Source organism: Galendromus occidentalis, unplaced genomic scaffold (assembly GCF_000255335.2).
Source record: "Galendromus occidentalis unplaced genomic scaffold, Mocc_1.1 scf7180000077443, whole genome shotgun sequence".
NCBI classification, from domain to species: Eukaryota; Metazoa; Arthropoda; class Arachnida; order Mesostigmata; family Phytoseiidae; genus Galendromus; species Galendromus occidentalis.
In genome coordinates, this window is record NW_003805431.1 from 32,340 (window position 1) to 102,123 (window position 69,784).

Here is a 69,784-nt window from a genome sequence, read left to right on the forward strand (position 1 = left end):
CAGGTCGGGAGCATGGACATCCAGATGTAGCGTTTGTGGGACAGAGAGATTTGTATCACAGTGATCAACAGCCGACGATGACATCAGAGAAGAGCAGTAGTGGTAGTAGGGAGAACCATCATCCGAGGGGCACTGCTCAGGGTTGGAGCCTCGTGTGAACGTACAAATGGCAACAAGCAAACGAGGTTTCGGGCGGCAAGCGAGTACGTAGAGATGGCTTAAGAGGGTCTTGAAAACCGGGTCGAGAATAAGAGCAAGGAGAGGGGTTCGAGTTGATAGGGGATGGGACGGGGGGGGGCAGAGGGTGCGCAATAAGGGAGAGGTAAAAAAGCCGAGAAGACAACGTTGAAAGAGAGAGCGACGGCGCGCCGTCGCCAAGGGATTCGACGAAGTCAAACAACACGGATCTCAAAGAGGGCTCGGCTCTGCACACGAGACGAGATGACGGTCGGAGACCTGGAGCATTGAACCGTTGGAGAAGAGGGAAAAACCTTGTTTGAACATGCAAACTACATGTTTGGGTTAGTACCCAGAAGGAAAAACAAAGGAAGAGCCTCATTGACGACTCCATGAAACATCAGAGTCGTCATCGGGAGCTCCGCGAGCAACCCCGCTGGATTCTCCGGCTTTTCCCTCTCCGACAATCACATCGGGGTTCGGGGTATGAAACCTCTTCGTTAGACCCTGGATGAGCCAGCAGCTGATCGTAAGCTCCATGATTGCGAATTCGCTTTGAGAAGAGATCGTGGTATCGATTCCGACGACCTTCGCAGCGGCCGCGGCCTCGTTTGATGAGGAGTTACTCGATCACGGGATCGATCTCAGATGCCATGACCGTATCTCCATTCTCGAGCTCCGAATAGCCGTAGAAAAGTGAGTTATCGGACACAATCATGGATCGGCTGTCTTCTGTCACGAGTCACCAATAGAGGTTCATTAAAGTGTCCGTTGGTGCGGCCGATTCCGAACGGGATAATCCAGTGCCTAAAGTATAATCAATGATCGACAAGCATTCCACACACCACAGTTCTGATCAGCCTGATCTACTCGTGGGAAGGTACGGACGTCTGATCGAGTCGTGAGACTCTCCGAATCTATGATATGCGAATGTTCAGCGGATTCGCATTTTCCTGATGATGGACCATTGCGATGCGGAAAATGGAGTACTCTGCTGCAATAGAGTCGCCGATTTACGAGAATGCCTCGGAATTCGCAGGCACCCCTCCCAAATCCCACCAAACAGGCAAGTCGCGACCGGGGAAGCGCTGAGCCGATTGAGGGCTCTAGCTCCGGCTTAAGGGGAGCCCTCACTAAGTTCCCGATTGCGAGATCGAATTTGGCGACTTCTGATTCCCGAAATCATGAGAGCGACCGTAATCGGAAATATCAAAATGAATCATCAATTCGATCAAATCGCAGAACCCCCGCGAAGTATCAATGGAGTTATCGGGTCTCTCGGGGCTTCAGTTCAGCAACGTGTGCTTGTTCCAGAGCTGTGGCCACTTATCCATAATGAATGCTCCGGGCGCTAGCGCCCAGAGCGGCCCGGCTCTCGAGCCGCGGTTGGAGGAAGAGGAAGTAAAGAACCAAACGTAACGCGTGATCTGCGGCTCAATTCAGAGTTGCTGTGTATTCACGGTCGGGAGCGTTCCCCCCGCATCGTCGAGCCAGCCAGCTTACGTCGGCGTCGAGGAAAGCAGCCCACTGAAGCACACATTCAACGGGCGTCAGGCAGCGGTCAACGTGACGTGATAGTACAAGAAGTCCCTGGAATTCCCTGTCGGAGCTCCCGCGGTGCTCACTCGACCCAAACAATCGATTCCAGCTCCTTGATTCGAGTTTACGTACACCGAGAAAAACGTACAAAGCGGTGCTGTCCCCCTGCACGAAGCGCGGGAGTCCCGTCTCGTTTCCTGCTTTTTCCCGCAGGCTCACTCTCTCTTTTTCCGCAAGTTTTCCTCTTCTTTTCCACGCTCCCTATTCCTCTTCCTGTTTGCCGCGCACCATCTCCTCTTTTTTCCGCGCCTTCTCCTCGGTCTTCTCCTTCCGCTCCGGGAAAGCACTCACTCCTAATGAGATCCCTCAGGAGATGATTAAGTTCGTAAAGCGAGCCATGAACGTCGATGCTATTGCTGACTGACTGACTCAGCTCTCTCTTCGGATCTGAGTTCATCGCTCTGTCTCGACCGACGTTGGCACGTCACTGAGGATGTCTGCGATTCGTCCGTATGCGCAACTGGACGAGTCCTCAGGCGGCGCAACTGGCGTCACATTATGATCGTTCGCCCGTCGTCTCCCGCCAGTGGGCCCAGTCGGGAGCGTTCGACAAGCGTATCTTCTCGCTGGAAGAGAGGTAACCGAAATCCCGCGGAGACTTCGGCTTGAGTACCGACGAAATCCTGAATTCCCTGAAACACGTAGGAACAACGAAATAGGCTCGCTATAATAAGACCTCAATGAAGTTCTCCGGGGACTCCCGTATTCAATGCGCCGTATCTGAAGATGAGTCACCGTTCTCGGTCTCCCCTCGGTCTCAAGTTCGACGGAAGGGGATTCCTCAGGCGTCGTCATTACTCAGAAGAGCCGCCCGTACACAGAGAGTTCGATCATCGATTTCGAAACGCAGCTCTGTCTCGGTCTGATTCCTCGCGGTTCCCAATGCGCTCCTGGTCTTCTGCTTCTTGGGAAAAGCTTGCTCTCCCGATAGGAGATACCCGTCTGAGTGCCATAGATGGGAACGTCAACAGGCAGAGAGAACAGGCACAACATCAACCTCGTTCATGTTTCCCTGATTCAGCTATCATCTTATTCGTGGGACGTTCTGCTCGAAGAGATGTCGGGCGATCATTGTCTCAGACCCCGCATTGTTCGCAACGCAACGTTCGTTCCATCGAGTCACCGATGGATTCTGCATCCCGAATTGCTCATTGAATACCACGCGCGTCAACAAGAATTCGCCACAGCTGCGCGTGGAATTCCGTGCATAAGTAGAAAAGAATGAGCGGCGAACGAGCCGGCGCGGCTTCACGCATACGTGGTTCATTTGCGCCCCGCAGAGAAAAAATAACACATTCCGCAACTCAAACGCAATGTTATGACATATGACCATTTGTGTGATCAATCCTGCTGAGCAAAAACTTGCAACAGCTGCCTTGCATCCGCTGAAACTGGCAACTCGCTCTCTGACGGATACCAGACGTTCACCGACGAATTAAGACAGACGGACGATGCTCCGAAGTAAGACAGCAGACAACGAAACAGGAGCATCCCAAGCAAAAAGATGAACCGCCGGCCGCAAGAACTACACGGAGATGAACACATCATCCGGCGGAACATCATTCGACGCATCACGCCGCACTTTACCGCCCGACGCCGCCGTGGGGAACGGATCCGACCAAATAATGCGAGCCGGAGTACTTACGTTCATCTCGGAGCCTGCTGGAAGATCGAGGATATTCCGGCCGATTTTTCTCCTGCGAACCCATCACACACTCGCCATCGAACACCTAGATTCCGGCAGCCTTCATACGAGACCACACGCGCGTTGGGTCGGCCGTCGGAACAGGTTTTCTGGAGAAATCGGAACAGTCCCGCCTCGTGTGCCATTACCGCGAATCGAGCTTATCGTTCTTTCTCTTCTTTTTTCCCCGCTGGCGCGCGAATGAATTCACGGAACGAGCCAGATGATTTCTTATCGTGAGTCTCAATGCACGGCCGCTGATTAGGTAGATATTGGGTCGAACCTGGTCTGGTGAGCAAGCGAGCGAGCGCTCCTAACTCAATCTAAATCTCGAAGCATTGTATTCCCAGCGCGATACGATCAAGGGTATCCGTACGATTCTCAAGCCCAGTCCGTTCCATGGGCGAACGAACAAGGGCTCGATTATGGATTGGAATAAATATCAGAGCTCGCTCGTGTCCATACATATGCATAATATTGTGATGGTGGTTTGCTTGATGAAGCGCTGAACAGATTCGCCCCAACTACCTACATCATTGACTGATACAGCGGTCTACGGCGGGATCTGCCGTTTCGAGAATTCAGCGCAGGCTCTCGCCGCAGCCTCTTTTCGTCCTCGGATCGCAGTCCCAAGCCTCCGAAAATAAGTCTAGACGGAAATCCGACCGAGCGGATAGTCTGAGATTTATTCAGATCAAGCACGGATTTTGGGAGGGAGCGATTCCAGGTATGTTCGAGCTCTTAAAAAAACGGCCAATGGAAATGTTCTCTGCTCGAGTCCTTTCGCAATCTTCAATGCGAGAAGCGTTCGTGTTCAGTCGTCGCGAGATCCGAAATCTGCCTGGTCGGGCTCTTTCACCGGCACCAATCCAACAACGCCTATGCGGAAGAGGAGAAAAAAGCATCCGTACCGTGCACGGATTCTGCCGAGGCAAATTGCCAAGTTTGACAAACTTGCGAATTCGTGCACGGGCCGAAGGGAAAACGACATTGATTTTGAGTACTATTGGACTCCGCTGTCTGTGCGATGCAAGGGAAATCTCGACACTGCGGACGGGGAGCAGTGGCACAACGGAGCGGCTCCGGGCAATCGAGGACTGCCGAAGCCTGCGGGAAACTAGGCGGGGCACGGGCTGCGCCGGCGACTATCGAGCCAAAATCGATGATGGAAAAGAAGGAAGGCTGGAGCGCGAGCTCGAGTCGGGGATCGCGAAGTTAACACGAACGAAATCGCGTATCGTATAGTTTGCTAATCACTTGGCGAATCCCCTCTCCTCATTGGAATGCGCCTTTCTCGTCTCATCGCGATTCTGATTCTGGCAACGAGATCAGTTTTTCGAATTCCTTCCCCGCGAAAGAGAACGCCGATTTCATGTGGGAGGGAAAAGCAATTCCGAGAATTCCCCTAGCCAACAATCGATACGAAACTCAGCCAAGCCCAACCCAATCGTGGAATTCCCCACGAGAGATAATGGCTCGAATCGGCAGCGTCCGATCCCGTCTGAGATGCGACCCAATACAACAGAAATCTCCGCGAGATCTCTGATCGTGAATCGAAATCTCCGAATATTCCGTTCCGCTGCCGGGGAGCTCATTTTATCCAACTCGAGACGAACCCCCCCGGCTTGGTAAAACTCGTTCACGTTTCGTCGGCGTCGCCTACGTTCGAATCCAGATCCTGGAACTGATATATGTATGTACGTAGAAGGCGAGAATCTCCATGCAATTAGGAGGAATTCCTCTTCGCGCAAGTGTCCGAACTCGGCTCGCCACGAGCCCCGTCGCGGAATTTCGCTCGTACGCAGCGAGGATTTGTTTCTCATGCGACCGATGTGATGCGCAGAAGCTCCTACTCGATGGTGACGTCGGATAGAATTAGGGGACCGTGGAGCCTGATTACTCGGTCGGACAGGAGGAGCGGAGGAGGGCCGGACGATAGAGCTGAGAAAGGCCGGACAAGGCTGCACTGTAATTCGGGCTCGCTCCTCCAATAAGGCTGACTGGTAGACTGATGGGCGACCTGAAAAGGCTAACCGCGGGGGAGGGTCTAAACGGCCGTATTCAGATCTTTTGGCGGCTTCTGCAACATATGGCCGTCCCATGCAGTTTGTTGAGGGAGTTCGGCAGAATATTCCTCGCGCATACATAGATCGAGGGAAAATTAGTGTAATATATGGCATTACCATAATCGAATCGAGCCGAGAGATATATATTAGGATAATTCGTAGCGGCCCGGAGCAGCAGCAGCCGGAGCTGCGCCTGGTCTGGACCACGGTCCGCATCTCCGTCAGCCAACAAGCCAGCCCGTCTGCGAGCCATTAATATGATGTTTATAGCCGCTGTCATCAATTGTCAGAGTTCTTCTCCTGCGTCGATCGGCATCGCCGCCGTCAGTGTCGTTTACGCACGTGCATGCGACGCACGTTTTGTACGCGGCGTGCTGCGAAGACGGTCGCAAGCAAGTGTTTATTTTGGCAATATCTTCCCGTCGCTATCAGAGGCGCTCGGCGTCTCTCTGCCAGCTCCTCGTTCCCACGACTCACATGCCTGTCCGTGGTTTTATTGCAAGAAAACTTTTCGCATTGTCAGTGGTTCTGCTTATCCGCGCCCTCTCATTTCTGGAATATTCGCGGGAGCTCCCCGTCTCGTTTCTTCTGCTCAGCCGCGTGCCCCGCTTCCGCGTGCCTGTTTGTGCGCAAGGGCGAAGATAGACGCAGAAATTTTCCGACGTGTTCATCGCGACTGCTCGTGGGGACATTCTGGATGCAAGTCAGGAACTCCCATCGAGTCGTGGTGCATTGAAGGAAGGCGGCGGCGAGGGCAACGAAGTCAGGGAATCCGGGGTCACGAGGGTACGCAGTAGTGACTCTTGAATGACTTTCTGCGGAGAGCTGCGTCCGCGACGACCGCATTTCCGAGAGGCTCCCGGAGACAGCACGAGGACAATTCGGTGATTCGATAATTCTATTATTTATTGTCGTTCTTGTGAGGAGTATCGGTTTTCCGGCATTGGGACACCGATACGGAGTGGTAAGCTTTCGGTGAGTTCTCGAGCCGATCGAGGAGAGCGCCCCTCTGCTTTTCCCCACCTCGGGGCTCCAGCTCTCCACCGCAGGGGGAGGAATGAAAAGCCTCCGTGTGAAGAACAAGAAAGCAGCGAGCTACCTAACAGGCTTCTCGGGAGACTTTTAGCAGGAAACTGAGTATGGGGCAGGATATCAAAAAATCAATTTTGGTTTGCGGCGTGGCCCTAATGGAGCAGTTTTGACAGCTTCTCGGTCTACTACACGTTGTGAGAGAGAAAATGTGGTCTATGGCCGTGTTTCTTAATCATGTTCCCAGCCCCTTTTGGAATGCTTGTCAAAATCACAATCGACGAATCGGATGTGGTACGACGATTTCGACCAGATCACAAGCCCCGACTAGAAGTCTCGGGATCGTGTTCTACAGCTCAGCAACTTGAACGAAACTCGAGCTCCTTTCGCTGATTTCGTTCCGTTGGGGAGGAAGGGCTGAATTGAACTCTCACTCGACCGAGACTCTCGAGCCGAGTCTCGAACAGGAGTTCCGGGATCGGGGTACAGTTGACCGAACTCTCGAACTCGACCCTTGAAATGATGTTCCGGAGCCACTCCACGTGGGACGCTTCCAAAGTTGCGTTAGTCAAGCACCTCAAGTTCGAGGATTCCGACTCCAGGGTCGAGACTCTCGTTCGCTCTGCGATCTTTGATAAACTATCGCTCTTCGTAGTCGGATGTCCACCTGCGCGACAGATATATGGGAGCTCACGTGATTCGATCTCTCCCGGAAACTTCATAATCCCGTAGCGAATCGGGCTCGAGGCGCTCCGCGACGTATTTCTGTCGGAGTGCCGAGCTCCAGAAATGTTTGCTATCGCGATGAATCGAACTCCGACAAGACCGTACGGAGCTGATTCGATAGATTTCGTGTCTCTCTGAGATCTTAGATATAGTTCCAAGTGAATCGTTTCCCCAGTCCTCGATATTGCGTACGAGGAGACGCCGGTATATCGCTGCGATGGCCTCCACCCAGTCCGCATACTTACCTGCATGAAACCTGCATGCTCGTTGGATGGATGGGAAAGCAGAGGGTTGGATTATTGGCCCAATGAAAAACACCGTAGGTCGAATGCACGCGAAGGCTCGTTATCCTCCGCCCTGAGCTCCTCTTCGAGCGCGGGTCGGCGTCCCCCTCACCTTCTCCACCCCCGCAGGTTGAGAGGGGCCGTTGTTCAGGATAGACCACCGGAAAGGCAAGTGGGAGATAGACTCTGAGAGAGCGATCCTTGGCCAGGCAAGCAAACGTTTGGCCGAACTGGATGGGTTTGTTCGAAGCGGCCGTGAAAAATGATCGTTGCTCGTCATTTATCAAAATGTGCACCACTGGAAACCGTGGCTGCTTGCTCGGATGGGAGTGGGGTCGGTCATGACCATAGACGCGGCGGCTCGTAATGTTGTGCGAGTGTGTCGGTGATGATGATGAAACTAGCGCGTTCTAAATGAACAGAATGTTTCCAGCAAACGCTGCTGCTCCTTTCCCTCGATGAGCGTCTGCTTAAAAGCCACTCTGTCTTCGGTGGCGAAGGATGCTTTAATTGACAAATACACGCAAACACTCAACTCGGCTTCCGAACCCTCACGCAGCTGGCGAGTCTTTGTCGGGAGGCTGCAGTCGCATCAACATTTTCTCTATCATCATTATCATCGTAGTCGTCGCCGTCGTTGTCTTCCACTTTTCGCCTCGCCGTTCGCCGCAGAGAGAAAACACTCCATTATGGACGAAGAGCTCGCTCTGAAGTCGTCTTGTGCGCAGGACAGTCGAACGCGGAGCGAAATTACGCCACGCGATTTCCCGCAGCAAGATTCTCCGGAGGTTCACCGTTGATAGTAGCGACAAATCCTACGGAAGGAAGAAGAAGAAGATGAAAACCCACAAGATCGGATTGTTTCTCGAGGGCTGGACAGGGAGAGACGAACCGAGAGAAAGCGAGGGAAAGAGAGATCGAGAGAGGGAGCCGGAGAGAGAGAGCTGGATCGAGTGGGGCGGAGAAAGGAGGCTCACTGGATTTTTTGTTTCTCCCCCAGCGGCGTAACAGGTCGGATCCAATATGCGAGGTGATTGACTGAATAACAGCGGATCTATATCTTGTTTGCATATAAGCCTGATAATATTAGCTGTTGGAACGATTAACCTTGTCAAGTATCTTGTCTATCTCTCCCACAACCAGCTCCTTAACTCGCTCTTTGCAGCTACCGTCGACGTCGCCACTGCTTGAGCTGCCATCGCATGCTGCCCTGTCTTCGTCATATCATGCGCCGGAGACCGGTGCGAGTGAGGGGATCGAGAGGAAAATGAACGAAGATAAGGACGACAACGCGCGAGGAGAAGGCAAGCAGATCTTCCTGATATTGACAGCACCGACAGACGGTCGCTCGGTCGGTCGACCGAACGGACGGACGGGCACGAGCGCCGGTACACGCAAGGAGGCATACCACCCGCCACCGCCGCCGACGCAGACGGCGGCAGCAAGAGCGGGTTCCTCCTCGTTTCTCTCATACCCTTGCGTATGCACCTGCTGATGAAGCCTTCAGCGATGCAGTTCGGCTGACAACAAAGTCAATATGTCCGGTCTCCCAACCGCCAGCCATCGTTGCTGCTGCCGACGCACAAGCTCGAGCGTATCTTCTGCTTATTGGACCTTTGACATGAGCCAGTTGTGTGTCAGCCATGCGGCAACCTCCACTCTTCTGCAGCAGTGTCTACGCGATGCGCACAGACATTCAATATGAGCAAAATCTAGGTAGGTACCTTTATATCAGTCCAATGCGCGGCCTGGATTCCCATGCATATATTAAAAATGGCCCTGCAGCGAACCCCAGACACCTTCCGAGCTCGAGGACTTTGAGGAACTTCCAGCTCGATCTGCTGTCCCGCTCGACTTCGGTCGACTTCGGAACAGCGGGAGTCGAACTCACCTTGTTCCAAATTCAATCGAGAATTGTCTGGGCTCGGAAAGAATCCGGAGTTCCCCGGGTTACCTGAGGCGGGGAACAAATGTATGACTGATCGCGTGTAGTTTCTTTCGTGCGAGTTCCACCGCTTCCATCGAGCTGGTCGTAAAATCCACACTGGCAATCCCTCCAGCGCATCGGCTGAAGGACGATGTCTACCGAGACGGTCATTGTACATGAGCCCTTCCAGAAGCGACGCCATGTGAACAAGGTATTGGCATTACGCGATTACCGACCTATGCTGCATCGGACTCAGATCGGGAAATATTTCCGACATCTGTATGACGGAATGATGTCGAAGTCTCCATCTGGATGTGAAAGTCAGCTGGACGGAACAATTGGGTCGCAAGTCCCGCGGTGGACTCCTCTGAACAATGAAGCGGTGGTCGTACCGCTATATTCCTTCGTCTCGATCACTCGCTGCCCCAATAAGTCCGATATGAGATGCTTACGGAAGCTCTGAATACATCCTCACAAAAGGGAGCTATATTACTCAAAGAGGACCCAACAGACCCAATTTGGTGCGATATAGCGGTAAAACTGAATGCGAGGAACGGGATCATTCAAACATTCCATTCTCCGCACGGCGTGAATCGGATATGATGGATATCTGATCTCTGGTGATCCCGACGCTTCCATCAGGGTCGTTGATTCCACCTGGGTTATACTATTTCTGACTGAGTGAGGAGAACTCCACTGACAATTTACTCCGCCCCTCGGCCATCATCGCGTCGCGAGATGAAATCGACCCAGAACTGAATCGGCCCGCATGCCAGAAGCTCCTGTCACACGCGAGAGCCGCGGTGCCCGGGCCGCGAGCGGTGGGCTACATTCTGCCGCAGACCTTCTTCCTCGCAAGCCGCCGTCGCGATCGAGCCTTGGCTCAGACGAAGTAGCTGCTCGCGAACCCTCCATGGGGGCCCAACAAGAGGCATGAAATGGTGGTGTTGTCCTCGAGACAACAACAGTGGTAGAAGCTCCAATTTCATTCACCCGATAAAGAGATCCGGGAACGACACCGCGATTCTCCGGCAGTGACGAGTGCCATGCAACAACAGCACGATGGTCCGAGTGAATTCTTCGAGGCCCGACTCGCCTCCAGCGTGCTTCAATGTTCGAATATCCCATCGGCTCTCAGGTTCAAGATATTCTGGCTCCCTCGTGATTGCGAGAGAAATGAGGAATACGAGAAGGAAGAAGGAATGAGAACAATTATTCGGAGAAACACATAGAGATCTCTCAATGCTCGTGATTAAGAGCAGCGAAGGATATTGGTGATCCTTCTCTGATTTCCCGCATTCCCGTATGACGTCGCTACGATCGACTGCATACAAGGAAATGATAAACTGCCAGGGGAACCGAGCGTTCGCAACGACATCGACAAAGCTGGAAAACTTCACTTGGAGGGAGGCAGGAAGGAAAAGACTTTCCGGCGAAACGGTTCCTCCGAACCTCACCTCCACTGAAAACGCCGAGCGTGTTGACAACAACGAGGCCCGCCTGCTTCGCGTGTCCGCCTGCGTGCCCGCGTGCTCGACTATCCGGCTGTCTCCGGGCTCGCCTGCTTGCCTGCCGTCTAGTTCCTTGCACTTCTATTTGCACTGAATTCGAAATGAAGCCAAAAGCCGGGCTTGAAACATGCTGTTGGCATGAGTGCGACGAGCAGTGTGCTACTTCGCCGAATGGGATTTTCGCCGGCAATACCCGGATTTGCCAGCCAGCATCGACCGACCGCTTCTACCCGCTTGATCGAATCGACCAGGGCGAGGTCGACCGCGTTCTCCTGGCGCCTCCATGAATCAATTCGTGGCGAGGTGCTATTTGTTCTCTTTTTTTTCACTCCTACTCGATGTGTGTCTGTTTATCGGAAATGAAGCCACTTGTACCCACGTGGAGACGACAATCAGCGTCAGATTGAAAAGCGACCTCTGGACGTTCAACGACCTCACGTACAACGTTAGGCGAAAGAAGCACCGGCGTGCCGTTCTTGGAGAATATGTGAATGTGTGGTCGTGTTTCGTCTTCAGTGGATAATTGAGTTCTCCATGAGTTCTCCCGCAACCAGAGATAACTCGGCGGAGGACGGAAACTCTCACCGACAGAGCATGTTTTCCGCGAGATAGGTGTTCTCCGACTTTGAACATACGTTGGAAAAGTTTCAATTTGTTCAGACGGGCGGCCGGAGAGATAAGCGACTATTTCGAGTTGATCGCACCGCGTCAGCGAACGAGGGATTAGATAAAGATTACCCACCCGGGATGGACACTCCAAACGCGTGCCCGTCAGTCCGCCCGCCCACCGGTCCGCCCGTACGTACAGTACGTTTGTTCTGTGCAGATCACAGTGAGCATACATTTGAGAACGCTCACCAGACCCCGAAACCTTAGAACGAGGTCAGGACCGGAATCAGGAACTCGAGCTCGAATCCGCTAGGACAAAACCTCGCTGCTGATTCGCTCGTCGTTCTCCGAGGGAACTTCCTTGGGATCTGCTCTCGAGCGACTGGGCGAACAAGATGGCGAATCCCCCGGTTGCCTGGTCGGTCGCTCGGTCGGTAGGTTGCTTGACTGGCTGCTAACAAGAGTTTCACCAAACGTTTTTAGGTGTGCAAAGCAAGCCCGGAGCCGCACAACGTGATTGGGGCCGGTTTCCACTCGAAGCCGGGCTTCCGTCTCCCCACAGGGTCGTTAGTCCGTAGACTTCACTCCATATTTGCGAAATACCATCAAGAATATGTGAGTGTGAGCGACTGGGTGAATGCGTGTCAATTTTTTTGCGAGGGCTCGTTTGTTCGCTCGCACGCTGATTCGTTCCCGTTCCACCGTCCTTCTCCCAGATGTTTTTTTTTCGCCTTCTCCACCGAGAGCAGCGAGCGATTGTTTGCGGCTTCGGCAGTCTGTCCCTCTTCCACACGCGATTCCGCGCGCGAAAGTCGCGCCAGCAATAGGGAGACATACGGAAAACATAAAACGTCGAAAACGGTTCCAGGGGTTATTTCGATTCGGAAAATGACGAAGAGTGTGTCGAAGCTGCTCGTTCAATGTTTTCTGCCCACTAGCGAATGACGAATGAACGGGTGCTACGCGCCGCGGATTCAGTAGACGATATTACGTTTGGATACATACAACAAGAGCACCCTCATGAACCGAACGAGGTTGTCGGTCGAAACGACCGAGCGCTTGCGTGATAGATAGTCAGCCTAGCGAATGCACATGATCTAGGTGGATCCAATTTTTTATTTAGCGGCTGGCAAGTACGATCAGATCGATTTCGGTAGGACGTGTTCCGTCGTCCGACTGGTGCGAGAAGCCGATATTGAAACGAGGTGATCGAAAGGGCTAATCTGTTGTGCGAATTTCCAAACATCTACCACGAAATTGGTACTTTCGCTCCCTGATGGCGAGAACGTTTTTGCGGCGCTCTACTGTCTCTGTATGAATTTCCGATATGGATGGAGTGCTTCTGCATTCGACAATGAGAGATCGGTGGAGTCTTGCGAGAGGTATCTAGACCCCTCGGCATCGGGAAGACGAGTTCCGTGTCAGTGGGTTTTCAATTTGGGACGATATACCGACTTCGGAGGACAAGAACGATTAGCCAACAGGACCGCCAACGGCTTGGGAACTCTCGCAGAGAAAAACCACAAGAACGCATCGAACCTTGAAGCCCGACGGTTATTGACTAGTTTTTATGTGCACGGTGACATGACCGCAGGGATATTCTCCGTTTGAGGCCTCCGCGGAGAACGATCTCTCCAAGAAGGAATAGTATATGATACCGAGTTCGGGGAAAGATAAAAACTTCCAGGAAATGCAAAGGATCCGGAATGTGTAGCTCCAGAGGTCGGAGAGATGGTTTTCGATTTGGAGGCCAATAAACTGCGTTTCTAGCTCCCCGGCCATTCCCTGAAAACTGTGCGTCCTCTAGACGCGATCGTCGCGAACATTGCCGGACATTTTCTATGGGTGTGGTCGCTCGAGCAGGCGGACAGGCGCCCATCTGCCCGGCCGCCTGGGCATCCGCCAGCCGGCAGCGCGGCAAACGGCCCCACCACCTGCCCGAGTCATTTGTCATTCGGCTTTACGCTGCCCAACCCCTTAGTCGAGCACGACAGCTCGAATTGTTGCAACTGTCCTATGAATGTTTCGCGAGCATCGGCCCCTCGTATCGTTTTCTGAACAAGGGGCTTCTCGGTCGCAAGCCGCTCTCGGAACCGGAATCGATCGCTGTGTGTTGCATTCGTCTCCCACGGACCTCCCGGAAAGAATTCAAAGGTCGGGCACGGAGTGAAAGCTCGCGGGAAAATCTCTGGTCAATTATATCCAATCTCGATCTCGATGATTCGAGCTGATTATTCTCCTCAAAGTCCACAGAAGAGGATGGTCGAAACGTATTTTGAAACTGAAACGACGAGGGGAGTTCTTCTTCATCTTTTTCTTGAGGAGGAGATCCGGTGAAGGCGAGCTCAGGGTTATCGGGCCAGCTCAATTCAGCGAGAGTTTTCTCCGGGAGAGGCATAATGACAGGCCCGAGTTGACGTCCGGCTGTTCAATCCGTCTTCATTCATAGTTATGGAACGGGCAGGACGATGGTTTTTTTTTCTCGGACAAGGAGAAGGGAAGGAATTAATAACGGTTCTCCCTACCGACAGTCGAGCGCTCGGAATATTGATTAAAACCGAACTGCTTCGTCAACTAGCTCGGCCCCACCGTCCGATGAGTGGGCGAAAGTAACGGGGCATTCGTCTAACTCCGCCAATTTATCAATCATGCCGATGCACTCGAGACGTTTTCGAATGGATGTCACACAGAGAATCCAGATCAATCAGACCAGCAACTTCCAAATCGGACGGTATCGGTAATAAAAAATCCGTTTGCGCAATTGCAAGTTCCTGAATTTGAACGTTCGAAGAGTCTCCGGCAGACGAGGAGCATTGCCTTCGAGGAGCATTGTCGCGATCGAGATGCAGAGGGGAGAGATTCTCAGAATCACCTACATCCTAGAATAGGAAGCTCAGACGTTCTCAGAGATATTTGTAGACGATCGGTGTGAGGCGCTGTGTCTAGCCCTCTTCTCGACAATGTGGTAGGGAGAATCATTCTGGCTTTCCAAAAGGTCTCTATGGCTCACAACTAGATTTTTGCTTTAGGTACGAGAACAACAGGTCGCAACGGTCGATCCGAACCTCGCATAGTGTCTCCATGCCCGAGAGCTGCTCTTTTTAATTCAGTCCCAAATCATGTCCGAAGGCTACTCTGTGTACCTACGTACGTATACCATAGACATCGCCAGGAGCCGCTCCTCGACCGGTCCTCGTACCGCGAAGGGAATCAACGCCCCGGGATAAGCTACTACTATCACCTCTCGTGTTCTGCCTGAATCAGGGCCCATATCTGCGGACGTCAGTCAGGGCTGGTCATCACCTCGCATCGAAAATCGAAGCTGAACCCTCACCCATGTCTTCACCGTCCCCACCGGTTCCCTAATACATTTCTCACGGGCTCTCGTTGCTCGCCGGTGGGTCACTCCGTATTCCTCTGCGGGTTTCCCGGGGCAACGGCTCTTCCCGCGCGCGTACACGGAACCATAAACATATGGACTCCGTCTCGGGGAAGCGATTCTCAATTCATGACCGCCATTCTGAGAAGACGAGTGAAACCATTGGGTCATCGGGTCGCAGACGGATCGAAACCCCGAGGAGGGAGCTGTGGTGAGAGGTGAACGTTGGGTAATATTTTCTAGTGGAGCGGATGGAAAAGACAGAAAAAATCGAGGGTCGCCCACCAGAGGACAAGGATCCCCTGCTCGCGGTCGGAGATGTCGGTTCTTTGCACGGCTGGTTCGTTCGTTCGTTCGTTTTTCCGTTCGCTCGTCCGTTTGAGAATGCGTCGTTAATAATTCACGCACCTACTCGTCGGAGATCTCTGCGTTTCAGATGGCCGATCGAAAGAACCAAACTCCAAAGCGCGCAGGGAGCCTCTTTTTCCTCGCTACCTCTCCGGCTCAGCAAGCTTCTTCCGTCCGTGTGTGCGTTCTCCTGGTTTATCTCTCCTCCTAGTTCCTCCTGAACTTGCTCCATCGTGTCGAGGATGCGGAAACCTCTTCGGCTTGCCAAAAACCTTCCTCTTATCGGCGAACAACTTTCGAATGCAATGTCTGAAATCGCTCTATGCGGGCTTCGGCGAACGGCGAGCCGCTCGCGAGGAGGCGCCCCATCCATCCGTTGCCGCCGTCCCCTAGAGGAGCAGAAAGAACGGGCGACCCAGCCCGACCTAAATCGACCCCGATCATATTGGATTCAAGATCTTTTGCGGGCTCGGGTGGGTGCATTGTTAACTGGCGACACAACCGCGGATCGACGGCGCGGCGGCTCATGCGTACCAGCGACCGGTCGGACCAGATCCCAACGAGCGCACTTCGTTGGGTAAAATCCGCTGCCCACGTGACCTAAATTTCATTTGTATCGCTCAGAAGGAAATGGGAATATTAGTCCTTTCGACAGTCTGGATCGCCGATGATACGACAGCGCATCGGGGATCAGGAGCATAATGGTCGGCCGAATTCCCTCAGAAAATCGAGGCTTTGTTCCTAGGCCTGAGTAGTAATGTAAATGCGCCGCCCCACCTAATTACCATCGTTTTTCCTTTCTCTCGACCATGATCGAGCCGAAGGGTTCAACCATGATCGAGGATTCTCGATTGTATGATGAAGGGTCTCTCCCGACTCGGATCATGAAAATATCCCTCTTCCGCCGGATTCCTCGTCCGCGGCATCGTCGAGCCGGGTTCGAAGAGTCGAAAAGAACGAATGAACTGACGAATGGCACCATTCGGAATCGCACGACTCGCGAACAGCCTCCGCAGCCGCGGTCCAAGTGACCACCACTCGCAATGAAAGCTTCTTCTGGTCGAGAAGCCAAGCTAATCAGCGGCGAGTCTTTGTTGGTGAAACCCTTTTGCACCAGCAAACTCATCAGGAACAACTCTGAAGCCAGTCGAACTGTTGGGGTTGAGTCAGTAATCTGGCTGCTCCTCCAACTCCCTCTCAGGAAGGCTGAGAGGAAGAACAGCAGAACTGCCGCCGCCGTATGAGAACGAGGCAAAGCAGAGCGCTGTCGACATTGTAGCTGAGTGGGCGCCCTCTTCTGTCTCGTCAAAGAGGCACGGAGACTCCCTCAATGACTCTATTATGCTGCGGAGCGGAACTCCTGTAGACAGACTCCCTGTTTCCAGACGCAAACGGTGCAACACTAGTCCCTGACAGTCTGGGATCGCCCTCGATACCCGGGCAAAACGATCGTGAAATTTTCCATGATGAGATAATCCATGATCGTTTCCCTCCGCAGCATACGCGATCCGGCCACCGCGCCGGGTCTAATTGAGAAATTCATCCGTGAGGTTTTCTGTAAGACGTGGCGTGGACAAGATGGAACATAGGGCCATCGGCTGTTTCCCCATCGTCGGCGAAGCTCCAACTCATCATTAGACGCAGGAAAACCTCTGACAAGAACGTCGTCGTCGAAAAATTGCAAATCTGGCTCGAATCAAATATTGCTTGTGGATCCTGGTTGTTCCAAGCGACGGGGAGGGTCTTCACCCTGCGAGTTCCGTCCCGCTGCCACCTCTCGACCGCGGATGGAAAAGTTCGCCCCTACCTCCGGAGGAGATGCATCGAGCCCAGTTCCGCGGATGCTCGACTGGGCCGGCTCGCAGCGAGTCCGAGTAATCTGACGGACGCTTGTGACAACCCGCGTCAGGTGTAGGTATGAAATGCATTTCCTCACTTCCTCCCCGGAACATTCCGAACAGATGCGCTCACCACCTCAACCCGATCAATTTCAAACTCGAGGGCCCAAGAGTTGAGCGAAAATCCAAGGAAATGAAGCATTCGGGGCAATATCGTTCATGGTCAAGATCCGAAGCTATGTCCCCCCCCCCGTGAAGCGCCCCGGCGGAAAGTCGCAAAGGTCTGCTACTTCCGAGCATTTTCGCGCGGCCAGTTTCGTGTATTGACAAAAGCTCCAGCTCCTTCGCGACCGCTCCCGAGAGCTTCTCCGTCTACAAAGCGATCCTTTGTACACTTCGGGTTTCCCAGTCGCAGCAGAAAGAGTTCAATGTATTGGAATCACCAGATGGGTCAGTGTTCTGAGAGTACCTACTCTGTTCTGAGAGTAAGGGTGAGAATCGGCTAAGCCGAACACTCAAAGTTGCCACCATAGTGGTATCGGCGTCTGCAGTTCGAATGGCGGGAACAGAGGCAAGTACCGGACGGCTGGTTCCTACGATAACACTTCTCTGGGAACGACTTCGAAAACCTCAAGCAGCAATCGCTAGTTGCTCTACTTTGTTTCTTCCTCCTCCCCTCATTTCCCGCGTACCGGGCTGCGTCTAACTTGGTCGGTCGAGTCGGAACTACGAGCGATGACGTCGGCACAAAAGCAACACCTGCGCGCGCCTCAAAAACCGTGGAAACGCCGCCGAGTAATGAAATTGTCCCCGTTGTTCTGCTCGATCCCCTTCCGGCCCGGTGTGGCTGTCCTCGTCCCTGTACACGGCGGTAGAGGAAAAAAAAGAAGTCGTGTGCAGCATGGAATGCCACCGAACAACTCCCTCATCGCGGGCTGAGTCGAAAATGCAAATTTTCATTCAATATTCCTTTGTCTGCACTTCGGCTGAGTGACTCAGTGGATCACGGACGAAGCTCAAGACGGGGAAACACATAAGGAAAAAGAGGGAAAAGATACCGTCACCCCGGACGGAAACATATTCAAGTGTGTACTCCACTACGTGCTCTCTGCAAATTGTATTGATCCTACGCGAACTCCGACGCCATCGGTTAACTTTGTTACTTCGACAGCGGACCGGCCGGATAGCAGGTTGATTGGTTGCTTGCTCGCTCGCCTGCCTCGCTTTGGTAAGCTGGCTGAGGGGATCATCGGTGTGAATCCTAAGTTGCTCGTTGCCCTCATCTGTTCAATTTGCGATCGACGGTCGAATGCATCGATCAACGCAGGGGCTGACTGACAATGAGCACTGTTCCCCAATGTTCGCTCGTGACCTCTGTCTGCTGTCAATATTCCTTCCGATCCGGAAGTTCTCAGGCAGGATCCTATCCCAGCACTCTTGAGCACAATAACCCTCCTGGATATCCCCCGTGATATTCCCCCCGAATACTGCCCCTTTGATAACTCAAGTTCTTCGACTGGCAGTCCATCGGCTCGAGGAATCGAGCCAGTCGCCGAGACTCGACCTTGGAACTCGCTGCCTGGAACCTTTGTCCAAGAATCGCCTCCGTGCACGATATGCAGTTTGAAAAATCGAGAGAAAAAACTGCTCCATTAGACGATAGGCGACGGTGGCATCGGTGGCCATAAAATGTGCACCAGTAATGGTTTTATGAAGGACTTCCGGACGGTGACTAACATCTGGCTCGTCAATAAAGATACGAGAAGCACATTCAGCGACAAGCGCTTCAGTCCAGGAAATTGAACTCTGTCTCACTATGCACCGCACACAACAGCAAGCTCAGATGGGATACACCGAGGTGCATCGAAAGGAATCAGCGCTCACTTCTCCTATGCACCGCGCGTCCGTATCTCTGCCGTAGGGTGGGCTGTACGGGGAAGCCGCGTAATATACTGGAGTACTGTTTTGGTTCTCCAACGAAGACGGTGACGACGACAGCATGAACGGCTGCCCACAACATTGTCCCAGAAGTCTCGTTGTGAGTATTCAGTTCAGTGCTTTCGTTAACCTCTGTCGCTACTTCTACGAAACCCCGCTACCATCCCGTCGCCGGCCTCTCCTTCTTCCTCCGTTCCTAGGGGAAACATAAAATCCGACGGACTACGACACATCCAGGCACTTATATACATATACACGAGTGAAGCTGTCGACCGATACAGAATGTTGCTGTGAGGTTCTCCGAAGGCTTTCCGCAGAGTTTTTTTGAACGGGACTCCTGGTGATCGGGAGAGCTTTAGACGCCATGAGACTCCGGGGCGTTCAGCTGCCCGCCCTGTTCTCTTGTGGCTGATGAGTTGAACTTGGAAAAAAAACGAAGAATAATTCCTTTCGAGTGACTTTTCCCCCTAATAAAAACGAGTGCAATACAGGAGAGGTGAGCTCGGACCACGAGGTAGACAACCGCAGACGGAAAACTCTAAACGAGGAACTACGGAGGGTGCCGAGCGAGTTCGGGTCACCTCCGACTTCTGTTCATCGGAAGGATGGTGGTTTGAAGTCTTGCAGTCTCGCGTCGTTGGTTTCCTCTTCGATCCTACTGTGTGCAGGGCTTTTGCTGCCACCACGGAGCATCATGATATGGTAATCAACGTACGACTAAAAATGAGCTCTGAGCTTCTGGGAAGCGATGGCAGGGAAAAAAGACTCATTTCTCTGCGTCTTGCGGACTCATTATGCAGGACGGGCGAGCATGCAACACGTTCAACTGTATCATTCAGCGCGCTCCGCATTTTTTCCTGTCCGTGGATGTTGTCGTAATCCGTCTTTCTGAACCTTCTTCCAGGAGACGGCCGAGGAATACGTTCGGAACTTGACTACCTCGAAACCCAGGCTATCCGGAGATGCAGAAATTCACCAGAACGTTGTGAATTAATGGCTCGCATGGTAAGTAGATGGGTACTCGCAAGAAGTCAGTGAGTTCTGCTGAGGGGGCGGGATTCATGAATTCGTCGACCAGTCTCCCCTTGATCCGTCCTGAATCTTGAGGTGAATCACGAGAGACAACTGGAAATTCCGGGACATGGAAAACTCTTGAACGTCTTCTTCTTCATCACCTTTTTCTCGAATCTAGGAATTTTCGCTTGAAGCTTCCCGACGACAAGATAAAAGCAGGCTGTCTGTCCCATTCATGGATACGACCACGGTTATCGAGACGTAGGCGCGAAATTGCGTAATACGTTCCGCTATCGAGAAGATCCTGAGTTCTGACAGACACCCGATTGATTACGTTCCGATCTGCCTTGGACGCGCAATCTTGCGCTTGAAGGAAAAAACACATGGGCCTTATCTTCGCGGAGACAGGTTTGACACCTCGGAAGCTTCCTCGAGGTTGTCTCCCGGGACTTTCTGGAAGCTTCCGAGCTTCCGTCGGTTGCAAAACGACGACGTCTACGGTGGCGTCTCCGATTCTTTGAGGCGCAACAGATTCTCCCGGAAGTCGACTCTCGCGAACGATGCCTGTCCGGAAACACCGCGTAAAGGGGAATAATAATAATAATAATATCCTGGAGGTAACCGAGCACCGAGCCCAATCAGCTCGGCAATCGCTCACCTCGACTTCTGGCCAGCGAGACTCCGTACCAAGCCACTCGTACCCGCGGCCGTAACAAGCGGCACCGCGAGGATCCATTCGAAACGATCACTCGTCTAAGCACGAAAAGTGGGATCTCTGTGACAGCCAACAAGGCAAAAATATATCACTCCCCAGCGCAAGTCAACCGGCGGTCTGTTACACATCGGCGTCGCACTCCGGCTCGCTTGGAAATGCGAGCGGACGTCGCCGGGAGTAGCAAGAGCGAGCAACCGACCGACCGACCGACCGACCGAACCAGCGAGGCACCCACCGAATAGGCTCGTAAAACGTCGGTCGACAACATCGCCTCTTAACGCTTCCCCTGACCGGAGGCCATGGTACCGGAGCGAGGTGCAGATGGAGTTCAGACGAGTCGTGGAGGACGCAGCTCGCCGATCACGAGGGAAATGCTCTGATAAAATGGGAACACAACGACAGCCGTTTGTACCGGGCAAGGAAAATCCAGCCCGGGGTCCGAGCCCTCCGTCCAGGGCGAATGTGCGTCCGCCGGAGAAATTCGGGATTCGCGCAAAGAGGAAAATCGAAAATACAAGAAGCCTACTGTCGAATTTCGAAGCGAATGCTTTCCTCATTCCCAGGTGCCGCGAAGAACAAATTGTGGCTGCAATGGCCACTTCCTCATTTTTGAGGATGCTCATGATCGGTCTTCAATGCGGAACCCAAATCCAGAGGGACGAGCTCGGAATCGACACGGGGCGAGCGGAGAACAAAAACGAGCGATAAAAGAAGATTCAGAAAAAGATGGGAAAAGGAAATGGGCCGGGACCCAGACTGCGCTTCGGCTTGAGGGTTTGCCAAACGACGATCCGGAATGGGAGAGCCCGGGCATGGTCGGTCGCAGCGCAACAATTTGTAGCTGACGCATAGACCCCGAGACGACGAACGAATATGTTGTCTGTCTGGATGACATTCGTCGATGTATCTCGTAGCCCGCGCACTCGTCAAGAGCCCCTCCGAATACTTTTGGATCGTTTGTTCGAATGGGCAATGCAAGGGTTTTGTTGCCACACGATCTGGCGTCCTTTGATGCGGGAAGGATGCAAACCACGAGAGCGGAAATTCGTGCACGCAACAGGATCTCGATAATAGACGATATCCGACGACCAAAACTCTTGGAATAATCTGGAAGGCTCCCAGACGTCAAGCGACGTCAGCCTGGAAGCGTCTGTGCTTGTCCGCTTATCATTCGGTATAGCCGGTGCTCACTCTTTTCTTTATGAAAAACGATAGAAGGAACACCGGGAAGTCCAACGCGTTCCGAGTGTGGATAAGATAAGAGGAACTGGCTGTTGGGAAACATTTCCCGTCAAAATTACATTTTGCACCGCACTAGAAGCGACCGCGAGAGAAACCGAGAATTTATCAAAGCGATTTTCTCATTTGAAATTGTTTCAACGCGATCGTCGATGGCCGCGATAGTCGATTGGTCATTTGTCTTTTCTTTATTGGACCGTGTGTTGGGGGGCCACCTGCCAAATAATATATCTCACGCTGAGGCAATTCAGCTCTCGATGTCCGCCCACTTTTTGCTCTCGACGTCGTTCCGCCGCAGAGAATCAGATGTTCTGAGCAGAGCCTCATCGACGCTCCTTGAATTCCCGTGCAAGGATGATGGACAATCACCAAGATTCGCGCTCTGGTTCGGGTGACGGAATTTCGGAAGGCTACCGTCAGAATCCGGCGTATAAGGTTCACTTTGAGACTTACACAGGATCGGGCTTGTAAACTACGTTTCCACGACACAAAACTTCCATCTGCTCTCCTGTGTCGTATCTCGAGTCGAATTGTACATGACAATTCGATTCTCATTGAATTTTACATCGAGGAAAAACACGGACGGTGAAAGAAGCGAATCTTCTCCCCCTCTGTTCGACCTGACGTGTTTCGCCGAGAACTCTCCGGAGGACATCGAAGCTTTGGCGTCCGCGAGACCTGGTAGGTGTCGCATTACGTCGGCTCAAGAGGAGTTTAGGACACCCGGCCAATAGAGCTCAAGTGTCTTCTTCGATGATCTGAAGATCATAACATCACGGCGGACAATTGGTGTACGGTGGCCCAAGATGTTCCGCTGTCTGACTCCGATCCGGTCGTTTCGCTCCAGAGCTCTCCCTCCTCACCGTATTTGTCTTAAACTGGCACGGTACAAACGAACGCTTCAAAAGCCGATCCATCGACGTTGACTCTGCGAGATGATGGGTGGCTCGAAAACCAGGACCAACAAGGACTCAAAGCCACGACCACTCTCCCGAAAAAACTTGCGCCAGGCATTGCAGACATTTCTCTTTGCAACCGACCAAGGGAGCTGAACCAGGACATTCTCCGACAGGTTTCAGAGAAGAGATGCGACGCCATTTTCGCTCATTGTACGGAGTTGATTGTAGACGGAGGTTTCGACCGGACAACTTCGACTCGACGTGTCACCGTTTAACGTTATGGCTTGTGGCTTAGTCCGGAAGAGCCGGGTGCGTCGAAGTCCATTACAGCGGATCCTTTCGCTGATCTATCGTGCCGGAATGAACCAACTCCGTCAAGCCGATTACTCAGCACGTCTCCGCGATTCGGATGACGCAAAACATTATTTGCAGAGAGGACGAAATGACCAACGTCAATGAATAAGGAACACGCCGCTCGATGCTCACCATACAGTCAATGATTCATGATGTGGTACATACATATGATTGTGAAAACCAAGCGACGACGCTCGCCGTGTCAAGTTTCCCTTGTGTACGCTCCGGGTAGCGGTGCTGCTTGCCTCAGCGGATCGAGTGTAGCTGACTGGCTCACCGTCCAATTTGATCATTATCATCCGGACACTAGGATGGGCGACGGAGCTGCTCGAACTCACCGTGGCGAACCCCCAACCGTTCGCCTCTCCGTCCGACCGCTCACCCCCTCCCCATCGTCCCCGTCCCCCTTCCCCCTCCCCCCGAAAAGCCCTTCCCTTGATTTGCCCAACACATACACTGCGTCCTCCACCCGCCGACGAGCTACCCTTCTCGTTCTCCCGCTAGCTGCCAGGACTAGTCGGTGTGAATGCCACTCAACGTGGCTTATCGGCTTGATTAATATTCTATTTAGCGGCCGTGGAGACTGCGGTGGTGGCGGCGGGAACAGAAGCGTTCTCTTCGACGTACACGGCCGGTCATCCAGTTGCTGGCCTGGCTGCCCGCTCTTGCTCTCGATCCCGTCTCTCTTCACTCAGTCAGATAAGACGTCCGGATAGATGTCCAGATTGATTGATGAATCGAAACACAGATAGACGCTCCTGTGGATACATCGGTGATTGTATACTCGGCTTGGAACTTATCGCACGGATGCACCTAAACGAGTCCCATGATTCTTAATTGCTCCATGCAAGAACGCTCGCTCCCGACAAAGACTACCAGGACTCCGGGACTTTTTGCGGGAGACTAAAATTGGAAGTCCGATGCGTGACCTTCGGAACAAAACTAATTCGGGCGGTCTCCCGGGTTAGGCAAGCCCCGCGACCTCTCTGCGGAGATTTTCACTGCGGGCATTCTCGCTGCTCGGTCTGGATGGAATTTTCGAAACAGCTGAGGCTGGTGGGAGACCAACAGGACTCGCGTCCGTTAGGGGCTGCTTGAGCCTTTTCCCCGTCTTCCCCCCCCTCCCCCCAACTAGCTTCCCCCCTCATCCCTGTCCGATATTTCCTCAAGCCAAGCTCACGGACGGCCTCCACTCTTTTCCGGAATGAAAAGCGAATGAATGTCGAACAGAGAGATATCTCACCAACAGAACGCTCGCTGACTGAATGTTGGAGTGCTGCCGCCGCCAAGTTCGTTCGAACGTCGTTCGGCAGGCGCCCAACTCGTGCTCCGCTTCTGCTTCTGCTGGAGGAGGAGGAGGAGGACGACGACGACGAGAGGAATAGGGGCTGCAGGGGAAGTGCTAGTAATGCTGCCGGTGGTGGTGAATGACATTGTGTTTGAGGACAAAAGAACGCCCTTTGGCGACCCTTTGGTGCAGCAGCAGCAGCCACGAACGAATTGTGACCCAGGAGACAAAGGACTTAGTCGGGTGAGCGTGGTCGGGGAAGGCAGAAGGAAGGGAGTAATGGCAAAGGGTGACTGAAGTGAAAGAAGTGCTGAAGCCTGGGTAAAGAGTGGCTGACTCGACCCCATCACAAAGGGGAAGAGTCGCCCTTTTGACTGGAAGAGAGGGCGACCGAGACCAACTCGTCGTGAGCGAAGAGATTGCGTAAATAGAGACAGCGCGCCGGTCAATTCAAAGTCTCGGGGAGCCGCATCGTGCTCTGCCGTGGTAACGACGGTTTTTTCCGCAGCTCGCGCCGTCAAAAGTTTGAGTTCGGGCAGGGAGGGAGGAAGGACAGCGGCGTCACTCATACGAAAGACGATTCCTCTCGCCGGAGGATTCCCGCCTCCACTCAGGTCGCTCCAGATGCGATCGGAATCGTCAGAACCCAGGCCAGGTGGAAAAAGCAGGAGGCTTGGAGGCGAGCGCGTGTCCGAGCTACGGCTCCGAGTCTTACTTCGGATGAACCCTTGGAACGCTGCTGACCCAGACTTGGGAGACGACTCCCTTCATCGATCGCAGTCCTCCCATAGCTCATCCCCGAGCTGCATCATATGAGCGCCCTTCTCATTTCCCTCAAATTTCGGAGGAGATTCTGAGGACGGGAGTCCGAACGACCTTGATCCAGCAGTCCCCGCGCGCAGCCTGCCATTATCGACTCCGAAGATGTCACGCGCCCACGATGGTCGCGATTTGCGATTTCAACGTACCCTCGTCACAGCCGTGCACGAAAGGAGAGCTTCAGGTTCCTCTTCTCCCGTTCGCCGACTCAACAGAAACTCTAATTTCTTAGATCTCAATGATAAATGGAGTATTAAGGCTTCAGATCGGTACCGGAACACTTTAATTTGTTCCTTGAATCCCCGAGGAGAACCATCACCGAGCGAAAATGTTGGCCGACCGCTCTCGGCAAGACAAGCCGCCTCTCCGCTGAACGATGTCAACGTCAAGACGTTGGGGACAACGTCTTCGCATTCAACCTAGTCGTAACGCCCTAACGAGACGAACAAATGAAAGAACAAAGCGTGTGCAAAGAGCTCAGAACAAGTCTTCGTTTGCGTTTGGTATTCAACTACGTACAATGTCGACGGACCGTTCCAACTTGCTTCCGCCAACGCTTGACGAAAGCCCTGAGACGATGCCAACTCCACAGCTGTTCAGATTCACGCAGCTGACAGCGATTCCAACGGGCTACGTCTTCCGTTTGGGCGTCCCTGAGATTTCCACTCCACGGAACAGTTTCCCGAGCTCGCCCGTTCCATCCCGTTTTCATCTGACGAGAGAACCCCGGAAGGCTCTTAATTTCGAGAAATCTCCCTCTGGAACGAAATTCTCGGTCTTCCTGACACGGTCTCTGGCACCATTTTTGGAGTCTGATCGTGCTCCGCGGTAGATTCCCCCTTCGTAGGTGAGGGAAAATAGAACTCCGTGAATTAGAGGTATCCGGACAGATCATGCGGTGGGAAGGTGAGGAGTCGAAAGGCGGACCGATGCCAAAGCCAAGCGAGCGCCAGAGAAACTCTTCTTCGGAGCGAGTTCGCAGTTTTGCTTTGATGAAAAAATATGTCCGCCGACCCACCGACCGACCAGGAAAGGAGCGAACCAACGAACCAACCAACCAAGCCGTCAGCCCGACTGGCTTGTCGCGGCTCATCGGCTTCGTATCGTACATTCCGATCCACAAGGTAATCGAGATTTATTGAAATAGCGAATCGAACCCGCCGCGCGTACCCTTGCACAGCCACCCATTGAGACCGACCGAGGAATCGGCCGCCGCAGCCAAGAAGAGGGAAAAACGAAAGAGATACATAGATCGGTGGAACGATTCCGTCGCACATTCTTCCCTCCTCCATAAAACGACAGCTGGATGTTGTGGAGTTCGGCTCCGGGACTCGACTCGCTCGACAATCGCTTACCTATGACTCTTCTTGCGGACAATTTCCGGGCTTCTGATGCGGAATAGAAAGTGTTCGTCGACTCGAATCTTCCAGAGTCGAAGCTCCAGTACTAGTTCGTGCAGGTCGGTAAACGTCTGCCGCGACCAACTTCAAACCCTACGAGCCGTTGTTGGGCCGACTGTCGGAGAGTAAAACATAAACATGGTAATGTTCGGTAGAGTGAGCAAATTCCGCATCTGACTGTTTGTTGTCGTCGTCTTGGTCGTCGTAAAGTTTAATTGCCTTGCCTCCGGGCCACGGTTTTGCTCGCCGCCGGTTTCCTCGCTGCTGTAACAGATGCCATTTTTATTAGCACGTTTTCCGCCCATCTACCACCGCCGACTCCTATCCCTACCGAACGACATGGGCTCCCAGCTAACAACCATACATCCAGCGCGCCCAACCGGCTGTTCGTCTCTCTATCTCCCCGTCCCGGGTGCGGCGGGAGCCGTCTGAAGATATGTCAAGGGAGCTATGTTTCGTTGGAGACTTGTTGGACGCCGTGCCTCCTCATTTTTTTTCACAAAATCTCCGTTGAAGTTAATGCGTACACGGAAGGCTAACCGCTTGGTGGGACGGAAGTCGTCTTGATTCTGCGAGATTCGCGAAACTCCGACGGGTATCCTCGAGCACTTCCCGTGCGAACGCAATTATTCTTCGACGGGTGAGTCTGGCGGAGTTCTTTGCTTCGTATTTTTCGATCTTCCTCATAAGAGCCTCCGCTGATATTCTCACCTGGCCAGTACTCAGGATCGCACCACTCAGCCTACAGGGAGACTTCTCCTCGACGAATCCTTTCGTGGAAATCTTCCGCCCCCTCGGATGTTTGCGACGGGGCGATGACAAGAAACTGCTGCGATGAGTTGTCATCTCAATCCTCGCGTAGTCGATATAGCGATTCGATGGAGTCCGTTCTTGTATGAGAAGATGGGAAAAGCACTGGACACGGGAGACGACCGAGGATTCCGGACAATGTTGTCGCGGACATGTTCATGTTGCGCTTATTCATCACGAACCCAAAGCCTTCCCGGTGTTCTCGTCCGCAAGTCAGCCGGATCGCCGACCTGCAGCCCTACCGCATTGATGAAATAATAACGCTGCTGCTAATTAACTGCTGCAAGTTGTGCAGCTGTTCTTCGGCTCGCTCCTCCCTGCTGCGCTGCAGCTGCTCGGAGCGGAGTCGGCGCATTCAGTGACGCAGCGTTGACATTGCGAGATGCGAGGGATGAGCCAGGCCGGACACCTCGGCCAGTTTCTCTCGCATATCGACGAATACCAGATATGATATATATGTATATGTATATATATATATGATATATATATGTATGTATCATTCGTATTCTGCGTCCGCTTGGGAAGCTTCATCGATCCCCTGAATGATTCGCTTCAGAATCATGCTATAGCTCCATAACGCAAGTTAGATGGATAGCCTCGTCTGACGTAGTTGTTCGTTTCGGGCTAGCGCTCGGAGCTCGGAGTCGATCGACGTCGAGTGTGTCACGGTTGTTATGGAATGTATGGGAGAGAATGCCCGTGGCGTTATGAAACGGATGAGCGTTCCTACATCGATGAATATTTCTCTTCGTTTGGTGAGCCAATGACCTCGCCTATTCCTCTCTGGAGCTACGATTTACGATCGCTCGCGATGTGCTTCCACCTGACAATATAAGCAGAACTCAACATGATTGAAAGAGCGACGCGGCGTCTTCTTTCTTGTCCGTAAGCGCCGAATTTCCACCGACCATCAGCCTGAAAACTCCCATGAATTCCACCGTTCTGATTTGGTGAGGGTCGATCATTCGATAGCACGTTCCTTGGGCGAATGGCTCAAATCATTCGACTCCTTTGCGATTCGCGAACCAGGTGACTCCGGTGCTTAGGTAGTAGACATAGTATGTCAGAGCGCAGTCACGATTCCCCGCGTAAAGCGCGTTTATCCCCACGGTTTCTCGGTCACACAAATCGGTCGGGGTTGGCTTCGAGACTCCGGTGTGCGTCGCGCTTGTCGCTTTTGAATGAAAACTTGGCTCTACTGTTCCGGCAAGAATTTTCTCCACTGTCTCCTGCTTCCTCGAGGATGATTATGGGGTCTCTTTCGACGAGTCCCCCTCGGCCGGGACAACCAGCGAACAAGCGACTCGTCGACCCTGGCTCCAACCCGGTCGGCCGGACGCTCGAGCTTTTTTCCTAGGTCTTTTCACCCTCTATCTCTCTCGCCACTCGCCGCACACTCGTCTTCGTTCGGCTGCTCCCGCGAGACCCCAAGTCTCTCCCCTCCCGTCGACAATACAAGGTTACTGCAACAATGTCGTTGGTCGTCGGTGTTCAATTACCTTGCTGAAAATTATATAGACGATATGGACGAGGAGAGCGAAGAAGACGACCAACGAACGAAAAAGTGAACATTGAAAAGCTATCTGACCGACAGTTTGGTCGGCGGTGCCGGCGTCGCCGTCGACGACCGGTGCGCCTCTTCACGGTAGAGCTCGAGTTAGGGAGCGTCGAGGGATCGCGAGCAGCGAAGCGAGAGGCTCTCCGAGCCGGATTGAAAAACATGAGACAGGGTCCGATCGATTGGGGAAACAAGTTCGAGAAGGAAAGGCACCATCGGAACGTCATCGAAATATCGTTTTTTTCTTCACTTCCATTCGAATCCACAGCACACACCTGTGTCTCGCCTGGAGCGTCTTGTCACACACTTCGAGCACTAACCGAAATCGAGGAATTGATTTTCCGAAACTCGAGAAATGAGGACAACAGAGTCTATTCCACTTTCTCCGTTTCTCGTTTCCCGGGCGACTGCAACGAGATCGCAGATCGTGATTTGAGAAGTTTCGCGCAGGGGTCGACGACTGGCGCGGACTCGATCGAAGATGCGGAGACGGATCGTGTTTCCTCTGCATATGCTCGGCACGAGGGAAAAGTGAAGAAATAATTTCGACAAAGTCATCCGAAGTCCGACCATTCGAGGCGGTGGTCAGCACGTCGGAAGAGCATCAATCAACGAGTTTGACCTGTTGTCCTTTCCTCGCCCGCTGATTACCGGCTAATTTGCTCTTGTGACCACTTAATAAGCTGCTCATCTGATGACTCACCTCGGACGTCAAGCTGCATACAAAAACACCCTCATATGCAGAGTTTTGCGCTTTGAGGGACCCTTCTCCTCTCATCGGGGGAAGCAAGGACTTTCATCGATACCGCTGACGCCTGATCAAACCTTGGCCGGAGCTCCGGAGAGCGGGGGGAATAATGACCAGAATACCTAGACAGCCGAGAGACGGACCGCTTCTCCCGGATGGAACGCACCGAATCGTGATCTCTCAAGACTAAAGTTTTCCCATATCTGACCCTATGATTGACAATGATTGACGTTGTATTTGAATCATTGGTATCTAGAAAGAAAATAGTCCGCCCACCAATTCATGGTGCCTAAATCCAAAATCCGCTCGCGGTTCGACTTCGTGGTCATCTCCGATGTAGGAGCGCTCGTTTGAGGGAGGTCTTCATGGTGTGCGTCGAAAGTTCCTTGAACAGATCCAGCATCGAGACCTCCATAAGCTGATGGCGCATAGCTACCTATTCTCGTTTCATCGAGTACTATTATTGATGCGCGATCGGACGAACGTATGTGCTCTATTCATCTCGAGCGAACTCGAGGAACGTTTTCCGGGGAATTCTTGCAGATATTCCAGACGCCGAAGATGATTATGATAAATGATAAGCTTCGAGTCTAAGCTTCGAGTCCAAGCTTCGAGAGAAGAGAGAGGCATTCATCTCATCTATAGAGAATACTCGGACGATGAGATTATACGCGGATCTTGGATCCTGAGGGATGTGCTGGTGTGAGCTACATCTGATTATTCATGATTCGCCATGTATGATGGAGTTGGCCGTTCAAGCCCCGCCGAATCCAGAGGTAAAAACATGCGGGACAGACGCCTCGTGATAGCGGGGCGGAGCGAATGGATGAAAGTTACCCGGTGGTCGAGTCTGAGCCAAACTAAGCGAGGCGAAAAACGCTCTCCTCGCCGTATCCGCGACGCTCCCATTCCACTAATACAGTGAATGCGTTCCGAATGCTGGCTGACTGACTGAGATCGTCGTTGGATTCCAACGTGTGTAGCAGCCGAGCCGTATCCAAAGTCGATAACTAGGTCGAGTCGGCGGGCAGCGGCTTCAACGATGAAGCCATTGCAGATCAAATCTAGACTCGAAAAGTTCGATGATCTCACCGCCCTCGGGTACGCTCGTGCGCTTTGTGCCTCGGTCAGTCAGTCGGCCGGTCGGTCAGCAGTCGGAACAAATTTTTCACGCTCTGCTTCAAGCAGTCTTATCAATTTGCATACACGCACAACTTGAGCGTTTTCGGTTATGATGTCGTCGTAAAAACCGTCGACGTAGGCTCAATGTCGTCCAGGTTACGTTGCACTCGCTCAGATTACAGCCTGTACGGCGCTGTCCGCTGTGAATTTTCGACCGCATTCCGCGTTGCTTCCGTTTGAATTTCCGTATACGATATCCCCGATCCGCGCAGATGCCAAAATTAGACATTGCGTAGCCGATGCGAATATCAATCATCACGACTCGTGAGAGATCCGGTCCGGTAGACAGCCACAACCTTGATCTCACATCGATTGAGACTGATCGGATTCGACTCGATAACCAGATGACACCGACAAGTGAAGCAATGATGGAATTTAAAATCGATTCGCGCCGTGAGGCAGAGTATGCAATATCTCCGAGAGGTCGTCACCTTGGACGGACAGGCGCTCCATGACAGCTTTCGCCGGCACTCCTTGTTTGCATTGAAGGTGGTGAGTATATAAATCCGAGACGAATCGTTTCCGCGAGTCGGGGGCTTCGCTCGACGTACGCCTCGTCCACAAGCCTCGCTGACGAGGTTTTCCGTAGTGTGCATGACCGTTATTCAGAAGTTTGCATGTCGTTCCTGGCTTCTCAATCTGTCTCTCTCGCCCTCTCTCTCTCTACATACAATGAATGTTGAAGCCACACCCAACTTCGTTCTGCGGTCTGACGTTCTTTGAAGTATGTCCGCCGCCATTGTATGTACACTTGCTATCGATGTTGGTCGATGATGACCATGATGATGCCATCGTCCTTCAACAACGGATATGACGATTCTGTGTTTTCATTTCCGTACAAAATAGAGAGGTTTGATGCACTTTCGTTGTTCGGTCTCTCTCTCGGATGAGCTCTGAACGTCTCTGTGATGTAGGCCCGGCCACAGTGAGGCTACGTTCGAACGAAAACGCAATCCCGTGTACCCATCTGCCCACTTTTACCCCGCTCGCTGGCCCGCCGCCACCAAAAACAGTCGTCCGCAGAGCCGGCAGAGTGAGCAGGAGAGCGAAGAGGGAGAAGAGGAAGGGGAAGATAGGAGAACAGCTCCGGCAGAAAGGAACAAGCATTCTTTACAACTAGTTGTCGTTATCATCTGGGAAAATCCTTCTCGACCCTCAGACCATCTTTCCCGGAGAGCAAAATCATGTAGCGAAGGGTTTGCGTATGCGACGGTGTAGCATGCTTCTCAGAAAGTTTGTGCAGCTGAAAAACCCATGAATGGGTTCGCATTCAAGGAAGGATTTGCATCCTGGTGATCTTGCCGTTTTAGCCGCTCACCGTTAATTTACATGAGAATATGGAGCGCAGAGCTTATAGCGATGTCTTTGAGAGCCGAGAGCGCTAATAATAATCATTTATTTGCTATGAAAATCCTCAGAATCCATTCACTGTTGCCTCAAATATTCTGAGGTGTTCCGTCCACGCACAGATGATGAGTTTTGCCGGTATTTGTACGCTGGCACCGTGTCGGGTCCCTAGTTCTAGGGCAGCTTGGATGTTAGTACGCAGTCTGAGCTCTCAATCAATGTCGAGAAGGTCCGCAAAATTGCTCTTCTCGATGAGCTTCCGACCCTCGGTGAGTTCCTTGTTTTCGGTCCCCTAGTCTCCGAAGCTCAACGGCGTCAAGCGACACGACAGCGATTCATTGATCATGGCAATAAAATTCCTCCAATCGGACATTCACTTATTGATCGTGCAGATCCATTACAACCCAGCTCGGGCCTTAATACGCCAATATCAGTTCTGCTGGCGCGCTCGTTCGTCCGTTCCCCGTATCTGTGCCAGTACAAGCCGTCACTCTCGCAGGGAAACGCACCGCTCACGTGGGTTTTGATAAGATGTATCTGGTTTCGAGGTGAGAGCTCGAGTCCGGGAACGAAGGAGGAATTCTTCGTCGAACAGGGAGGGAAACCCAAATATGGAGTTATAATCACCCATCCATCTTTAGTAGTCCAATATCGATCCAAACAGATTCGAGTATCTAAATCTACGGATCGTTGAATCTACAAATCCCGGGAATTTCCTCGGTCCACAAGTGCGAAGCTCTACCACGACGATTGCGGACGGGAACTCAACCGAGTCTTCCCCGACAGAGTCTTGAGTCGGCGTACGCTCAACATCCTGTCCCACAAGACCTGTTCAGATCGGTTCGATTTTTGTTCCATGACATTCAGGACACCGAGGTTCATGCTAGCGAAGGAGTGATTCGGCAACCGGGGGAAATAAGTGCAGAGAGGTGTCGGGAGAGGGAAAAACAGCTTGACTTGCTAATGGACGAGCGCATATGATCGATCGGCTGATCTTCAATCTCGAGCGGGCACAAAAATCTCATGATTAATTTCTTGACTCCCTCATACCGTTCGACTGTTCGAATGTTCGTCTATCCCTCCATGCTTCGCGGCTCTTCGGTCGCTCGGCCGGCTGGCCAGCAGCCCCTTCGTCCGACGGCTCACTGGCCGGCGCATACATTGATGCGTCCGGGAGAAGTTACATCATTCGAGTGATTAAGATGGATGTGCTTACCATACCTCTCGGACTTTGACGCCCCGGAGTGGTCTTGCTCCGCCGCTGCCCCCCTCGGAGCTCCGAGGCCCCGTCGGACCCCTTCTCTCGGCTCCCTGCTGGTCTTCCATATGAATGCCCCGTAGATTGAGCTCATTGTTAGGGAGAGCCTTCAAGTCCACATAAGCGCTGCACCGTGACCCGGGAAATGCGTGGTCGTGACATCGATGTCACGTGTATTATCTCACGTGCGGTGCTGAGTGGGATGCGCTTTGATTATTTGTAGAAGGGTCAGGAAAGTATATTTTTCCAAATCGTTCGGAGAAGGCCCGGGGGATCCATGGGCATGGAAATGAGATATGGCGTTGTTGAGGTTGTGCCGTTAAGCTTGGTATCTGCTGACCATAGCGTCGTGGTCCATTTATTCTGTCAAGCTCACAGAATAAGCTGACTGATGATGAACTACTAAAATGAGCTTCTAGCTAATTGTCAAGTCCGGCAGTGTAGAGTAGACATTACGCGTGGGATACGTTTACGAATGCATCATCCGCATGCGTAGAGAAGATAGACGTGACATAGTTTCCGGTCAATGACTGAGAGAAATTCGAGGCATCAGGGTGGCGTGCTCTCCCGAGAGGAAACGTTTTCAATCCACGGACTCGCGCCATCGGTGAATCGCGTTTTGACGTTCGTAGGAGCCTGCTGTCCCTGTGGGGCTGGGGCTGCGAAATGACGCGCATGATGAGCAGAAGTGCTCGATCCAGAAAGTGTTAGTCGGATTATGCGAATCGAGGGAGCTTTTTCTATCTTCCTCCTCCTTGAAATGAGCACTTGAGAGACTCGAACGAGACGATCCGCTTGTGCTCAAGTGCTGAGTATAGATTTATACGACGCTTCAGAGCAAACTGCTAAACAATGACCCCCACGGAAAGCGAACAAAGTGGACATTTTCATTTTCTTGGCACCAGAGCACAGCTACATTTTTTTGTATTTCTCACTAACTACTTCCTTTCCTGGACCAGCGCAATTCTGTCACTTCTCTTTAAAAAGTTCGGCTCAGATGCCCGGCGGCTTTGTGAAAGGACGACGAGCAGCGGTTTGTTTTTAGGGCAAGCGTCGTCTTACCTTACATGAGCCTTGAACGTTGTCCAAGATCTCCTTCCGATGAGCGATCCAAAGCCACTCGAACTGATGGTCGTTGGGACGATCGATTCCTCCGCTTGAAAGGCTTCTGATCTTCTCATTCCGAGCGGAGCCACGGCTGCCGAGCTCTACCGAGCAGCAGCAGTAGCGGCCAATCACAAATATAGAACCGGTTACACGGCGACTTAATGAGCTGTATCGTCTCACGTACGGCATTGACTCACGCAACAACGCAGCGGCCATGCGAGACGGAGTGACCGACGTGGACGCTCGATCCAAATTTCCCATTGATCACCTTGGCGGACGGTGAGCACTCCGGGGAAACGATTAATCCATCCGGAACTGTTCATTATTGTTGATACGTGCCTCCGAAATGAGGATTTGTGGGTCTAGGCTGGAAATACGGGGATGATACTCTGGGAGGAATCGCCCTTTCCCTTCGTTTTTTCCCCGCAACAGAGCCACGAATGCGCGATTCTGCTCGAGATATCTTCCCGGGACAGGGGGGAAAGGTTCGAATCATTATCCGGTCGGAGAAAGGTGACGAACAACTCGTGATCCGAAATTCATACTCAGAGCGATGGAAACTCCCGTCAGCAGCTGTTGAGGGGGACAGTCGATAGGGAAACAGAATTCCGAGGGAAAAGAGATTCATCGAAACCGAGCTGGACACGCGCTGTGATTGGAGACTCCGGTCTCTGCCGCACCATTATTAGATCTGGAGAAGTTTGCGAAGACCCTCTCGAAACTGCTGGAGCCGCATTGCTAATGAACACATAGACATTTTTACATGGGTGCTGCTGCCTGGCCACTGAGCCTGCCCCGGTAGCTCGGCTGGCCAGCTAGCTAGCTCGTGGGTAGTTTGCGGGTGGGGCAGGGTGTCCATCGGTCCCTGGCCCGCCTCCCGTTTTCTCATAAAAATGCTTCGGTATTCGCCTGTGGTCGGACTTTCATGGTCGGCGCTCTCGACAGACCGAAAATGTGAGAGCGGAGGAAAACGGAGCAGTTCGGACGAAAAAATTCCAGCGGGATCTTCGAGCTCCGCTCTTAAGTTTGGAGACAGACGGGAAGACCAAACGTGGCGCGTTTTTGGGTTAATAACAATACGTACCGATTCGGCCGCAGGACCAACACATGCGTAGCCGTAATATTCGATTGAGCGTGGCATTCCATCGCGCCGATCGGGAGACCGCATGGCTCGTTTTTACGCAGGGGCTGATCGGTGGATCGAGCGTCTCGCTGCAAAGTTCATGGGATTCCGACGCTTTCTTACATTTCTATCACGTACCATTTCATTCCGCGTATTTTTGTAATTCGTGCAGTCCGACGATTTGCAGTGACCTCGAGAAGAGCTCGAATCGATGTCGACGCGCTCTGCGTGGTGGGTCCAGCCGAGAATTTTCTCTCCCGCGACCTGCAGTCTAATCTATGAGCTTTGCGGAGCCACAGGAGCCTGTGTCTATAGATAGAACACTGAGCTGCTCCTGTAGTTTTGAAAGCTCAGGATGTATTATGAGCTCGAGAGATTCAGGTATCTATGAGATTCAGGATTCAGGTACGAATATACTGGAGCTGTCCCGCAGCTCGGGGAGGAAAAATTCAATGTTCCCGCTAAATATATTCACAATCGGTGCCGTTCCTCCAATCGACTGAGGAAACGCGATGTGTACACCGGAACTCGGCGGCTTGAACTTCTTTGTGAAAGAGTCCCCCGGAGAGAAGGCCGGAATGAGTTAGCGTCGTCCACTTTCCCGGCATCATTACATCCAGCTGATCGACCAAGCTGTGAGCTTATCCGCGAAACTCCCTCGCACGATCCCGTTGAGAATTCGTCAGAAACCAAGTTCGGGATATGCACCGGGGAGGTCTGCGTGCGTATCCATCTCCTCAACTTACTTGTCCTTCCAGATCAATAGCTCGACCGCTTGTTCGGAGAGGAGGGCGAGTTCCTGTTTTTTAGTAGCCTAAAAACCCTCTCAACAACCCGACGAGGTGCTCACTCGATCATGAGAATGTATATTCACCTTTTCGGTTGCGGTCAGTGGAAATTATCCAACAAGGCCAATGCAAAAACTGCTATCCGGTACAGGAAGAGAGCCCGCGTTTCTATGAAGCGAAGTTCTAGGCCCCTGTCACAATTCCTACTTGGTAGCCAAGCCGCGGGATTTTTCTACCTTACTTTTATTCTGGAACCGCAACCTCGGTTTGCACCCGATTGAGGTCCCGGGCCCGTCCGAATCGTCCACTGAGAGGTCAGCGAATCAATACAGGGAATTTTCCTCAACCCATCATCAATCTTCAATGCCTCTAATTTGGAAACAGATTCTCCTCGGAGCCGAGCTCCTAGGAAAATTAATATTTCCCGAGAGCCAGGAAAGGGAGTAGAGATGAGGAGCCGAGTATTATCCGACGGAACTCTCGCTCCCTACCAAATGCAAGAAGAGATTGGCTGGCAGCGAGGACGACGACTCGTAGACGTAAAATCGAACGTGCAATAAAGTGCGAAGAGAAGAAACGGAGGAGCAAACGAACAAAGAATTAGGCTCGAGTCTCGTGCGCGAATAGAGCCTAACGGACTGACTGCGGATCGTTTTGTTGAATTTTTCTTCCCGATGGCCACGTTCTCGCGGCCCTACCCTCTCCTTCCCCACCCCACGTCCGTCCCGAGAAGAGCAAGCTTGAAAAACTGCCGGTCGTACGGCTTGAGCCCCTGCTGAAAGATTCTCCCTTCACCGGGTAGGGTTTGACCTCGACCGATTCAATCGCTTGCTGACGATCCGCCATACCGCGGTAACGCGCGCATTCTTCCGCCCATGCTCACACGGAGATCTCGATTGAGTCATTCCGCCTTCATGCCCATGGCTACTCATCAATCAGAGTGGGATTTTATTCCTCGAACGAGTTTGGAAAGTATTAGACCCGAGTTCGGCTCGAAGAGCGCTCCCTCACCTACGTGGGGACGACAGCTGGTGATTTCTCCTGGAAGCGACACCGGAAGCTCGCGGGAAACCCGTCCCGGTTCGGAGTCGTCCCAGTCCCAATGAACGAATAGTGCGGAGCAGCTTTAGTGCATCCGATGACTCCAGATGGACAAACGCAGGAACAATGGAACGGAAAGTTGGGCAACCACAGGGCAGAACTTGGAACGAGCTGACCAGCTGTTGTGAGTTCGAGTCGCATGCCAACATGCCAGGTTGGCGGACAAGGTAGCTTCCGCTCCGGCAAGCTCTTGTGGCCCGGGAACACGTTCGAATCATGTGCGAGCGAACAAACAGTCGCCAAACACGAGTCGTCGTGAAGCATATCTTCGTTCCCGGTGTTCGAGCGAGTCTGCTCTCGCTCAGGAAAGTCGTCGGCAGTTTGATTCTCATTTTGCGGTCTTCGAGTCCGGAGCAATACCTGAAGCCTGACAGAGAACTCCGACGTCCATCTCCCGCTAGTGCTTCCTGAGAGCCTTTATCGGCGAATTTAGTTAGATTCCTCGCAAGTTCACAATCACGAGCAGCATCGGAATATTTCCGTTAAGAGATCTGAGGCTTCGATTTCGGAACGCGTTGCGGCGAGTTTGCAGATATAATTAAGGGAGAGATATAGCACACAGTTCGAGTAGAGGGCGCGAAGAGAGACGGAACGATAGTGGGGAGAAATTCCGGGGGATTATCGGAGCCTCGTCTCGACGATGGCGACTCGCGGAACCAGCCTCCGTCCGCTCCCTATATAATGTTAATCAAGAGATAAGCCTCCATCCGAATATTCGTTTTTTCCTTCCCTGTTTTGCCCCTCTTTCCCGCCTGCGAGCCGGGAGGACTTCTGGGAGAAAACGGTACGAGTGCAGCTCTTCAGATCATATCAAGGCTAATGTCTCCCGTCATTCAATCGAGCCCTAAGGGTGTAGTCGTATCGAGCTGCATGCGGAGGCACATCGGTGTCATTCTGATTGGACATGGATGTCGTCGAATGATATTCCAGTCGTCTTGACCGTCCGATGTCGGCATCGGCTGGCCGAGGGAGGATAATGTGGTACGATTAGAGATTGTGTCGGGCTCGCAGAGGGATCGATAGGGAAACTTTCTGAGCTTCCGTGTTGTCCTCAATCAAACCCAAGTTTCTCAACTTGTTCATAACCAGAATAATCGAAACGGTCGCGAATCATCCCCGGGGCTCCCGTCCTCGGACCGCGAATTCTCGGCGTGAGTCTCATTTCGGCACGATGTGCGTGTCTGAGATAGGAGAGACTTCAAGAATTTCGGTGACGAATCTGCTGGGAATCCATCGGCTTCTTTTCCGAATATTCACAGGTAATTCACCGACGCTAGCTGCCAATACGTGATTCTCATCTTCGTGCCTCAGCTCCTCGTTTTGTTTCAATTAATCCGATGACAGCTGGAGACGACCGAGGGGTCGAGAAGACAAACTCGGTGACCGTGCTTAGATCTGCGGAATCATCAGCATCAGCTTGCACAACGTTACCTGGTGGGAATTTCTCCGAAGTTCCGCGACTTCTCGGAACCATTACTCTCAATGTGACTATGAGAGACCAGCGAGGGAGGATAGTGGCCGAGGAATCGAAACCCTCCGCAGGGTGGACTGACTAAAATCCTCAGTTTCTCCCGGTCCTGTACGGGGCCGATGGTGGATCAGTACGCATGGAGCGCACGGAGGGCTCTTCGGGGAACTCCCCGACGGAGATCCCTCCACGAGTCGATATCCGCTCAGAGTGGATGTCGCATTTCGCTAATAATGAGTTGATGAATTCCCAAGGATATCATCTCCGTGTTCCTCTCGGCCAAGGCCATGCAAACACGGAAAAAGAGGAATGGGGGAAGTTTGAAAGTTGGAAGAGTCGGACGGCGGTAGAAGAAGCCAGTCTCGTCTTATAGGGACAGCCATTGAAGTCGTTGTAGCTATTAGGCAGCTATTTTGTAAATCGACTTTGAGGATTTAAAATCGATTTCGTCTGGCTTCTACTGCTCTTCTCCGTTTTCAACTGGTTGGACTCGGGGGACGACCAACGAACCGACGGACAGAGCGGCCAACCGCCCGACCATCCAATCGAGCTGGAAATCGAGGAGCATTGGACAGCGGCAGAGAACAGCGGCGCCAAAGAGAACTCTGCTGATAGAGCGATCTTTAAATCCCACCAAGAATTGACCCCGACCACATAAGCCCGAGGTTGTGTTGAACAGATTCGAAAGGGGGCAGCTTCCCTGGAATGGTCTGTCTCCTGTGTGACTGAGAAGAAAGAGGGAAAATTTGAGAAAATGGTGTTCACCCTGCGCCGCGTTCTCTGGTCATTCTCCCCGATTCCCGAGGTTTTCTTCCCGACGCGCATCCATCGCTGGCCCTGATCTGAGATTCTTATGGAAGCTTTTCAACAGGTACATTGCAGCAAAATTACTTCCAGCCGAATGACGGCGGGAAGTTTTTTCGAGATCAAACTGTCGGAAGCATCAATCCTTGTTCGAATCCAGGCTCGTCCGTTGAGGTCTGCGTAACGCTGAGCCTCGAACGCCGCCTTCTGTCATGCAAATGAGGCTAACAAAGGCTCTCACGTTCCGTGGAACCTTTTTTAGAGAGCCGAGTGTAGAGGAAGCATGCGTGCTTTCTCCACGTCTCTCTCCCCTCTCGGAGCATAAGAGACGCTTGACGCGAAACTTCGCGACGCGGAGGTGCTCCGAGCGGGCTCCGCTTCGTGCTCCTCAATTCTAGAATCCACTGTTTCAAAAGGGACTGAAATAGAACAAGGATGGGAATAGAGCAGGAGGATGATATCGAGAGATCGCAAGGATTTCGAGCTCATATGAACTTGACGTGGGATCAGCCGCTGCTGTGAGCCGTCTTTCTCATGGACAACACGCCGATGCTGGGATTTTCCCGCGGTCTGACGTGGGACGTACAAGACCTTTTGTAAACTACAGAGTGCAGTGCTCGGAGGGAACGAGTGACGAAGGCTTCTCGTTTCTTATCCGCGGTTCCACATGATTCGGGCTCCTAACTGAAGGAAGTGCCCGAGGCGGACCATCTACCTTTGCCCCCCCCCCCGCGACGAGGTCCCCGCCGTTCGAGCTTCATGGCATGCGAAGGATCAGAAATATTTGTTATGAATTCCCTAAAGACTTCCGACGCTCATAACGGTGGGACACCAACGATGATGAGAAAATCAGTTTATTCTCCTACTCACGCATCAAATGCTCTGTACAGTGTTTGGTACAAATTAAACTCTCTATGTTTGGACATCCGGGATGTCTGATTTTCTATTCCAGATATTCCCATGGTCACCAAAGGACGTCGCATTCGAGAGCTATTCGCTCGGCCGTCGTGATGCCCGGCTCGTTGAAGTATACAGTCCCCCCGATTCTCCGATTTCAAGGGATCTTCGACTGTTCTCGGCAGTATGGCTCACAGGTCTCTAAAACGTCCTTGATTTTCTTCATGATAGATGGGATTCTTTCGTACGGTGCCATCTCAGCCCATTCATGCATATAGATTGGTACAGGGTGGATGTTCTGAAGGCGGAGGAAGCGTTCTTTCAAGGCCGACCGGACCTGCAACAGAAGTCAGACACCCCCGTGAACGCTCTCATCTTGAAGGCGTGGCGGGATGGAGAGGGAATCATCGCCGGTTGACTCACCATTTTTAGGGATTTCCGTTCGTCAAAACCTTGACGGCTGTTGACCCGAATTATTGCCACCACTTTGCAGTCCTTCGGAAGACCCTGCAATGACCAAGTTCGAGGGGTGAATTCCGATGTAATCCGTCCTCCGGGCAATTTGGCACTAAGACGTCAGCATCGTTCTAAGAGGTCTCGGACCGTTTGGATTCTTACCTCGAAAGGGTTTTCCTCCTCGGACAGAGCGATCGGATACTCGCCTTGTCTCATGGCGATCGCGAGATCGGCGATCGTTCCGAAAGGCGTCACCACGTTTCTCAACAGGAACTACGGATTGAAAAAAAGCGTCGCGGCTTCCACGTCGTATATTTGATTCGGAAATCATCCATCGCGATCCATGAGCAGAAGGCCCGAATCGAAGGAATTACCTGTTCTCCACCAAGGCCCATCTGCAGAGCATTGGTCACTTCGTCATCGTTTTCTGCCATAGCCCCCGTCAGAGCCGCTGATTTCAAGTCCGGAAGAAGTTGATACGGCGAGTTCTCACCGAAACGTAAACGAAGGCATTGCTCCAGCTGCGAACGTTAATCGTTCCCGACTTCATTTCTGAACGAATCGCGAGGAGAGAATTCCATCTGCGCATCAGCAACCATTCCGTGGACAAAATTATCTCGATTTAGTAAACTAAGAGGGAACTCACGAGCAGGAGCTCAGAGGCGAGAGCTCTATTCAAATTTTTGAACAGCAGCTGATGTTCTTCTTGAAAGAACGCGTCGAGCTGGAATCCAAGGATTCGAATTGAGTTTCGGGAAGTGAAGGAAAAGGGCAAAAGAAATTAAGCGCTCGCGATGAATCTCTCCAGGACCTTGCAGGTTCCCGAGTACATCAGACCAGAGCTCCACGCGATGAGCTTGACTATATCGGAATGGCTCTGGAGGAATTCATGGATATTTGCCAGAAGAGGAAAGCTATCAATATTGCGAATCATTCTTTTCTATGACGGATGCGATCCGGTTGGAGTCTTACTTCTCTCTCGGGGTAGACGTCGAGAACGGCCATATACAGCAGATATTTTGTGAAAGATACGTGATTCTTCCTCAGGTGATCAATCCCATGGGGGACTTCGGCCAGCAGAAGAGCGAGCTCTCGCAGTTTGGGATCAGGCTCTGGAAATATTCGAGATTGTATTCGGACCACATATTTGCCGATGAAGGAATAATTCGGCCTAATCTTAATTCACAGCAGCGCGATCTGACTGGCGGAAAGACACTTGCCCGTAGTGTTAACAGCTAGCCTCGCGAGAGCTGAGCAGACACTCGAAAAGCCAAAACGGATTCCAGGAATCTGAAACGATGTCGGGAATGAGTTTCAAGGCGGATCTGATATCTCAGCTTCTGTCAATCTCGAGCACGCGCTCCTCGCGTCGAAGAGTTCGGAAGTCCATCGGACGATGGTGGGCGTTGAGGGATCCCGAATCCCGGGCGAGTGATCAAGAAATCTCTCATGAATTAGCGATATAATTTTCAGCGGGAATTTTCCGGATCGAACCAAGCGGGTCCATCCGTGGAGATCCATCAGCTCACCTCCTCTCTATGCATAAGGAGTTGATCCCTGAGAGTTTCGACACTGTTCCTCGATAAGCAATTTTTAGTCGCGTCCATTTCGTTCAATCGAACTATCTGAAATGAGTTGATGGCATGGAGACAATGGAATTCAGGTGGAGCGGATTTGGAACGTGGGAAAACTTCCGTCATACACAATCAGCTCATATCATCATCACGATATCTTTTACTGACCTCGTTGAGATTTTCCGGCGAGGCGTGTCGCCGGTAAGCATTGTGGAACTCATCACAATACAGTGGAAGGCTTCTGTATGCTGCTGCTAGTCGTCGAATCTGCGAAACGGATAAAATATCGATTTTCCCAGATTCCCTTCGATTCTACGCTTCGAGGCGGAACTTTGACGGTAAGGAAAAATGATCAAGCGAGAAAGAGAGGGGGGGGGTAATTCAAAAGCGTCATAGAGATCCAAGGACAGACGAACCGATTTCTCGTCGAATTCCTGCAGGTGAGTCGCGATAATCCGGAAGCATCTGACGAGATGGTCCCTATTAGATAAAATAGAGAAGATATTAGCGACCGACCTCCCGTGGCGGACCGAGGAATGCCCTGAACGTGTGTAGATGATTTGCTGACCGGACTGCTTTGCTCATTATTCCATCCGGTTTCCGTTCCGATGATCTGGATCCGTATGCGGCGTTCGCGACCATCCGAGCCGCTAGGCGGGGTGGACAAGCTCCCATGAGCCTTGAAGTCTTCTCGAGCACGAACTCTCGCGTTTCTCTGCTAACATCGTTCTGCAGACAAAACTTCGCTGCCCTGGAAAGGTTTAAGGAATAAACTTAGCGACTTCGAGAGCTCCCCGAGGGTGATTGATTCCATCTCGCGGTACCCACTCGAAACATGCTTGCGGATTGTCTTCATCCAGCTCTCGGAGGATTCTGTTGTCGAAAATCAATGGTAAGGATGAATGAAGGGTGTCCGTCAGAACTGACCGATCACCAAGCTGGAAGGGAAACGAAATCAGATGTCATGGACGAATCAAGACCAAATGCAGAACAGGTCCCGATGGTCGGCTGCATTCACTCTGAGAGGGCAATCAGCCAGCGCGGGATTGTACCAAGTCGATGGCGAGCGAGATCTGGGCGGCTTGTTGGCAGTCTATATCGCTGATATATTTTCTCAACATCTGGAAGATTCCTTGGACGAGAGCGCTGGAGGCTTCGAGCTGTGAAATTCCAGAAAACTCATGAAAAATCTCGCCATGACCATCTCGGGGGGAATATCCGACGCGCGTTCACGCCATCAACTTCATGGTGAGTGCGCTCACGTGCAATAGACCGGCGATCCTGACGAGTTCCACGCATTCATCCAGATCGAAATGACGCAGTCGGATCAGGATAGTCCCGGCGAGTTTCTGGAAGGCTGGATCTTCCGTGGGGGCGAGCGTCGCATCTTGACTCTGGGAAAATACTTATCAGATCAGCAGCATGATCCCTCACGGAATTTCGTTCATTAGCATGACTCCGCGACAAGCTCGAGATACTTGGGCTCACGCTCACCAAGAACCTGTAGTGTTTCATGTATCTCACAAGATTGTGATTGCTGGTACCGTCCAACTCCTCCTCAAGGGTCTGCAGGGAATCATTGTGCTCTTAAATCATCTTTCAATCAGAGTATAGCCTCTCAGGGGTCTTCGACGACGAATCTAGAGGTGCTCGCCACTCACAGCTCTAAAGTCGTCCATCGTTCTAGCGAACGGAAATGATCCTCTCGAGGGAGCCGGATATTCCGGATGGGCTGGCTTTCCCTCAGGTACATCTAGGAGCTGAAAATATATACGTTCGATGATCTTTGAATTCTTCTTCACACTTTCGGGAAAGGCTTGCGGCATGGGGGATGTAAATGATGAAAATGCGACATTGTATCTGTGAAATCCGTCCCCTCATTCAAACGCTGCCGCTCGGAATAGGGGAGAACGGCTCGTCCGGGGCAAGAGCGCGGGACTCTTTGTCACCGTGAATAAGCTGACCCGGACTTGACAGCAATCCACGGAGAAACGTTGAGACAACGTTCGTCAAGCGTGTGCGTATCGAATGGCATGTAAAATGGCAGGGAGGAGTTCCGATGTGTCCCTCCTCCTGGGAACTCCAGGATCACTGTCATCTTCTTCCGCTACAGACTCAATTCCCTGCCCGTGAATTCGATCTCGCTTCTCGGAGAGAAGCTCCCAGCCCTATGCTGAGCTTAGAAATCGCCATCCCTTGACGGTCGACGAGTCACAGCTGCTTCTCCCAACACCAAGCACCACTTCCAGTTGATCCGCGCGGATACTTCACTAGGCATTCCAAGTGGCTGGAGAGCACTGTCTCTCGCTCAGATCGATGCTCTTGAGGCCTGAGCGCTATCATCGAAAAGAGGCTCGGCGCGAGCCTCCCCAATGAAACGATGTCTGAGTGAGAAACATTGAATATATACTAACATATCTTACCTTGGGTGTCAACGCAAGGCATCTATGGGACCTTTGCGCCGCTATTGCAAGAACTTTCGGCGCTCTCACAAGTGAGCGGAACAAGGGAAACATTCCGATGCGGGAGTGTCTTCCCGGAATCCACAAGAGGAATGAAATTTCCCGAATAAAGTAGAACGCGCGGACCAAACTCTGTTCGAATGCCGCAGCGTGTAGAGTGGTACTATTTTCATTCTATTCGTCTCGCCCGCATCCGATGAGCATGTGTTTGGAGTCAACAAACAGACGGCGCGAAATTCGAAATCCGTGCTCGCGCTCACCAACTTGCCTGATCGAATGCGTTTCACAGGTTTCTTCCTCGGCATCATCCGGATGATTGCGAGGAGTCTTTTTGCACCTCGAACTAGTTTTTCGCTCCCCGCGTCGCTTCCTCGGTTTCTTCTCGAATATTGATCGGAAAGGCTGTATACGTGGGCGATATCTACTCTCGGAACCAACGTCGATCCAGGAGGCTCCCTCAGAGCTCGTATCGGGGCAGAATACTCGATGAAGTGATCGGACGGACCATCCTTGACGGCTTTGATTCGTTCAACGATCGAGCGTTCGTCATTCCTGCGTGGAAGCCCACTCCGCATTTTCCCCGATTTCATCCACCTCTGAGAGGAATCGATCATTCACCATCTCCGAAACGCCAAGAATTCCTCGGACTACACTCCAGTAACGGTCGTTGGGCTCAGTTCAGTCAGCTCGAGGAAATCTCGAGAGAGCTCGGACTGACCAGGCGGATATCGCGATCGAATTCAAGGAGCGGTGCCGCTGTGCTACTGGTGTAGCTCTCGCTTGGAACTGACTCGGTTGGGCTGAAGTGGACCATCCGCGAGCCTCGACCTTCCTAGGAAAATGAGGTTTCGTCGTCTCGAGCCTCTTTCCCTCCGGACAAGAACTTCTCGACTCGATCCGCACGGATGGAAACTCAAGCCGTTCCCTTGGGCGAAACATTTGTCGGGAAATTCGTTGCGCAACTCAGCCTCGATAATGCGGGTGGTACCTGGAACGCGGGAAGAATCGCGGTGAATGAGGTCCGGCAGCCGTGCCCCAACCTTCAGATCAGCTTACAGCGTGAAAGTCATCGGAGATGCGAAGTATGGATTTCGTTGTCAGGAGTAGGCTTTCCTCCAGGATTTATCGATATTTTATGCTCCGATTCTTCAAGAAAGCCCAACAACAGCGGGGGCGGGATCGCTGGAGGCTGAAGTGACGCTATATGAGCGTCGGACTTCGCCCCCCCTCTTCCTCATATTTTTGATAATCGTTCGGTATCATTGATGATTCGTCCGCTAGACTCATGATGTAACCCGAACATTTTCTGTAACTCCTTGTCACTGTTTGCCTCTCCATGGCATTCTGGTGGTGCGTACACTAAAGCTTCCTATACGCCGCAATTCGGATCGGTCTCTTCAAATCTGGATCTGAACTTTTTTCCGTGCGAGCCCTTGCTTGTGGAAGTAGCACGTCGCCTATCATACATATGTCGCGGTCTGCTTCTCACCGGGACAGAGACCTCAATAAGCTGTTAATTGCACAAGCTCTCTCTTCTCCGTAAATTTTCCTAGCCAAACTCGTGTCTTTCAGACCCCCGGGCGCATCTCTAGAGTCTAGAGTCTAGACCATCGACGATGGGGCCGGAACCCATGAATTTTTTTCAATGTCTTCTCAAGCTCAAGTTCTCACCCATGGCCACGTCAAGAATCGACTGGTCCCCATTCGGCTGTCTCATTTTTCCGCTGCAAGTGGAAGCCGAAGGCGTGAGTTAGATATATTCTATCAAGCACCTTCTGCATGCCTCGAATTCCCCCGCTCCCCGAAAATTCGCCTCGAAGTTTGAGTATTCCCAAAGCTATCACCTTCGACATCGTCTCTCGGCAAGAAAGTAGTAAGACGGAGGGTAGGAATGACCTTTGAGGCACCTGGATTACAGTATCTTGATGATGTTCGCGACTAGGCCAAGTCTGCTAGGCCGTGTTTCCTAATCTAGAGGGTACGCCTTTCAGCGTATTGACTTGTACGGCAAAGGCAAATTCGGTTATTCTTTGATCGACCATCGAGGTGTCTGTTGACTGCCTTAAAAGTGAGTGCATCGATTCCTCCAGAATTGAATGGAAGACCATCAAGACTAACCCCTGCGAGCCTGTCACGTCTTCATGTTTAGGCTATCTGGGTGGAAAATAGCTTTCACTTTACGCAAACCCAAAAAATGGATCGAGGTATGACGGAGCGTCCAACGTCTGGGTGCTCCCGCTTCAACCAAACCAGATCGGGGCCGGCTTCAAGAGAAGTCTGTCAGCCTTCCATCAGAGCCGCTCATTGAGCGCTTGCGATGTGTTGCTTGTCTTTTTCGCTAATCGGGATGCCTGCACAACTGTCTACAAACTGGTGACCCGTTGCGGGAAAGACGAAAAACGACGAGAGGCACCAATCAGACACGGGAAGCGGTAGCTGTCACACTTCTGGCCAGAGTCGCATTGTCCAAAGCTGTGTCGTATATATCGCGCCACCGTTAGATGCCGGCCGCGAGTCATACCGCCTTGTTGACAATGCATGGTTCTAATCGCTCCGATATCCCTGATGTGCATTGATCTTTCCAGCCGCATCGGTTCCTCTTGTCACAATGAACTTGCTGCTAGAAGCGACCGTGGTCTCGTCTTTATTCCTCGTGACCCAGGCAGAAGCAGAATCTGATTGGATATGCATCGCTCCGGATTTCTCGAGCGGACCTATACCGCCCGTCCTGCCGGATTCTTACCACATGGTGTTTGAAGTGAATGATCTCGTCGGAAAGAAGCGACATACAGATGAAGTTTGGTGAGCATTGTCTTCTAACCAAGAATATTCCTCAATTTCCATCGGCATCGAGCTTCAAGCGGATGGTGCCGCGTGAGACTCTCGAGCCAGAGGCTCGGCCGTGGCTCTGCACTTCCTACGACCCTGAGTCTGAGATTTCCGATAGGTACGACTGGCCGAATCAGAGAGCCCGGATCCGAGAAGTCGATGATTCTGGCGTAGCGAGAGAGATCGTGAGTTTCTACAACTCCAACACCGGCTTCCGCTACTCGGAGGGCGGAAAACAATCCGTTGACGGGGACGTCAACCGATTGAACAGTTGTGCAGTTTTCAAATTGAGCGAACACAAGAACACTCCGCTCTTTGAAAAAGGTGGTCGACCACTGAACATGGTTGATGTGTACCAGTCTCTACTTTTCGGCGGGAAATATCAATTTGCATTCATGGACAGTGTCGCGGACGCAACGAGCAGATTCATCAAGAGCAATAGGTTCACGTCTTGCATAACGGACAGGGTCACGGGTCGACGACTCAATGTGACTTATCACTGGACACTGGATGGTAAGACATCATAGTCCCGGAAATCATAGATTCATGAGAACATTGCTCGTTGGATCTTCCGCTCGCTGAAGGGATGGGTATCGCTCTACAAAATTTGGAGCTCCTCCGCTCCGCAGGAAAGAGTCCCATCAGGTTCGAAATCGACGGCGGAGCTCTCGATGGCGATAACAATACAGAATACAGAATTCGTCAAGTGGCTTCAGTCTTGCGGTTTGATCGGGATCCCGAAATGGACAACGATCTCTTCGTGGTGAGTTTCCGGCTTCGAGAGATTGACTAACTCGATGACCGCAAGGGACCGACCCATGTCTTCTCGTCAGACGAGTGAGCGGCCACCGTCTAACTCTACTCTCTGTGAACTCTAGGTCCCACGAGACCTCAAATGTTCAGATGATCCTCGTATCATACCCGTCGACGAGTTCCCGCAGCTCTCGCAAGATTTCGCTTGGCGGGAGGAGACTCTGTTTTCCGCTCGAGACCAAGATGGCCGCGTGCTTGCAAATGAGACCTCAATCGAGAACCGTCAGGTAGGTTTGTTCGTTCCTTCAATTCCTCCAAATCCAAGAAATCCTCATGAGAATGATTTTGACAAACGCGCACTGTGTGCTCTCCTTGCGTAGATTTATTCATCAAGAATTTTCGGCCTCGTCCGCATGGACTGGATCCCGACGCTCCGGGACGGCAAGATGTTTCAAGATTACATTGGCAAACCGATCACGGTCATTGCCGATGTTTTTTTCAAAGCCATTTTCATCATTGAAAAAAACACGGGCTCTTGCTCAGTGCTGCCCATGGCCGGAGAATTCGCGCTCATTAAACAGACTGGAACCGCTTCTTTCGACATCCGAGAGCCTCTGGATCTGCTTGGCATGACGACCGAGCACGTGGAGAAGGGAGAGGTGAGCGACATCATGCCGTACCGCACGTCACCGACCGACCGGAGAAATCCTTGGAGATTCATGAGTGAATCTGGAAAATTCGCAGAACATGCTTTCCAGTACGTCGAGAGAGGATCCCGCGTCACCGTATTCAGTGACATCGACGAAGCACCGGATGGAACGATCGAGGTTCACGAAGCCACCTTCAGGTACGATGAAGAACTCTCTCAACTCTCGAATGGGGCTTTCATTTTCGTCCCGACGTCGCAGCTCAATCGGAAATTTTTCGCAGCCATCGACGAAAGAACGAAGGTGAGTTCTATTGTGCAAGCTGTCTGCATGCAGCCTTGAGGGGAGATCGAGAGGCTGCTCGAAGGCTGTGAGGATACGATCGATATCGACCCTGTTTAAGGCGTTCGAGAGCACTGAGAAGACTTCATACTTCGACTTCAGAGCGGACTACGCGCATCTCGACGTCTTCGAGGCGGCTATGTGCGTGGCCAACCGCAAGAGACGTTTCTTCCGTATAAGCTTTAGGAGTGAGTGACGTCAAGTCTCTGAGCATTGCATTCTTCCGGGAGATAAATCAGTCTGCGTACGTGACAGTCCGATGAGTCGCTCCCGTACAGATATCGATTCTGCTATCGACCGACACAACGATTTGATGGGATGATGAGGAATAAAGACCCGATTCAAATTTCAGCCGACTTCAAAGAAGTCATTTACGGCAATGGATATGAGTTCCTCAATCGACTCCGAGACATGATCGCGAGGACTGGAAATCTGGGTACAGTTATGCGGGTTCAGAAACTCAAAGTGAGTTAGCAGCAATCCCTCACATGTAGACGTCAGCCGGAAGCGTTGAATCTCCCTTCCGATGGCACTCGGCTTTGATGTGTTTCGCCAGATGCTCGAAGACTTCGAGAAGAATAGGATTCACGTGAGCATGACGCTACTGGAACCCTTCCCGGAGCTCGTGAACGCAATTCAGACAACAGTGGACAGCGCCAGAGACGAAATCGTCAGAGCTCTGAATGACAGGCAGCTGGCGGTGCCCATAGAGTGGCAGGTGCGTCGTTTATCGCAAGCGGAGCTCGAGCCGCCCCCATTATGAGCTCATCTCCCAAGGAGAGGTTCTCTATGATGGTACGATATTCTGACAGTCGCCCGCTCTTATAGGGAGGAACGAATACCATCGTGCCCGAGGCGGGCTCCTTCGTCGAATTGGAGCTCTCACTCAAGGAACGAACTACTCCTCCGAAAATGCTGGAAACCAGCATGTACTCAGCCGAGTTGACGATCCCTGGAAAATCTTTCCTGGCAGGTTTGTTCCGGGAATGCGAGCAGGCCAGTCGCTGCCCATACCTATGCTGAAGGCCGAGATTTCGGTGCGGCCTTCCAGCCCTTTGATAATGAGTTCTGGTTGATGTCATTCTTCGGCTCAGGCTGACTGTCCATGCTTCTGCACGACGGAGGTACCCGCGGGTTTCATCGACATCGAGGTAGCGAGGCGCTTGCAGGGTCTCATGTTGTCTATCGATTCGCAGTTGATGCTGCGGTTCTTTGCGTCTGCGTCTTCCTTGTCGGCATCGCGGTAGGTTTCTCGGGAGTCGCCATTCGTCGAGCGCTTCCGTCAAGGCGGAGTAATGTTCCGATTTGACTTTGGACCTCGCTTCGTGACGGTGATAAGACGAATCGAAGACGAATAAGCGGATTCTTCGTCACATATCATTCAAACACTCATCGAGATTGTCCGAGAACCTCGGCCTCTCGCGAATTCGGGAATAAAATGTTTTTGTTCCATCAGTATCAGAAAGCATTTATTGGAAGAGCATCATGCTCGAAGTGAATCGCGGCTGCCGGGAGGAGCATCATGCCTCGGGGGCTTGCAACTTAGGTAGCAATGACGAAAAACTCGTTACGGGTTAAATCTGTCGACGCGTGCAAACTCCTCCGAGGCACTGGAGTCCTGTCATGCATCGTGTCGAAGGCGGACCGGGGCTGAGCGTTATTGGACAACTGGCGCCTTCGTCTAAAACATTCAAAGATTTCTTTTGCCTCAGCGATCCTGTGAGCAGCGGGAATTCCCGTCCGCGGCCTAGAGTGGCGACGGCGAAATACTCACCGAGCAAGGTGACGCACATCGGACAGCATCCGCAGAAAGTTCCATGCAGCTCAGTGACCTGATGTGGCTCGCACTCGATCTGACGACATCTTACGCCATCGCAAAAGTCTGGTGGACACACAATAGCATCTGAAAATTCTACCACGATCATGGTAATCAGAAGCGACGGAAACAGCATTTCGGTGGTCGAGGGTAGGGAAAGTCGCGACGATGCGCAGGAAACTCCAAAAGGTAGTCTGCTGACTAGGGAGAGAGGTGTTGATTAAGATGAGTGGAATGGGAAAAAACTTCTGCGCTCATAATTCCAAACCACGCATGCCCATTATTCCGGAAGGCAGAATCTATCTAGACTCATTGCGAGTCAGGCTAGATAGAGCGTGTGACACGGCTTCGGAGCGAGAGTCTAGCCGCTGAATAGCAGGCGATCAGACCAGTCATCAATTCCTATTTCACTGAGAGAGCTTGCTCTGTGGCAGGCATTCCGCATAGCTCTTCTCTCTCATCTTCCATAGCCTCTCCGTAGTGCTGAGATTCCCGAAACAAACAGCTGAATAGAGTCAGCGCTCAATCGAGTAAAACGCCTTTTCGTGAACCTTCGTTCTGGTCCCGGTCGTCGCGTGACGTTGAACGTTCCCGATTTAGTGGTCTGTCTCTAAGAGCTCGGTGGGCGGCGACATGCGGAGAGGCTTCCGATCGCCGCCGGGGAGCATCTGGGGAGGTCACTGTACCTCGATATCGTTCCCTGCGGGTTGACCCTTGTCGACCTGCCGCGCTGGGAGTACAGGAGCAATCCCTCGACTTGCATTCTTCTGAATCGATCGCGTCGATGCCGTCCTTTAAAGAGATGACATCATTATCGCAGTGAAGCCGCACATCATTAGACTTTGTCAGAGCGTGATCGATGGCTTCAGCGTTTTATGTGGAGGCCGATTGCATTTCCTCGAATCGCTTCTGATCTCTCGGCAGTTTTCTCATTGCTTCCATCGATTGCCTCGGATGTTCATGAGACAATCGATTCCTTTCCGCCATTCTGAAAAAGCGATGTCTGCTCACTCGCGCCGAGCATTCATCCGAGAGGAATGCCCCGCGACCCTGACTAGCCAGGGAATTCCGAATCATGGGTCAGCAGATCATTATTGTTACCCCCTCTCGAGCGGCTTCCCGAGACTTCATCGCCTCCTGGGTGAATTTTCCTCGTGGTAAAGTTCTGATCGGGGTCGATCATAAGGCGTATCCCGAGCGTTTCCGAAACCCGTCGCGCAAGTCCGCTGCGTCGGCATCGCAGGTCATGCTTGGAAGTAGTGCCCGGACCTGTGCGGCCAGAGGATACTTCTAGCGAGCCAATGAGTCCGGAACGATCTCAGGGCTGATCTCCGTCAGCGAATCCTCCAGTTGAGCGATGGATTTACGCCAGTGGTTCCAAACCTGTGAACCACCGCCCCTCTCATCGGGGAATCTTGAGCCGTGCCCCCGCGCACTCACCGAAGACAAAAATTAAAACGAGGGCTTCATTCGCAAAATCGGGTACAAACTTTTGTTTTCATCTCAGGTCATCTCAGGGACCTTTCGGTTCCCACTCCCTGCGAATATCTTCTGTCGATCAACTTCGATCCTAGTTATCTTGAGACGAGGATTTTGGAGAGAGTTCCCAATTCCTCCGGAAGCCCGAAATCCACTGCCGATAAATCCTTAGTCCGCCGCTCCCCCCCCAAGCTTGCAGTTTGTTTGACCAAACCACCCATGGTGTGCATTACTTCAAAGTTGAATCATCGGCGCACAACAACCGCGCAGGTAGATGAGGAGGGGAAAATTCTGATGGAGTTCCCTGAATTAGACGCGAAGCAAGCGACTTCTACGGTGTCCCACTCATCACGGGGCTGGAATATCTCGAACACAGGTGCACATGGTGGTTCTCACAAGTAAACATTCTTTTTTGAAAATGACAATCACCAGGTTTGACATGCTTTTCTGAAAGTTTCCGAGCCCCGGAGCAACCCCGAGTCGTTTTTCCCTGCTGTCCTGCATTTCATGCCCCTTCCCTGCGGGCTCCGAAACCCGGAAAAACACCATTTACATCGAAACCCGGGATATTTTGCTCATATATCAATAGAAATGGGTCTTTCCGGGCTTCGGAACCTGGGGAAAACATTTCCATCAAAATCCGAGAAAAATATCTCGGATTTCAATGTAAATGGTGTTTTTTCCGGGTTTCGGAGCTTGCAGGAAAGGGGTATGATATGCAGGACAGCAGGGAAAAACGACTCGGGGTTGCTCCGGGGCTCGGAAACTTTCAGAAAAGCATGTCAAACCAGGCGATTGTCATTTTCAAAAAAGAATGTTTACTTGTCAGCATACTATTGCAAGCGCTCGCGATGGTCACGTCCTCGAAACCTTTTCGCCCTCCGGAGACTGCATGGAGCACGCAGAGAGGCTCTATGAAGGGATGGGTCCCGGCCGCGGTGAGCCAAAATACAACTCCGATGAGCCTGAGCTTCGGAAAATCGGTATCTAGTCGTTGCCACGAGGAGATCACGCGGAGCATGAGCTCCGGGACCAGGGAACCAGCGGGAACCGTCCGGGTGGGGGGCCAGTCCCCATGACTGTTCTTATCGTCCCGCGCTGAGCGAAGAACCTACGAGAGCTGTGAAGAAATCACGCTCGCTATTCATGTGCATTGTAGACTTTGTCCGCTAGAGAGGGAACAAGATCTATGATCGACGTCATGGTCTTGGTCGCATCGATGGAAGTCCTCTGAATTGCGCAATCGCGAGCTGTGAGAGCTCGTTCTCAATTCCTGCTTGCTGGTGGAGCTTGAGCAATGCTCTAGTTACGCGATAGTGCGTGGTATTCAAGAGATCAAGTGGTCGATTCCGGGACGATGAACTTTGGCCATTTGACTGAGACATTCGGGAGGCTTGAGCGGAGAACAGATGGACGTGTGCTAGTCTAATGCGAGTACATGCAAGCGCCGACTGAGAGCCGAAGCGTTCTATATTGAACTTAGAATAATTCGAAATCCTGCCGACTACCCTTCTCTCGACTCCAGAGTCCAGGGAAGACGCCTCCAGAGACTGCTCTATGCGGGCGAGTCGGCGATCCGATCGAGACAGACGAAAATATCAATCATCGGAGGGCACTGCCTAGTAAAGAGGAAATCTCGAATGGAAAACGAAACTCTTTCACAGATAGCCTCCTTCCCGGCCAGCAGAGGGAAGAAATGGCGACCCGGAATAAGGATGCGCAACATTGAGCTGCCGTTCGCTCGTGGAACCCCTCGCTCTTTTCCGGGAAGCAGAATCTAGGGCGAGTCTTCCTGATCATAAAGCGGAACAGGCCAAGGGACCTGCGGCAGATCGGCTCGAATGCCCGGAGGTCAATTGGGAGACTGAGGAGATTTGAGGGAGTGAGGATCCAGCAGCGGCAGCTCGAAGAAGACAGACGTCACCTGTCGGGACATATCTTGATACCGCAAATAGTAAGAGAGATAGGCAATTTTGGGAAAATGTATGAAACAGACGAGCAGTTTCTGATAAACCCGCTTTTTCGAGTGTGAGACTTCAGATAACCGAGTTGCGCAGGGTGCTGACAGTAGCTCGCGGCTTCTTTGTGAGGGTATCTAGTATGCTCGAGGTACTCACTAGAGTTCTTCAAAATATCTCAGTGAGCCACTGTGAGTGTCCGAACTGAATTCCCTCGCTGGCGGACGGGAGGAATAGACGGGGAGTCTCCAATGAAAGGACACGTTTTTATTGTCAAAACACAGACTAAGATGCCCTCTGCTTGGAATATTCTCAAGCATGCTTGCTTACAGGCGGATCACTGAGGGACCACCACTGAGGAAGGAAGGCCAGCTACATGTGGTGGATATATCCATTTAGCCCGAACGAGGAGCCACGTACGTGGCGTAGGAGAATGCCAACGTAATCATGAAGGGTGCTCCTACGCTTCAATCAATCATAAGGAGCTCTCGCAACGGAAACTGTACAATGGGATCCGGATAGAGATGTCCGCGGGTAGTGGACTTGAGCGAGCGAAGTATCTACAGCATTGGCATTATTACACTCAAGATGATTGAGAGAGAATTAAACGACGTCTCGTATCCGCTCAAGCTGCCTCCGAGGATTCGGGATTCCAAGGTGATTCGATTCCCCGGAAGTAGTTGATACTGTGCTCATCAATGGCATGCGGCCGACTTCTGATGACGAAGTTGAAATGCGAGAAACGCCAGTCAGGAATGCGGTGCAGGTTACCATCCGGCACGTTGAGATCTTCTCGAACCTTGAAGGTTTCCTGGAGAGAGATGTCATGATCACTGCTAATACTCTCAAAGCGAGCCATGTAAAGCCGCAAGATCGGCCTGTACGTCATGCAGCTTCACCTTGCTTGTTATGAGGACGTCCCCGTCACTGTAATATATTTTCAGGTCGATGTTCACGTTTTTCGCATCGAGGAGCGGTGGTTCGGCGGTCCCATATATTTTGAGGTTCTTTGAGGCTCTCAGACCCAGCTTAGTGAATAGGCGGGGAATCAATCCGTAGTCGTGATCAAACTCTCTCATGTTTCCGTCACAACCGATCTGCCGACTCTGCGGAAAGTGAGTGGAAATATTTACTTTCGTTGAGAGGCTCAAGTGGTGTCTGAATCCGAGAAGTAGGAACTCAGAGTTTCGCTGCTCCGCGGGATTACATAGTTCTCCCAACCGTGGTGCATATCAACCCCCTTAGTGAGCCACCAGGGCTGCAAGAAGGGCAGTCTACGAACCTGAGCATACCACATGAAGTTTCTCAAAGAGCTACCAGCGGGGAAGTTTTTGCCGTAAACACCTACTCTTGACTGGAAAGGAAATGAGTTGAGGGGAGCATTCGTGCATTTTAGCGGTCATGAATTCCGAGGCACCTCCTCCGGAGACTTACAAAATTGAGATAGTAGTTCGATTCGAAACCTAGAAAGTTGACACCCAGGTATTCGCAGAGTTTCGCAGTTCTCGAACAGGACGAGAAGTCCACATCGAGAACCTGCCTCGTGGAAACCAAGTCGAACAGGTAATCCTGGAATCGAATCGGAGTTCCACAATATCGGTTCATCAAATCGATCTCAGAGCTAGCAACTCCCGAAATTCTGACAAACGAAAAGTTTTTCCCGTTTGTCAGGATTCTGTGCTACTGAAGCTCTACAGAGACAGAGAAAGCGTCTCGGGACCTCAGAAATTAGGAATTTGCCCGCACTCACGCCGAAAATGTCGTAAGGTAAAGCAGCGACCATGTATCTGATGTCGTTGTTGTAACAAAAACTTCGGAAGCCCCCGTAGCTCGAGGCTTTCGCAATCTTAGCGTTGTATGCTGGCTTCTTCGACAGCAGCGCGTACAAACTGGCGCCGCCTTGCGATACTCCAACGTAGTTCACCTGGGAGATCGGGGAAAGAGAAAAGCTGTGATTTGTGATCATACTCCTCCTCAGACTGCGGATACCAAGACAAAATGATCTGGACCGGACCTCACCTTCTTGTGTCCCGTTTCTCGGAGAACATAGTCGATCTGTTCCGCCAAATCAATCGCTCCAATCTCGACGATCGTGAATTCATAGAAGTCGTAGTGATCTTTCTCAGGGTCAAGGCGCTTGTGCTTCCGCCCATAGCGAGTGCCTCGATTATTCACGAGCCATACGTCGAAATCCGCACCCGCGTATGCGAAGGCTATGAAATAGAGTCTCGTAAGCGAGTCGGCGTCGCGTCGTACTGTCAGTCGTCGGGCCTATGGCTCATTTTGATAGAGTTCGATCTCTATGAGGAAAAAAGTGCACAGTCCCGCGTAGCGATATGGTCAGCGTCTTTCGTTATCAGCATGACACCCTTTGTTCGTCGGATTCTAAGAAGCGCGTCAAGCGCCGGAGATACGTAGTAATCGTCTGGGCCTTCATAGTAGGTCGATCTCATTCAGACTCAAAATGATACCATCCCAAGCCAAATAATTTATCCGTCAATCTGATTTTCTCAATGAAAAAGTTCCCTCGGGCAGAGATGATTGGCTCGGGGGAAAAGGAGTCAACGCAAGTTCCTTCATAGAAAGCCGTATCCCGAAGAGGCTCAGAGAAGTATTCTCTGTGACCGAAGATTAACAAGCTGAATCTGGATCACGAGATCAAGACACAAACAAGAGGAGGGCGCAATCTCATTTGCCGCGCTTGGCGGTCTCCGATAGAATTAGACTGTCTCTCCGAGATATCTGCTTCTCTCATGGCATGACTCTCTTAAGAGGTTCGACAGTACGCGGCTCCAATCCACCGTTAAGTCCAAAGACATGGCGACTCGAAGGCTTACCCAATGACGGCACGAAATCGAAGTGTCCTTGAGCCGGGCCACGGGGTGACCACCGCTCTCACAACCTTCGAACATCGCGTCTCCTCCGGTCACGCGTGTCGATATCAAAGAACATCGATCACGGTCTTTTGTGCTTTCTATCTAAGCTCGACATTGCATCTTCTCGATCGGAGTACACTCGACACAAAGCCTACAACCAGATTCCACAAGAATCGGATGAGATAAGATCTCTCTTTCGACGGTACTCACCGATACCATCAGGATCCATGACATAACTGTTGGAGGTCCCCAAAAGATGCGCTCCGATTACAACTGGCAACGAGGATCTGTCCACGGAGTCTTCGCGCCATAATCGATGGAATTCGATGTGATAACCGTCAGACGTTATAATTTCATGCCGCGAAAAATTGAAGCCCCGACTCGTTATGAAACCTTCCTGGGAACGGAACGATTTCGTTCATTAGTATCGAGTCAATCTGCTTCTTTTCACCCTGAGGAAGCACCTCGGGGCCCAAGATAACTAGGCTGGCTTCGAAGCTCCCGATTCCTGCTACCAGTGATATCCTGGAAGGAGACTCCCGTCTGTTTCTCTCACGAAGCTCCCTTCAGAACTTACTCACGATGTCTTTATCCTCGTCTGGATCGTATGGCTTGGGGAGTGCTCGATCGATGAACTCGTTAAGTGAACCCGTCGAGCGAGCCCACTGCAAGACAGATATCGAAAGGCATCCCACCACGATCGACAACACGAACCACGACCGGAACCATGGTCTCTTTGGAGATTCCATCCTGTGCGCGGATTCGGACACGAACTACTTTGGCAGGAACGTGTCAGCGCTCACATTGCCCATCTTTTGGATTGTTGTATCAGGACTTAGCTGTGACGTTGTCCACCGCTCTCCCAAACGAATCTCGCTTATCAAGTGGACAGAGAATTGGAAAAGAGGCAAGGCCGTCGCTGATGATATTGTGCCCAAGATTGGACCACTCGGTTTGCGATGAGACCGACAAAATGCAACACTCATTGCAGGAATTAAAAGGGTGACCTTTGAGCCGGAGCGCAATATCGACCTGTGTCTCTTGAGCCATGAGAAGAAACCGCGTGCCAGCCGCTGTTTCGAGTCGATGAAGCGGCGGACTACCGTTTCGCTGTAGTTTGCCCGCGTCATGATTCTCTTTTGGACTCTTATCCTGTTCCGCTGTCCTCGTGCGCTGATGGTGATGGGACCGCGAGAAAAAGCTGGGGTTTGCAGCTGACTTCGAAGCTAGCGCATTTCCCAAGTGTGGTTGCGGTCGAGGGAATGGCTGAGCTTACCCGATCAGGAATCTTCGGAGAGGGTTGTCATTCGGTTGCGAATTCATCGAGGAGAATAATAATCAGTCCGTGCTCATCTGTTTCCGCCCTCCCGAACCCAATGTTGTTTCTCGCAGGTGAATAACCTCGATGTAACGCGAGGCGCAACTAAGTTGTTCGCCATGTTTGCGAAACAGCCGGCATATTACCGCAAGATATCATTACCTGTTTTCCCAGCTAGGATCCGGAGTCTACCACTGCAAATCTCCGACGAGCGAACCGTTCTCCGTGTCCACCGCGACTGAGTCACGGCGAGTGATCTCTGGGCGATGACCTGCTTGATGCTCGATCTATTCTCCATGACCTCTTCTCTCGCTGACTCTCACAGCTGACTCGCCGAAGCTCAAGGTCTCACGCGAAACTGCATTGAGCTTGAGGAAGACCAAGTTGAGAAGCTACGAATGAAGGGCAGTAGATAGAATTCGCTAAAAGAGACCGAGGTCATCGCAAGGGCCTGGGAGCTCTATCGGAAGGGAAGCATTATAGATACGGGGAGATGAAGCGTTCTCTACAAGGGCATTGAAACACAAAGGAAGAAAGAACAAAGAAGAAGTCCTCATCTCGCGCAATAATCCAAAGTCGACGCCCGACCGCTTCCGTTCTTCTCTACGATACGATCATTGATAGATAGTCGATGGTCCCAAAGAAGCCTCATCGGAGGTCGAAACGGACTCTCATCACAGACAATCTAAATCTTCATTCATTTATTATGTGAATCCTTCATCGCTCATGAGATTCCCGGAAAAATGCGAATATTCCGGATTCCCTCGAGACCACTCTGCTCATCATTCCCGATGACGGAAAGGCGGAGGCATTCCGCCGAGAAGAAGTCCCCGAAGTCTTTTGGCCCCAATTCAGGACACAACATGATTGGATTTCTATCCGGTATCGAGGCCACGATCCTGTTTCTCCCCAGGTCACCCAATTCTGCAGGTTCGGATACGGCCTGCGTATCGAGATAGCTTCATTGGTGAAGTTGGAGCGAATTCGGAGACAGCGATCCCCTGATCACATTTTGGTTTGAAGGGAAGCTTTCAGGCGAGACGTTCCTCCGATCTCCGGCCTGGTCGGCGTCGAATTTTCAGGATTCCACTCGGACTCGATCCCTGTAAAATAATTGACGCCATACTCGTCCAGGTCACGCGGTCGAAGTGTGAAAATCGCCAATCCCCGATGCGGTGGAAATCTCGATCAGGTACCTTGATATATTTTTTGACTCGCAGAGCTTTCTAGAAATGAAATGCTGAGAATATGCTCTTGCTATATCATTGCAGTTCGCTCCGAGGGGCGGAAGGTGCTACATGATTTAATGGAAGGAGGGGACCGCGATTTCTGATGATTCGAGCCCAGCTCGGAGGGACGAATTAATCACCATCAGCGTATTCGATTTTCATATCGATCTTGGAGTTCCGCGCATCGAGTACGGGCGGTTCCGTCCTTCCGTATATTTTTCGAGACTCTCACGCTCGACCCCGTTAGCAGGCGAGATATGACTCAATAATCGTAATCGAAGTTTCCCATGTTCTCAGCGCAGACGAATCGCAAATTCTGCGGGGAGATAATGATATCATTCGCTCTGATCCTCTTGATATTCGTGCAGATGAGGCAGACACGCAATTCGGAGGCGAACGGACGACACTCGTTCCCCGATACATCTCGGAGCGCCTTCGACTTCTCGTCCACGTAAGCTTTTCACTTGTCTCTACCAAAGGGTCTGCCATCGGGTGTCCGTATGATGTATGATGGGGAATATGAGAAAAACCAGGAACAGTATGTGGTTGATAGTAATCGAAATGTACCAAACAAAAAATTATCTTCAAATCATCGCCAAATTATACATCATCACATGTCTGAGATCATTATCATATTCATGATAATTTGCTGCTTGGTACGTGTCGATAATCCGCCACCTTCTGTTCCTATTCACTTTGTATTGAATATGTCCGAATATTCCCTATCGTATTCCATCCTGAGTATGTCCACAAGCAGGGATATTTATCTGCAAGAGATGTGCCAGGGTATCTCTCGTGTGAGTCGGATACCACATCCTATGCTCCGTTTCCTTATCCGTCGACGAATTCTGAATCATCGGGAATGACGGACGAAAGGAATCTCGAAACTGCCAGGAGGGGAGAGCCGAAGGGAGCTAACGGTATCCACGTGTGACTCTGGATAATTATTCAATGAGAACGGACAGGAATTCGCTCTTTCTCTCCGAATCTCAGATTATTGCTGCGACTTTTTGCTCCCAACTGTGGAGTTTGGGTCATGATGATTCGAGTGATCGACTCCTTCCATAACGGGCTGCTCCCTGCCTTCATCAACAAAAATCGGAAGCATGACGACGAGCTGTCGTGGGGTTGAACATATTCGCGTCGCGCAAGCCTGTGAGAAGTTCGCGTTGGACGCACTCAACGACTTGACGACGGCTTCTGCTGACGAGTTCAAATCAGACCCTCTCCTACAGAGAACAGAGTACAGACCTTTCAGGAGAATTACCGGTAGCCTTAGCTCCCAGCCCAGGAGATTGACGATAGTTAAGGCTGGGAATCATTCACGGCAATTTCCTCGAGAATTCACGGCAATTTTCACCCCCTATTGACTTCCTATGGAGGATCGCCTGAAAATGCCGTGAAAATTCACGGCTTCCGGCGCGACCGCGCCAACTTCCCAGCCCTAACGATAGTTGTTGCGGAGAATAATTTGTTCTACTACAGGTTTTGACTGAGATGAGGTGATGACCTGACGTCTTCCCTGATAGAGCGGATCATCGGTCTATTCGCCACGGAGGCGCTTACCTTCTCCTTGATAACTCGCTGCAGGCGCGGCATTGGGATTTCTTAGTACCAAACTCGGGGATAGAGCGACCCAGGCTCCTACATCCAGATCATGAGATCATGAGGCATCTGGTTCAATGTATTGTAGAGCAGTTTTTCTCTTGAAATCCCGGGAATTCCAAAAGAAGAGATTCGTAAATCGGAGAAAACCAGAGGCTCTTCGCTCGTACGCTGCGCTGTCAGCTGAAAAGCCCGATACAGCATCAAGCTTCATAGCTCTGGAAATACTTCTGGCACATGCCTTAGGTCTATCAGTCGTGACTGGATGGTCAGGGCAAGCCTCTCACAGACTCTGATTCGGTCTCCTACCGTAGCAGAGGTCGAGGGAAAGACATCGCTTGGCTCAGAACGGTTTGTCGTTGAATCGATTCGAATTATGCCTCGAAATGCACGAGCGATCTATGATGAATTGTCTCACTTATCAGTCGAAGAATTCGGTATCCTGAACGGGCAGTCTGGGGCAAAGGGAACCGTACAAATACCTGAAAGCGAACATACAGACCTGGCCAATCATTGCTCAAATGTTTCAGTGCCTTCCCCCCTCCGCAGGCTGACGCGTGAGCCCCGAATCTGGACTGCGGAAGGACGTACTCATGCTATCGGTCTGATATCGTTTTCGGTCTAAGCAGGTGGTTTAATATTTCGATCAAGAGCCGGTGTTATTTCTCCGAGGGAGAACGTACTTTGTTGAAATGGTGCATCGACGAGCAGCCCACAATGTAGAGACTAGCGAATTCGCTGACTTGCTTGAAGCTCGCAAAGAATGTGAACCTCAGCTCAATGATTGGTGTCGCACAGACTTGTGGTCACACCTGTGCGTGGAGAATTCGATTACATATCACGGAACAGTTCGGTCGGGATCTCTCCGAGCACGAATGGTTATCGCCGGCGAGTGGAAGAAGTTCAGGTCGATCTCTCCGATTTCTTCCTCGAACTTCGCAAAGTGAGTCGTGCTGGCTGTGGACGTCTTCAAAAATTCATACCGTTCCCGGATCCCCTAGGCAGGAGGGAGGCGTCGCGTCGATGCCGTCTAAATTGAGCGAACAAAGAACACCTGCGATATCTGATCCATACTCAGTTCGAATCATTTCATGGGTCATTATCAGGGCTGGACTTGCTACACGGCTTTTCAGCTCAATCTCAACGGCGAAGTCACGTTTTTCTCGGAGGACAACAGCGAACACAGATAATCTTTGACCAGGGGTGAGCATTTTCATTCTCTGGAGTGCACGTTGAGTGGAGAGCTGCAAGAGAAAGCTGAAGATATGCCCAGGAGCAAGATAATTATGCAGGACATAAACAGATTGGAAATAAGACAGATGATTCCCCCTAGATGCATCGACGCCTCCCTTTGATTGAAAAAAATAGCGTTCGATGAGAGGCGAATGGCCAGAGTCGAGGCCTCGAGCTATGAAGTGCCGAAATCTACGGCTTTTGTCGCGACCGTGGATGCCGCGGCGTGTCAACATTATTGATCCAAATGCAGACATGTCACTCATAGAATGATGCCTTATTTTCTCGGTGCCGAACATTAGATTGGAAATGGTAGGGACGGTCTGCCGGATGTCGGCCAGCGTGGTGCTGACATTGTGCACAAATATGTAGTATATGCGCTAAAACCGAATAAAGTTTTTCAGATTGGAATCTACATGGCCAATCAGACAAAGCTTGGAGATTTTCCCGGTGACTGTGAGGTTCAATTGTCGAAACATCCGTTGAGAGAGTTCGATTGCTCCCTGTTTCCGTGAAATATTTTCTGACACCCTAACGGTACTTTCTCCACTCATCCATAGCTCAGGATCGCCTTTCCATCACACCGTTGTTCTCGGAAAATCCGGGAATATCTCGATGTGTTTTGTCAGTCTTCGGGTTCCCTAGCCCGCTCCCCCGTATGCCTCCTTGCTGTCCCGACCGATTTTCCTCTCGAAGTTTACATCAGCTGCGATGACTTATCGAGATATGATGCGATCTGTCAAGCGAAACTCAGATGCTTATTAGCTCAGCCGGTGTATGGCTCCGAGGTTCGACTAGGACGCGCCGAATCCTGCTCGCGGCACTTTCTCCGCTCAACTCTCGTGAAGATATCTCTCAAGAGAGAGATCCTCTCCACGCTCGTGACGCCTCCCTTTTTCGAACTAGGTCGAGAAGAGCTCCGAGATGAAGTTTCGAAAAATAATGTTGTGTACGAACCCTTATTCGGGCGCCCGATAGTCTTCAGAAGGGGAGCCCGCATTCAATACCACTATATGTACTTCTGCGCTCACATCGTTCGTCAACTGAAATCATCCTTACAGAACTCACAGACGATTCTCATTAATACCCTTCTCCCGGCCCATCAATTCTCACTCAGACAGGTGTACGCCTAATTATTGGGGAATCACGGACCGGGATTGCTGCTTTCAACCTCTGGAGGGGAGCCGATTGTGCAATGATGACGCGTTGAATCTCTTCGCACAGGGCGCGATTTTGATTTGAGCGCTTGGTTCATCACAGCGGACTGAACCCGAGTCGGCGCAGCAGGTGGTACGTCCGCCGGTCCAACTTATCTTGAATCATAGCCGAACCAAACTCGGATGGCAGCGCCTCTGACAATTCCACCATGCGCTCAGATCAATCCAGCGCCCAAGACAATTGTGATATCAGATCATGCGCTGAAATCGATTTCGCTCAAATATATGCGCCCATGCGCCCAGAATAATCAGAACAATTTGCGCCTCAATTCTTTCCTGGGGGCTTGTATGTATCCGAGAGCGGTCTTTATCCGAGAGCGGCGTTCATCGGGAGATCTCGGTGACTCGAATGGATGAGTCTGTCTCAAGCGTCCCGGTTCTAATTTGACCCAGTAGAAACATAGGGTAAGAAATCATGAGTCCACTACATGAATCATATATTCTCCGTAATCTGAGTCATAAGAATGATTGCCTACTGGTCTGTACCCATTGAGCGGACTTTTTCACGGAAAATGATTACGTTTCAGGACCCCAATCAAGACATACCCAAGGAGAAGGTCAAAACCCGTCAGAACACTCCTGATTGGAGCGCTCCATCTCACCGTCAGACCCTCGTCTTGCGAGGCAAATGAAACTTTGGCGAACTCTGCATCGAATTCCTCATGCAGGTACTACGTAGTGCGGTCTCCCGGGAAATCGCGACCAGTCATTTTGCTGATTCCGAGACGCTCAGTTTCGGTATTCGAAATGGAAGTCATACTCGAAGTCGACCGGAGTCGAGCGATGCTGTTCCAAGTTCCAAAATATGGAGAGATGTTCGAATCCGGTTCAAGCGGATGGAGGACGGTTCCCCCTCTATCGTCTCACGGCGCCTATATCCTAATCCGAAAGCGAACGAAAGACGGAGTCTTATGCTTCCGCCCGAGTTCCGTGAGTCGTAGATTGCAGGGTGATGCACCGTAAGCTTGCGCACCTATTGGATGATAAGCAATCCGATTTCGAGGTTCGATCGGAGATATGGACGGCGTGAATGATGCTAGCAGTGGCGTTCCGAGTGTTGATGGCGCCCGAGTCAGAACTCGCCCCCTCAAGCACTCCTAGCCCGAATGGCGACCACGAGAATTCCAGCGCCGAGTTCCACGTCAAGATGCGAAGTCCGTTAGGGACATCCCGTCCTTCGCTTGTCACCACTCGGAGCAGCATTCTCGCGGACAAGACAAGTCGATGCCGACAACTCGATGACTGAGAGGCTCGACTCAGGACAGCTCGATGCCAGACGGCTCGATGCCGTTCCAGCTCTACGCCAGGACACTTCGATGCCGGACAACTCGATGCCGAGAGCTCATTGCGGGCTCTACTCCACATACTTGCGGATGGAATCGTGATACGCATGGAGCCCCCTTTCCCCGGATCCGTGTACGATTGGACAACGGGAGGCGGAGCTGATTCTTCTGGGCTGAAACACTATACCTGTCTGCATTGCTAAGCTCGGAAGGGCTGCTCTCCGATTCCGGAGCGTAGGGCATGTTGGAAGTGAAGGGCTCGGACACCGACACACTCCGGACAAGCCACGCAGCTCCTCCGTTAGCCTGATTCGCGTACGGGAGGCATTCGAGCTCTGGTCGATCCCGAGGAAGATCCTATGTGGGATATAATTATTGGTCAAGATTAGAGTCGAACTTGGCTGAGGATGCCACCATGGACGTTCCGCCAAGATTCAGGGAGATGAATAAACCGTCCATTCATCCGGAAGGCTCCCGTAGTCATGGAGTAGTCGCATCGGGAACGCAAGCGCACTAGTCTCTGCGACGACATGGAAGACGCATGCTGCGCCCTGTTCCCGCGGATGCGAGACCGATGAGCCCCTGTAGATTCCTTGACGAGCCAGGAGAGAGCAGAATTGCTCGAACTCTAACAGACGTCCGGCACACGATCCCCTAGCAGTTTCGAAAAAGAGCAAGAGCCGATGAATGGATCGGCGGAGCAATGGATCAGGACTCAAGACTGATGGCTCGGCGCTGATCTCAAAATATGCGGAGAGTACCGTGTTAGCCGGACGTCGGCAAAACTCTCGGGAACCGTGTCTTCTGTGGATGTAGTTCGCGAGCTCCATTCGTGTAATTACTCCAGGGCATGCAATTCCAGGACTCCGTGTTGTTTGCTCAAAATGGAGAAAAACGGGAGGATCCCTCAACCGATATCTTTATTCGTTGGAAAACTCGCGATTTTCTTTTGGCATGCAGCGAAACTCTGCTCGATGCTGAAAATCGAAATCTCGAAGTGGATGCATGCAGCAAACAACTGAATGTTTCATTCTTTGACGTTCATCTCAGTCATTTGTAGCGGGTCCTTCGGCTCACGACCCTTGCTCGAGGGGTAATCGCACGAGATCCGTCGTCTTTCTCATCTCCGTTATCCCGAGAGCGCCTCCCAAACGAATTATGTGAGCCCGCCGAGTCTCGAGCGATCCTCGAGGGCCCGCGTTGTAGACTGCAGTATGCGTTGTCCATCGGAGAGATTCCTGAATCGAAGAGTCTCGATCCTCCGTCCGGACACGGGGAAAGACGGGAGTATGCAAGACTTTCCCCGGTCCCGATACCTAGACGTCCTCGCTCATCATCGGATTCCACTCTGACTCAATGCCTTTGAAGAAATTGGGGCCGTGTACATCGATTGCATGCGGTTGTTTTCTCATTATGAAGTTGTAGTGCGAGAATCGCCAGTCAGGGATGCGGTGAAGGTTCTTGTCTGGTACGTTGAGATCCTTTTGAAGTTTGAAGGTTTCCTGAAGAAGAAATGCTTTCATGCTCAGCACAAGTTTCAAAATCGGGTTCCTGAGTTTTCAGGTCAATACCGTGAATGTCCGGTGTCTCGATGCAACGCGCATTTGATTGTCGTGAATTTACCTCTGGCTGTACGAGGGCATCACCATCAGTGTAGTAGATCTTGAGATCGATCTTGATGTTATCTGAATCGAGGCTGGGCGGTTCCAGGCTTCCGTATTTCTCGAGGTTCTTCGATCTTCTCAAGCCGAGATTCGTCAACAGACGAGGTAGAAGCCCATAATCGTAATCATACTCCATCATTTCTGAATCGCAACCGAATCGCCGGCCCTGTTGGAAGAGCTCGATATCACTAGTGGACTCGGGCTCGTGGAGAGAAGCGGGAGTTCGTCGGGGGGTCGTCGCGAGGCTCGCCGTACTCCCTGTAGGGACACACTACTCTGTGATTTTTCCCCCCACGAGGAGGGACGAGGGTTGTGTCATATGTGGTATTTCACCGGATAATGAATAACAACATATCCATAGTATGAAACTTTGTCAGTATTTCCTTTTCCACTCCGGGGAATTCCGCAAAAGCTTTGCGGCGGAACGATCTATCACCTCGGAATCTTTGATATATAAACCGGAGGACTGCAGGGAACTCAAAACCATCTTCGACAAGATGAAATGTCATGCTGAGAAGTACGCAGAACAGTATGGACGTCACACTTTGTTCTGACTCCAGCACCTATGAACAACAGCTATGAACCTGATGGAATGGAACGGGGAACACCGATTAGCGCCGAGCTGTGATCCGAGTCGATCCGAGGATATGCCTCAGAATGAGAGGACGAGGGATGATCGAATCCCGTCTAGAAGTCATCCCGGCACGACTTCCTAAACCAGGAATATGCCGTGAATTCCCGCCGTTCCGATAACTTTCATGGGTGTACCAGCCGGAATTCCGGAAAGTGGATCACGTTCGAGTTCAAGTCAGCCGAAGGAATATATCTGAGAATAACCGTGTCATAAATTGCAACAATGATGGAGCTCCCATGATGAGCGGCGCCGGAAGCGTTCCGTTATAGCTCCTGATGAATCGTGACGACTAGCTACAGCGCGTGACTATCATGTCATCGGAGGCTTCGCCGACGTCGATGATCTTGAAAAAGAACGCCGGCGAAGCGAGGACCGACCTCCGAAGTTTTGCACTCATCACTTGAGCCGTGGTCCGTTCGCTCGTTAAAGGATTTCGGCGTGTGTGTTTCCAGGGACCGCAGAAACATCGCCATTCACCGAACATTTCCCGACATGGCTTCGGAAACGAGTAAACTTCCCAGTCCCCTGTTGAACTTCCGTTTCGTACGCGATGTTGGACATCGCCGACTTGAGATAGAATTTCAGTCGGTCCATCGACACCCGTCTGCGGACAGATTTTCCGGAAATCAGCGCAATGGTTCCGGGATTCAACAGCCCAACACCCGAGGGTTTTTTTCGATACGGCCAACCCAGCTGGCTGAATCCCTTGAAATTCAGACCGAAGCGCAACTTTTCATATCGTGGGTTGGCGGTTCCATAGGTTCCTCTCAAATCCCGAGCGGCTCTCCGGAATCTCAGGCGCTCCTAGTCGAGTTCGATTTGGAGGAGCTCAAATCCTCCAGCTCCGACTTGATCGGAGTGGCTCGACGTAGGATGGAACGGAGACAGGCGCACTCTAGAACGGGGACAACAAGGATCTCACACGATCATCGCCTGAATGACTCACTTGGCTACCCGATCACGCAAGTCTGGGAGGAATTAGACGCGATGCCGAGCGACATATACTGAGGTTCGAGACCGCAGATGCTTATATACAGACCTGAACCATCCATTTGAGGTTCTTCCTCGAGGTGCCGGCATTGATTGCTCTCCCGTAAACGCCGAATCTAGACTGAGAGAGAGAGAGAAGAGTCAATCATTTGTCCCTTCGCGAAGCTACAGGAAAATTCCCCTGATTAGGATTGATCGAAGTCTCTTCCCTCCAGAAGCTCACAGTGTTGAAGAAATGCATCGACTGGCAATCAAGAAAGTGGATGCACACGAATTCGCTAATTTTCGGGTATCTGGTGATTGAGGAAAAATCCATATCGAGGTTATGGCCCGGACGCAATACATTCAGGAAGGAGTCCTGGAACGTTAGCGGAGCTGAAAGTTC

General features: G+C 51.8%; 4 protein-coding genes across 4 annotated transcripts in view; 1 reads left to right on the top strand and 3 right to left on the bottom strand.

Moving 5' to 3' along the window:
• Nucleotides 1-40,977: 40,977 nt before the first annotated feature.
• LOC100906645 (uncharacterized) lies at nt 40,978-45,691 on the bottom strand. Its single transcript, XM_003743386.1, has 17 exons — nt 45,488-45,691; nt 44,726-44,824; nt 44,559-44,630; nt 44,327-44,458; nt 44,117-44,224; nt 43,893-44,002; nt 43,633-43,815; nt 43,481-43,544; nt 43,233-43,331; nt 43,020-43,115; nt 42,711-42,780; nt 42,463-42,602; nt 42,137-42,214; nt 41,865-42,011; nt 41,653-41,763; nt 41,458-41,541; nt 40,978-41,371 (listed from the first exon to the last, which is right to left on the bottom strand). Exons 1-17 carry the CDS (start codon nt 45,578-45,580, stop codon nt 41,192-41,194), a joined length of 1,866 nt encoding a protein of 621 aa, XP_003743434.1. The 5' UTR covers nt 45,581-45,691; the 3' UTR covers nt 40,978-41,191.
• Nucleotides 45,692-47,544: 1,853 nt separating this feature from the next.
• Nucleotides 47,545-51,675, top strand: LOC100906792 (uncharacterized). The gene is made up of 12 exons (XM_003743387.1): nt 47,545-47,594; nt 48,112-48,328; nt 48,474-48,868; nt 48,985-49,118; nt 49,234-49,395; nt 49,489-49,767; nt 49,867-50,058; nt 50,159-50,285; nt 50,450-50,562; nt 50,654-50,815; nt 50,926-51,070; nt 51,554-51,675. The coding sequence occupies exons 2-12, from the start codon at nt 48,135-48,137 to the stop codon at nt 51,673-51,675; spliced, it is 2,025 nt and encodes a 674-aa protein (XP_003743435.1). The 5' UTR covers nt 47,545-47,594; nt 48,112-48,134.
• A 3,925-nt stretch (nt 51,676-55,600) lies between these two features.
• Nucleotides 55,601-59,036, bottom strand: LOC100905772 (gastric triacylglycerol lipase). The gene is made up of 8 exons (XM_003743381.2): nt 58,808-59,036; nt 58,437-58,623; nt 57,370-57,563; nt 57,101-57,274; nt 56,785-56,919; nt 56,633-56,704; nt 56,250-56,456; nt 55,601-56,161 (listed from the first exon to the last, which is right to left on the bottom strand). The coding sequence occupies exons 1-8, from the start codon at nt 58,973-58,975 to the stop codon at nt 55,976-55,978; spliced, it is 1,323 nt and encodes a 440-aa protein (XP_003743429.1). The 5' UTR covers nt 58,976-59,036; the 3' UTR covers nt 55,601-55,975.
• Nucleotides 59,037-67,427: 8,391 nt separating this feature from the next.
• The window catches only part of LOC100906938 (uncharacterized), an 8,759-nt gene continuing 6,402 nt past the window's right edge, over nt 67,428-69,784 (bottom strand). Inside the window, exons 12-15 of the mRNA XM_018639556.2 lie at nt 69,623-69,757; nt 69,449-69,520; nt 67,735-67,941; nt 67,428-67,613 (exon numbers count right to left, since the gene is read on the bottom strand). Of these exons, the coding sequence (XP_018495072.2) occupies nt 67,428-67,613; nt 67,735-67,941; nt 69,449-69,520; nt 69,623-69,757 (600 nt within the window). The remainder of the gene's footprint in view (nt 67,614-67,734; nt 67,942-69,448; nt 69,521-69,622; nt 69,758-69,784) is intronic.

What these genes read in the sequence shown, in the direction of transcription:
- LOC100906645 (XM_003743386.1), bottom strand. Translation starts at nt 45,580, where the DNA reads ATGTTTCCCTTGTTCCGCTCACTTGTGAGAGCGCCGAAAGTTCTTGCA. An exon ending in AGGAATTCGACGAGAAATCG is followed by an intron (nt 43,332 to 43,480) that starts GTTCGTCTGTCC and finishes TCCGTTTCGCAG; the next exon opens with ATTCGACGACTAGCAGCAGC. An exon ending in GCTAGCTGTTAACACTACGG is followed by an intron (nt 42,603 to 42,710) that starts GCAAGTGTCTTT and finishes GAATATTTCCAG; the next exon opens with AGCCTGATCCCAAACTGCGA.
- LOC100905772 (XM_003743381.2), bottom strand. Translation starts at nt 58,975, where the DNA reads ATGGAATCTCCAAAGAGACCATGGTTCCGGTCGTGGTTCGTGTTGTCG. An exon ending in GAGAAACGGGACACAAGAAG is followed by an intron (nt 57,275 to 57,369) that starts GTGAGGTCCGGT and finishes CCGATCTCCCAG; the next exon opens with GTGAACTACGTTGGAGTATC. An exon ending in CGAACTACTATCTCAATTTT is followed by an intron (nt 56,705 to 56,784) that starts GTAAGTCTCCGG and finishes TTTCCTTTCCAG; the next exon opens with TCAAGAGTAGGTGTTTACGG.
- LOC100906792 (XM_003743387.1), top strand. Translation starts at nt 48,135, where the DNA reads ATGAACTTGCTGCTAGAAGCGACCGTGGTCTCGTCTTTATTCCTCGTG. An exon ending in TTATCACTGGACACTGGATG is followed by an intron (nt 48,869 to 48,984) that starts GTAAGACATCAT and finishes TCCGCTCCGCAG; the next exon opens with GAAAGAGTCCCATCAGGTTC. An exon ending in TGGAAAATCTTTCCTGGCAG is followed by an intron (nt 51,071 to 51,553) that starts GTTTGTTCCGGG and finishes TTGTTCCATCAG; the next exon opens with TATCAGAAAGCATTTATTGG.